Source organism: Aulonocara sp. 'chitande type north' Nkhata Bay, linkage group LG3 (assembly GCF_057382095.1).
Source record: "Aulonocara sp. 'chitande type north' Nkhata Bay isolate Kocher_YH1m ecotype deep benthic linkage group LG3, A_spYH_male_GT1.1, whole genome shotgun sequence".
In the NCBI taxonomy this organism is placed as follows: domain Eukaryota; kingdom Metazoa; phylum Chordata; class Actinopteri; order Cichliformes; family Cichlidae; genus Aulonocara; species Aulonocara sp. 'chitande type north' Nkhata Bay.
In genome coordinates this window covers 50,958,576-51,019,523 of record NC_141346.1, presented here as the reverse complement: position 1 = coordinate 51,019,523, position 60,948 = coordinate 50,958,576, and the positions used below count along the sequence as shown (strand labels likewise).

The window sequence follows — 60,948 nt, the reverse complement described above, 5'->3', positions numbered from 1 at the left end:
ACAAGTAAATGAAGAAACCAGGTAAAATGAAGTAATAATGAAAGAAGTTAAACAAGTAAATGAAGAAACAAGGTAAAATGAAGTAATAATGAAAGAAGTTGAACAAGTAAATGAAGAAACAAGGTAAAATGAAGTAATAATGAAAAAGTTAAACAAGTAAATGAAGAAACAAGGTAAAATGAAGTAATAATGAAAGGAGTTAAACAAGTAAATGAAGAAACAAGGTAAAATGAAGTAATAATGAAAGAAGTTAAACAAGTAAATGAAGAAACAAGGTAAAATGAAGTAATAATGAAAGAAGTTGAACAAGTAAATGAAGAAACAAGGTAAAATGAAGTAATAATGAAAGAAGTTAAACAAGTAAATGAAGAAACCAGGTAAAATGAAGTAATAATGAAAGAAGTTAAACAAGTAAATGAAGAAACAAGGTAAAATGAAGTAATAATGAAAGAAGTTGAACAAGTAAATGAAGAAACCAGGTAAAATGAAGTAATAATGAAAGAAGTTAAACAAGTAAATGAAGAAACAAGGTAAAATGAAGTAATAATGAAAGAAGTTGAACAAGTAAATGAAGAAACAAGGTAAAATGAAGTAATAATGAAAGAAGTTAAACAAGTAAATGAAGAAACAAGGTAAAATGAAGTAATAATGAAAGGAGTTAAACAAGTAAATGAAGAAACAAGGTAAAATGAAGTAATAATGAAAGAAGTTGAACAAGTAAATGAAGAAACAAGGTAAAATGAAGTAATAATGAAAGAAGTTAAACAAGTAAATGAAGAAACAAGGTAAAATGAAGTAATAATGAAAGGAGTTAAACAAGTAAATGAAGAAACAAGGTAAAATGAAGTAATAATGAAAGAAGTTAAACAAGTAAATGAAGAAAAAAGGTAAAATGAAGAAATAATGAAAGAAGTTAAACAAGTAAATGAAGAAACAAGGTAAAATGAAGTAATAATGAAAGAAGTTAAACAAGTAAATGAAGAAACAAGGTAAAATGAAGTAATAATGAAAGAAGTTGAACAAGTAAAAGAAGAAACAAGGTAAAATGAAGTAATAATGAAAGAAGTTAAACAAGTAAATGAAGAAAAAAGGTAAAATGAAGAAATAAGGAAAGAAGTTAGGAGAGAAAACCCCAACAATCCCCTCTGAGCAAGCACTTGGCGACAGTGGGGAGGAAAAACTGCCTTTAAACGGGCAGAAACCTCCGGCAGAACCAGGCTCAGGAGGGGACAGTCAACTGCCGGGACTGGTTGGGGGGGTTAACAGAGGTGGAGCAAGACGAGGCTACATCAGGTGAGGAAGCAGTAGCGTCTCTCCTCTGGAACAAGTGGAACCATTTTTTCTTTTTTTTCATGCACTTTTCCACGAGCGCTTTTTTCTGCAGGATGAGATTTCTCAGCTCGTCGATGGTTTCTGCGTTTTTTTTCTTCAAGTTTCTCACATCTTTGTTCCACCTCTTCCAATGCTGCTTGTTGTTCTTCAAGCTTGTCTTTGAGTTGTTTGGATGTTTCCTCCTGTATCAGCTTGTCCTTGTGCATGTCTGCATTTCTCTGTTGGACCTCTTTGTGCTTGTCTTTTAACTGCTTCTTTCTTTTCTTGATTTCTTGATTTTTGTCTTCATGTATTTTGTCTTCTTGTTGTTTTTGTGACTGCATTTGAGTGTGTTCACTCTTCAAGTTATTGAATTCCACCAAACGCCCCTTAACGAGCTCGGAGTTGTTTCTCGCTATCTGATCGATCCTTTTCTGCATCTGTGAGCACCGTTTCTCCAGTTTGTCCCTTTCTTCTTCCACTTTAGTTGCTTTGTCCTCCAGCTGATTACAAAACTCTTGCAGTTTTAGATTTTTAGACTGAAAGTCCTGGACGATGCGTTTTCCTTCTTTCAGTCTTTCCTGCTGTTGCTCTTTCTGTTGAAGAAGGTCTTTATTTTGGCGCAGTGTTTCATCCAGGCTTTCTTTCAGCATGCGGTATTTTTCCTGCATGCTCTTCAGTTTGTGCTGCATGTCTTGTTGCTTTTTGTCCTGCTCTTCCTTCTGTTGGAGGAATTTATTCTTTTCTTCCACAGCTTCATGGAGCTGTCTTTGGAGGAGCCAATTTTTTCGGTCCATGTATTGGAGATCCCGCTGTATCTTATCAGTCATCGTTTTCTTGTCTTGGAGCTGGTTGGTCATTTCTTTTAGTTCTGCGCGCTTTTGCCTGTTTTCTTTATTGAGGTGCACAATCTGCTCTCGGGCCTGAGCAAACTTGATTCCCCAGCCCTCATTAATAATGTTTATGTCCGGCTGGCGCTGTTGTCTTTCTTCCAGCTCTTTATTTTGGGCTTCCATTCGTCTACACTTGTCCTCCAGTTGAAGTTTTTCTTCTTCAATTTGTTGCATTTTTTTCTGGAGAAGGTAGTTTTCCTTCCTACTCTCCTCTAATGCCCTTTGGAAGGATGAGATGCCATTTGGGGAAATTGGCTGGCCACTCCAGGAAGGAGAGGCGGCGTAATCTTTTTGAATTGGTTGTTTTTTTCTTGGAAACATGTTGGAGTTTCTATACGATGACTTTGAAGAGCTTTCCAAATGTTTCTGTGGTGAACGTTTTGTATGCTGCAAACACAGATGCTGCTGAAACGAACTAAATCTTGCTGTTTCTCACCCCTATTTAAGGAAAAACATCAAAGGACTTATGACGTTCTATGACATCATCACTCCAATGAGATTGTCACAAGACGTTTTGGAATGGGGTGTTTTTTTTTAAACTGTTTTCAAACTTAACTTAAAATTTCAGTGTTTCCTAGTTGTGGACTATTGGTTAGTCCAGCCGATGAAGAAATTAATTGTCACAAACATCCCTAATATTACATAACAGACAACAGAAAACAAGACAGTTTTTTTTCTAATAGAGGTATAATAAAAGTTTTTTTAATTATCCTACTTTTTATAAAAGAGAACATTTATTAAAGAGTATGTATTTAATTAAAAAACTCTGTTCATCTAAAGCAGGGGCCAGCAACCTTTAAGACCCAAAGAGCCATAATTGGCCTATCTGGGGTTGAAAGGCTCGATAAATGCACGGCGTTTCGCCGGGTACACCGGCTTCCGCGAGTGTGATGCTTATTTTGAGCGATGAAAAAATAACAAAATATAATTTTATTTGTATATTGCAAAATCACAATAAGCTTCCAATTTAGAACTACAAGTAAAAAAAAAGAACTGGCATAAATAAAACACACTTCAGCTAAATACTAATTTATTTTCCCAAACCACGCAGAGCCGCACTATAAGGACTAAAGAGCCGCATGAGGCTCCGGAGCCGCAGGTTGCCGACCCCTGATCTAAAGGCTATAACAAAAAGCTTCCTGCTGGAAAATGAAATGTCCCCATTAAGAGTCTGAATCAGGAGCCGATGACATTACTCTGTAAACTCTCAAAGCACTTTAATAAACAAGCAAACAGTTCCACCTCTCGCATTATTGCGTAAAGTTGACAGCGCGTCAGGCAAATAGGCAGGCTCCATCCCCGGCCTCTAGCGACTGTGGAAGTCGCTACATCTTTAGTCAACAAAAAACGGCATTCTGGAGAAGCCAGCCACAAGCAGGATCAAAGAAATCAGATCAAGGAACCTGAAAGACGCCAAGTAAGTGCAGCGCATCTGAATGAGTGAGCCCAGCAGCACCGACACACCTGACGCAATTCTGAGGAGCGCAGGTAAGAATACCTGTGCATGTCTGGTTGTGGAAAAGGAAGCGACATTGCATTAGCGCTGAGATGTTTTAAGAGGAGACACTGAATGGAATGAATGTTGGTTAAATGTGCAATGTTTTTGGCTGCGCTCTTGGATTGATGACTGCGCTGCGTCTTATTAATTATGCTGCTTGGATGATGTTCAAATGGACAATTAAAGTGCCGTTACGTTGAAAGGATTTTATGGTCAAAGTCTATTGTGGCTTCCAGTGGATATATGTTTTAATGGATGATCACTGAAGATTAAAATAAATAAATAAATAAAAAATCGAACAAACAAACGGGAAAATCATGAGTCAAACAGGTGATGATGATTGTTCCTCTAATGATTTGGGGGGAAAGAGAGAAAGAAAAATGACTGGAAAGGCATTGTTGAATAAAATCGAAAAATCACAAAATGAATGCAAAATATATGTTAATAAAATGAAAGGACTAATACAAAAAATGAAAGCGCTCATGCAACACAATGAAAATCTTTCTCAAATTAAGCAGTATTTGGTGGATTTAAAGGCACTGTGCGAAAAGGCTTCAAGTTCACATGTTGAGGTGTTGTCTTTGGTGCCAGAGGAAGTAATAAAACAAGAGGAATGCTTTTCAAGTATCATGAAATACACAAATGTGTTTTTAAATGAAATTCAGAACTGGATAAATCAAAGAGAACAAAATCCTGCTGTTTGTCCAAAGCAAATCAATTTATTGGAAAACAATGTTGCATCAAATACTGAGACAGAAGTGGAGGATGATATCAAGCCAAGTGATAGTGTTTCTGTTGTGATATTTTGATACCATGGTAGCATTTACTGAGTATTGTTTTTGATGATATTATACAAAGGACCCTGTTTCTGCAATGCCCTTTGTTTTAACCTCATCTCCTCTTGCTGTGTCAACTGAAGATTTTATGGTGTGAAAGTAGATACTAAGGTTGGAGGGAAAACGCCAACAAATCACTCTTTTACTTATCACTCCCTTGCAGAAGATGTTTATGTGAAGACCATCTGGGTTGTGTCAGAACTCACGGATGTAGGAGACCTCTGTATAAGATTTATAGGCCTTGTGAGTGCATCTTTATTGCCCTAGCTGAACAAAGGATTCCAACTGTCGAAGGACACCACCCCACCCAGTGGGCAGGGTCTGAACTGAAACTTGTTGTCTGCCTATAAAAACTGCTGCACAAAGAATAAACTTTGAGTTAGTTTGGGATGACAATTTAGAACAGTCTCCGCGTCTTTTTGTTCTTCCAAACTGCTCCCGGTACTCCGGCCGGTGCTGTAATTAACCGTTGATCATACTTGAGAATATTTTAATTGTTATAGGTTAAAGGATGAACTCTGATGATGAAAGCCCACGCCTCAGAGAAACCCGGAATGGAGTTTCTTGCAGTTTCAAATGTTGAAAGCCACAAAACTTCTTCAAGATCTTCAACTTCATCTGTTCGTATGAAAGCTGAGGCAGAGTTGGCAGCTTTAAAGACGCGGGGAAAAGGACACTGTACCTGTCGATGCACGTTTCCCAAAATCTAAACGAGTCATATCGCTCCATGTTTGCTACTTTTGGTTTTTGGTTTTCTCCCGCAGAGTAAGAGCATCGCAGGAGCTCCTGAAGTCAAACGACGCCTCCCAGCACTCATTTATTAAAACGGAGTCGATGCCAAAAGTCTTAAACGTTAGAATCAAAGCAACAGCTGTGAACTCAGTCATGGTGTCATGTGCAGCCTTCATCTTACTGTCACTACTTTTTCATTTTAGGGTATGTGAGGTAAAGCGTCCGTCGATGTAGCTTGACTGTACAAAATTATTTTTCTACGTTATTAACAAAACAGAGCAGAGACTGATGCTGCTCCTGTCTGACCCCCTTGTGTGTGTGTGTGTGTGTGTGTGTGTGTGTGTGTGTGTGTGTGTGTGTGTGTGTGTGTGTGTGTGTGTGGCAGTCGCTGTGTGAGTGTGATATCACATCTGCATCACTCAAGCGTAGACGGGCCCGCGTCAGACAACAATAAACAAAAAGCAGAAAAAGGCCAACAGTAAAAACTCAGACTCCAGCATGAGCTCCTTCCTGCTGCTTAACCAATCACCTTCCTCCATATCATCACTGCTCCCTCCCTCCTCCTCTCTCCATCCTACACCACCTTTGTTATTTAACACCGACCCCCTCAATCTGATAATCAGACAAATTCCCAGACACCTGACTTCACTGTGTCGACACCGTTCCTGACCATTTCTGACCTCAGGTCAGCTCTGCTATTATCCTCACATTAAGGGTTCGTTCACCTGCCTGCAGATGATCTGTGAGCTCGTCGGTTGTAAATTAAACTCTAAGCACACTGAGGGTAACCGGGAGGCGTTCAGGGCCTGCAGTGCAGAGCTGCAACATGAAAAAAAGGGATGGGGGCTCAGATCTCCTGAACAGGGTAGAAACAACACGGTGGGTTTGTGCTGTTTGTGATTCCTGCTCCGTCACTCTGGTGGAGACGACTGCAGCTCAGCAGCGCTCCCTGCTGATCCTCTGATGAAGATGTCAACAGTATGTAAACTGAGCTGATGTGCTGCTGTTTGAGCCCACGTGGTAGCGTACGTCCAGTATGGGAGAACTTAGTCACCGGTGCTGTCTTTGCTTGTGCTCTAGCTTTAGTCTGTTTGATTGTTTGTTTTCTATTTTATTACTGCCTAAAAGGGGAGGTGGGGGAAACACATGCCTGACTTCTCCTGTCAGAGGTTTTGTAAGCTCACTGGAAGGGAAACGTGCACAATGTAAATCATAAAACAACTGACTGGGGCTGTGCTGCAGGTGGATCAGTGCTGTGGACAGTAGCTGTGGAAAAGAGACTGGACAAAGACTCTCAGCCTTAAATACAGGACAGAGGATGATCCGATCATCTTTCAGCTAACAGTGTCGAGCAGAAGGACGGCCGGCTGATGCGTCCGTACGAACCCTTTTGTACTCACTCCTGTGTATAAGGAGGCGGCGAGGGGTTGTGTAGTTAACCTCAGCACCACACAGCTACAGCAGAGGAGAGAACACAAACGAGTCCTTTCATTCGGCTCTGTTCTTTCTCCTTGTCTGTTTTATAAGCCAACACTAGAGGGCGCCATTGTGGCACATTCAGCGCTCACTCTGAGGTCACTGGACAGAGAAGAAAATACCAAACTGGGAGACGGATGGAGACGAAACATCTGGAAGATCAGAACTGTACATTTTTAAGTGTAAGAAAAAAAACAGACAAAATATTTGTAAATATTAAGTTTCTTGTTTATTTTATGTTTTGTTTTTTTGGGGTTTTTTGGAGTGAATGAATGATATGCTTATTTTGTGATGACAAAAGACAACAGGTGCAGTTTGTAATGAGAAGAAAAAAATGGCCGTTAGCTTGAGGTTTCAAATGAGTTCATCCTTACCACCGATCAGTTTTGTCTTTGTTTCTTCAACATTTATTTTATTTTTGTCATAACGTTGATCGTTATCATGTGACCATCCTGTAGCAGGAAGGTCGCTGTAGCAGAAGTCATGTCCACTGAAGCCCCCTCACAGCAGAGGGCCAGTCATGCTGTTTATTAGGATTTGCTAGTTTTCAGTGAGAAAAAACATTTTCATCAAGTTTTAAATCCTTTCGTTGCTCTTTTCTCTGCGATTATCATAAATTCGTCGTCCTCTTTTCAAGCCTTAGCTCGCTTTTATTTTGAAATATGAGTCTTGTGATCAGAGATGAATCTGTGCTGCATGATGTGCGTAACATCAGAGCGATAAAAGCCAGCTTTGCCTTTCAGTGATTCGCAGTAAGGACATAAATGACCTAAACTGAGACCGAAAAAAGTGCAGTCAGTTAAATGTTAGCTCACCTAACATGTAGCAGTGTTTACATGTAGCCATGTTTGACAGACTCCAGGGCTTTGATACCATAAGATGCCTCATATCCTCACAGACTCATGAGATCACACAGGTGGTCTGACCTGCTCGTGTCACACTGTGCTGTCTGTCTGTCTGTCCGTTGTTTTTCTCCTGCAGTGATGTTATGTAGCAGAAAAACAGTTGGATGCTGGAAAAGTGCAGAGCGATGGGTGACGTGTGGAGAACATCACAGTCTGTGTGTGTTCAACAGCTGTTAGAGCCACACTTTGTCCTTTCTGTGGTATAACTGCTGGATTTATTTTATTCCAACACTTAGAAACTGTCAGCAAAGCAAAACTTCATGATTGGATGATCCTGTGTCACGTCCACAGTGTCAAACGTGCACAGAGACAGTGACACCCACAGAGAAACCCTCAGCTTGGTGTCCATTGCAAATCTGCACCTGTTGTCTTCTTTCTACTTTCTTTGTTGAACTCAGAAACTCGAGACTTGAGATGAAGAAAAATGTTAAATAATGGAATAAAAAAAAGATGATTATTAAAAAAAGTAAAGTAAAATTATATAAATAAATGAGGTGATGATATTTCTGTTTACTTTAGAAGTTATTATACACTGTATGCTGTGATTCTGATCTGGGAAACATTAAAGACATTCATAGCCAGACTGCTGACTTTGTGTTTTTATTCAGTCGCCTAACAGAAGTGCAGTAAGAAACGATTTAGCCCATCCTGATTTCTTAGCTGTTTGCATATTTGCCACACTTACGTGTTTCAGATCATGAAGAACATTTTTATGATAGATAAAGATGACCAGAGTCAGTGTAAAATAAAGCTTTTACATGTATTGCTGGGAGGTCGGCAGCTCCCTCCACTGCTTGGCCCTCTGTGAAAAACAACTGGGATCCAGCTTCCCTGTGATGCTGAATTATATAAGCGGAAGAACATAAATAGATAGAAGGATGGATGATTGTATTTTGTGTACAATTGTTGAAGTGTAAAAAGGGTTGGCCCTCCGTGGTGCCCTAAGCAAAGTTTGATTTTTGGAGCCCTTTAATAGTGCCAATAATAGTGATTAATGATCACCTACTATAAATGTATTTCATTTTCTAATGTTGATGTTGTTGTAATCCACAGTGAAAAATGTCATAAAAACAGAGAGAAACAATAGATCAAACCTGAGAGCTGCACAGTTGCAGCAGTGTGGTTTACGTCATTCTGTTGTCAGCCTGTTTTACACATCGGTGGTTTCTTATTGACATGTAAAAAGATCTGAAATCGTAGTAAATTCAGCTGCTATTGTGGGCTGGGGATGATTTACACTTAACATTTTAATAACTGGGTACTGAATGTCAGAGGCCCAATGTTCCCTCTAATTTTTCACGTGTCTGAGCGAACACACAAACTCCCTGAGCGATCCCTTGGACCAATGAGCGACATCAGACGTGTGCACTGTGGTCACGCCGGCATCGAATCCATCCAAGTTACATGGTTTATTAAAATAATCAAATTACAGCGTTTACATTTATGTTAGACTACTTTTAATTAACTGCTTTAGCCCATTTACAATGAAAATGTAAAAAAAAATCTTGTTCATGACCTGTGCAGTATGTTAACACTATTGGAAGTAAAAATAACTTGAACTCCAATTTCGAAAACACAACTTTCTTTTTTCTTTTATACAGCTCTGACTTGTATTATGAGTCTGTGGTCTGGGAGAGAGTCCTGTAACTCTCTGTCTCCAAAATACAGTATATAATGACCAATGCTGGGCAATTAATTATATAGTTACTTCTTCAAAAAAGTAACTCAGTTTGGCAAACAACGTTTTTTGCAGCTATTTTTTTAAATGCAGCCAAGACGTTTTTAAATAAACATTTCAAACTATTTACAGAACAATCAGCTGTTCTGCATCAAATCTGATGCCACACAAATTATTTGTGCCACTCCAAAAAATAATTTCTGTCCACTATGAAATAAAGGAGAACAACAGTCTGATACCTGCAGGCCTGACAGCAGCAGATGTATCACTCCTGTACAGTGCTTTAAGTGGCCCAGAAGAGGTGCCGGTACTCTATTTTTTTTCCGCCTCCCCTGAGGTAACAACAACTATATTGAATGGGTTTTATATACAACAGTCAACAGACAACCTTATACAAAATAATAAATCATTTTATTAGTTTGTGGATTTGCTTGAGCTAGAAAGAGCTACTGAACATAAATAAAATGTGCAAAAAGGTATTGAATTTTTTTTTTTAACAAAATGTACATAAAATAAATTATAAACTAATTTGTATTTTGCTCTCTCTTGAGTCACTGCTGCTATCAGCAGCAGCACTTGTAAAGTGTACCTGCAGAGCTTGGTAGTTCTCCCATACTACTTTCACTGTTCTCTCACTTGAAGCAACCCAAACATAATAACCATAGAACAGTAGAACATAATCTTGAGTCTTGAAAATGGTTCATTTCTTTACCCCTGAAAAATATACAAAAGCAGATTCAGCAAAATACAATCACAGTACACCAAATGAAAAATGAGAAATACTGTACAAATCATTTTACCTAGAAAAGGCTCCAGCACGTTTTGGGCTCCACTTTCCTTTCACTTTGGGCTTCGCAGTTTGTGGATGCTGCACTTCTCCTCCCTAGTGCCAGCCATGTCTGCACATATGTTTGTGTGTTAAACTGATCCAAGGGTGGTCCGTTGCATTTCAGGAAAATCATATTTGAAAGCCTTTTGATGTTGAGAGAGTTTCTTTTATCTGTCAAAGTATCATTCATTGAGCTGAAAGCTCGCTCGCATTCACTTGTTGATACTGCAATGGTGTGGACAGCTGTAAGAAGCGGCTTCAGGGCTGCTGGTGTCTTGGAAGCTTTAAGGTCTTTATACTCCCTAAATCCTAGGACACTTTCCCTCTCCCCAACTCTGAATCTCTGACATAAACGTCTGACCGCTGCATCCCCATATTGAATATCTAGAGATGCAGGCCAGGAGTCAGACTGGAGGACCTTGATGTCTGAGAGGAGGTGACTATCTGTCTTTTCAGATGAGGTTTTACTGACATGCGAGGAAGTTGTTGGAGTCATCCTGCACTTAACATTTTCAGCCAGGCTACGGAAAAATTGGCCATGGTTGATTTTTATAACCCTCTGATTTTCATGCAGGCATACATTTCTGAAGATTTTCTCCTTTTCAGCTTCAATGGCAGTTTGTGTGGGACCAGGTGTGGATACCATTGACTCAAACACCCGGATTTGTCGGTCCAGCTGCCTGTCTGCTTGATCCAAAGTCATGTCCCATCTCTGGAGCATTCTTGAGAGGTCACTGAGTTCTGTGAAAGCGTCATACATGATGCCAAGATTGACCACAAAAGAAACAGTAGTGAGAACATCATTGAGTCCTTTGTATTTTGCTCTCTCTCTTGAGTCCCTGCTGGTATCAGCAGCAGCACTTGTAAAGTGTACCTGCAGAGCTTGGTAGTTCTCCCATACTGCTTTCACTGTTCTCTCACTTGAAGCAACCCAACGCACTGATAAAACACGGCCTATCACAAGGAGACGTTGTCCAACATTGTGAGCACTCTCGGTTAACTCCCTTTGGTTTTTTGGTGATGCATGGTAGAGGGAGTAAAGCTGATCTAAGAATATTTTAAAGTGGTTGATTCCTCCTACCTCCTTCAAAACATCACAAACTGCCAGTTCCAGTCTGTGATTGGAACAATGCCAGACAAACAGGTAAGGGAATTTGGAACAAAGCTGCGCAGCAACTCCTGCTTTCCTCCCAAGCATCACTGAGGCTCCATCACAAGCAAATGCCAACAAATGTTGCTGTAGGTAGTGAGGGTCAAAGCCATTATTATGAAGACATCCTAACAGTGCTTCAGTGATGTCCTTTGCTGTGGTCCCCTGCAGCTCAATCAGTTCAAAAAATATTGTGTCTGGATTTTCACTGGAAATAGCTGACCGCAGGCACACGACAAGCACAGACTTTCCACTTATTGTAGTGGATTCATCAATGAGCACACACAATTTTCTTTCATTCATCACTATGTCATTGACTACCTTCTTTTTCATTTCAGCTGCAATGTGATCCAGTATATTTGCACATGAGTTATTAGAGTGCAAAACTCTGCCCATCTTGACACCATTTAAGACTTGCAACTGGACATCTATTGGCATGTCTGTAAAGGGACGCCCATGCTTGCCAATCTTATAAGCTGTTCTAAACACATTGCAAGTTGAAGCGTAGTCAGCCTTTCTCATATCTTCAATGTGTTTTTGCATTGTATTTTGTGTTGCCTTCTCTTTTATTTCAACTGCTTTCTTGTGATAAATTGAGTCTCTGTGCTCTTTTATTTTCTTTCGTAGTGAGTTTTGTTGTGCAGCCTTGTCCCTTCCAAAAGACGAGATTAAGCACCCACTCCACTCCTGCGACACTCTCTGCCCTTGCTGCATGTCCACGCGAGCACAAACTTGACTACACACACTACAACCCAACTTTTGATTTCTGCTGATCAGCCACTTGTAATTTGTGGAGAAATACCGGACTTGTGCTTGGGACCAACATTCTGGCCACTCATGCTCGCTAACGCGGCTGTTGTCATCAGTAGAAATGGTGTCATTCTCGTCCTCGTCGTCGCCAAAAGTGCCGTCGTCCGCGGCTGCGGCACTAGTGCAGCTTTCATTAGCTTGCGTCTGACCTGCAGCGATATCATTCTGGCTTGGTGGGGTGTCAGCCAGCGAGTCCTCTGATTCTGACCTTGTTCTTTTACTACTCAGAGTCTGAAGCCAGGAGAGCATATTAAGTGTTCATTGTTTTTGTATTTTAACGAGCAGCTGTTTGCGCGTTTTACACACCCTCTCCGGACCACGTTGAGTTGTTGACATGACAACGGCAAAAGCGACGCATGCGCTTTTCACTTGTAAAACACATTGGTGTATGGGTAATGTAGTCTCTGCTCTCGGTGGGACGAATTAGGAAGCGTGCTTGTGAAGGGCGCTCTGAAAAGCGGCAGTGCAGCCAAACGATGTGCAAATGAGAGTACCGGTACGCTAAAAGCACGTTCTGGGCGCATGGAGAGGTGGCGGTACTCTCAAGAGCTATATTTAGAAGTGGCGGTACTGAGTACCGGTGCGTACCGGCCCACTTAAAGCACTGCTCCTGTAACACCTGTAACATTCAGCAGTCGCCTCATTGTTCTGACGCACACAACAAAACTACTGACTACACTACACACTAACTACACAAGATTTGCGCTAAACGTCGCAAATCTCTCACATCTCAAAACACCACCGTCACTCCTAAAACTTCCCCCGTTTCTTAACAACTAGATGCCACGTTGCCATATCATTTTTTGATTGGTCGACATGGTACTTTTTTAGACGAATAGGAAAGGCAGAGGGGGTGGGGTTTGTTTTTGCTCACAGGTGGAGAGCGCTTTCGAGCCTTTTTTCTTATAAAACGCCAATTTAACCGTTTCTTCCCGCAGTAAATATAAACAACCAGTATTCAGGAAGAAAACCAAACATTGCATTTTTTTTATCACAACTCTGGTTTTACGTGGCCTATCAACACGATTTAAAAACTGGTGTAAAGTCCCCAATTTTTCCGTCAATTGTTCCGTCTGTCCTGCTCACATCTCCAATGGTTGTACACGTTGTCATTAACATGGCTTCACTCCACATCAGCCACGCCGCTTTGACAGCTAACACACCGGCGTTGGCACATAAGGACGCTGTCATAGCCTGCCAACAACGTTGATTGGCTGCGCATATACGCATTATTGGCTGGACTATGGGATAAGGTGGCATCGTTCCCATATGGGAGCAGCCAGTCACTTACTGACTAACACTGCAAAACAGAATTGTTAAAGTATTAATTTTAATTTCAATTCAGGTTAGATTTTTTTGTGCGCAACGCAGAATTTCTGTGCGCAGAGACTGTGCCAGCAGTGCGCAATTGCGCACGTGCGCAGCTTAGAGGGAACATTGCATAGGCCCACTAAAAGTTACAAAATAAGCTACTATCAAATACATTTTCTGTAAACTACGGTGGCCCCTAGAGACAAAGCACGTACAAACTCCAAAACACTTACAAAATCCAAAACACGTGCAAAATCCAAAACACATGCAAGCTCCAAAACACATGCAAAATACAAAACACGTGCAAAATACAAAACACGTGCAAAATACAAAACACATGCAAAATACAAAACACGTACAAAATACAAAACACGTGCAAAATCCAAAACACGTGCAAAATCCAAAACATGTGCAAACCCCAAAACACGCGCAAACTCCAAAACACATGCAAAATCCAAAACACAACGGAAGTGCTCCAGGACGCTAGGGGCAGTGTTGAGCTTTTGTTACCTAGTAACTACACAAGCCAGGAAGTACCAATGACCGGATTTGGGGTCTGCAGCCTTAAAGGCCGCATTTTAAGGCCGATTATGTCACAGCGACACGACAAAGACTGTCCCAATTCAAAGGCTGCTCGAAATGCGGCCCTCAAATGCGTCCTTAATTTCCCTGAATTTTAAGGATGGGTCTGTGTAGCCTTCATGGCCCAACATATCCCAGACTTCATAGTGCGGCGGTGGTTTGGATAATTTTGCTGAAAAAAAACGGCGGAAGCGGAGCGGACGAAGAGTAAACTTCCAGAAGTAAGTACTGAATATTATGTCACTTATTTATGCGCAAATGTTTTTATAATGAAGAACATTAAAACATTACTGTTGGCAACATGTCGGGAAAGTTATGTGACATTAGCGACGTTTGTACTAACTTGGTTTTAAAGCCTTCACTTCAAAATATTCGCCGTTCAATAGCTGACTTTAATCTTACAGAGAATGTGATGATTTTATGCGTAATTAAAGTCAGTCATGTCAGTCAGCTGACGGTTCACTCCTTAAGCTGAAAGAAAGATGCTTTAATCACAGGAGTCACACGTGTCCACTGTACCATCTGGTAGAGCTGGGCGATATATCGAGTTTTTAAAAAATATCGATATATTTTTATACGAGATATAAGATGTGACAATATCCTTTATATCGATATAGTCTATGTTACGTTATAATTATACTTGTGGAGCCGCAGGTTTGCCTCTCTTTCGTCCACTTTCGTCTTTACGCAATGTTACTCGGCCTCGCCTCTCCTTCACTGAACACAACTCCTCGTCCCCCATCGCTTCACCTGCAGGAAGCGACAAGATGGACACGGCAAATCTCCGTTAACGAGTTACTGCGCATCGCCCCGTGCGTGGGGCTGGACGGCGTCAACGTGTTAGCTAGCTAACCATGCTAACGAGCTAACCACGCTAACGCCATGCAGCCCAGAGGGGCTGCACGGACTAAAATCCTTTCATTTTCTCAAAAGTTGACAGCGCGCCTTATGTATGAATTCTGGTTGTGCTTGATGGCCGCGAACCGATTTTATGTGGAACACGGCGCTCAGCAATCTGTCAAAAAATGTTTTAGTACGACTTTAGTAAGCTACGGAGCTGCACCGCTTGATGGATTGTCGGAGCATTACGGCTGAGCCTCGCGGAGTGATACGTACTGTGCTTCAACGTAATATTACCCTACTGTGTATAAGGACTATAAATGGCACCTGTTAAGAGACGCGGTTGCGAAGCGGATTTCAAACTCCAGGCTGTCAGTCACGCAGTACAAGTTGGGAACAGAGCAGCTGTGAAATCTGTCTTTGTTATTGTGCTCAGCGTCTTTTAGTTTACATTTTGACTGCACAATTGTGAGCTTTTTGTTATGCACAAAAACAACATTGTTTTCTTTTATTTATGGAGCATTATTATTTAATAAATGCTCATAATTTATTTTTGAGTAAATTTTATGTACATCTGCTCTATGTTAATAAAAGTGCCTGTGTGACATCTGGGACACAGCTTTGACTAAGAACTCTCTTTTTGTTCTTACTTTATGGCTTTAAAAAAATATATCGAGATATATATCTTATATTGCCATCCAGCTAAAAAATATCGAGATATGAATTTTGGGTCATATCGCCCAGCCCTACCATCTGGGAACTCTTCTTGTTTAGCACTCGTAATGACACAAACACTAAATCCTCCTTCTCTGGTGCTGTTTTGTAGCAGTGTGTACACCTGAGACTGTCACCTGTCTGTCTGTCCTGCACTCTCTCTCTGTTTCTTTCTCTCTGATTGTGGAATAAAAGTATGAACATGTATTTATAAGTCACACTTGTGTTTGAATCCAGCAGCTTATCACACATTTGATTTCTATGTGTGACACCTGCAAGTGGCCAGAGTGAGGACAGACTGAGGGACCCACCGCATTACATCATCTGTGAGGCTTTGCACCCCTGATGATCCACCAGGACAATCTCAGCAGTATGTGAGGAAGATGAGGAGGAAGAGCCAGCAGCAGCTAACAGATGGAGAGAATAGACAGACTGTTCCCTGTTTGTGAAGGACTGCTAGAAAAGTTTAAAATAACTAATTGTCTGTCCTGAATCAGTCTTATTAGGTAATGTTCAAATAATTTTATCATTCCAGTGTTTCCAGTGTGGGAGAAAGTACTCAGGGCCTTCAAGTTACGCACTATGAAAGGCAGCAACAAGTTTATTGTTCAGAAACCTAAAGTCTGTATCAGCAGCAGAATGGAACTAAAAATAAATGTTTGTTTCAGTTCTATGAAGCTTTGAGTATTTTGGATCAGTAGCTGCTGTGTTTGTTGCATCATATTGCTGTAACTGTTTATATGCTTTATATATTCTGAGCTAAGTTGATCTATAGTGTTACATCATATTCTATAAGGATGTTATGTGTTTGTATACTTTCTGCCCAGTTTGACCCATTTAGCAGACGTCAGCCTGTTTAAAGCTCTGATATCTATTCTGTATGACTTAAAGCAGTTATGACATGGTCTGATTTTCTCACCCAATAAAGGAATATTTAATACATCAGTCTACTCTTCATTTTATCAGAAACATATATATACTATTATATATTGTACATATATTTATTAGTTTCAGATGTAGCCATTCTTGTATTTTGCTTGTTTACATTATTGTATTTTGCACAACTCTGTTGCTTGTGAAGCTCGCACACAAGAATTTCACTCACATGTGCTGTACCAATGTACCTGCACATGTGATGTGACAATAAAAGTGATTTGATTTGAAACAGCTCACAGCTTGTACATTTTCTTTTTACACATGTATGTAAGCATTTGAGCCAAATTTAGTAATGCCAACTGTCAGAGGATTTTTATTAAATACAAATCATTGAGTGTAATCAAGTAAAAACAAATATGCTTTTTATTCAAATGCAATATAACCAAGTATGCCTTATAACCGAGTGTTCATATATTTTCACATAACCAAGCTTATTGTTAAAAGAGAACACAATGCATTCCTTGCTTAAGTGTTTAAGATGTTTTGACAAGACATGATATATTTCTGTATCCTTACTTTAAGCGTGAAAGATCAGATAAGCATGATATATTTCTGTATTCTTATTTTAGTGTGTGAAAGATCAGATAAGCTGACTCTATGTCTGAACTTTATGTCTGAACTTTATGTCTGAACTCTCCTCTTTTCTGGTAAAAGAGGAAGTACTGTTACCCATTTTTTGCCTTATAAATAAAGCAAGCAGCCTGTACTCGGTGTGTCTGTCTTCTCAGAGGCATTCACCCGTGTACACGTTCTTAAACTCTGAGTCGGTCTGCAGTGTCTTATTTCACTTACTTGTGTTTGAAAAAGTGTCTAACCCCTGACACCAACATACTGAAGGAACAACATTTGTCTCTTATACTGTATATGATACACCTATATATGCACTGTCAATATACATTTTGAACCAGCTGCAGATGTCAGAGTAACAACTGACTGACCCCCACATAAAGTGCGTTACAGTAGTCCACAGGGGAAGAAATAAAAGCATGGATCACGGTTTCAAAGTGCTGCCTAGAACGAAACGATTTCACTCTTGCCAGTCGCCTTAAATGATAAAAATGGACTGGTCCAACTTAAAACCAAGGGCAGTAACAACAGGTTTAAAATAAACCTCCAGGGGTTCCAAATGAAAAGAAGAGGACTCACAGGGGCCACTGGGTCCAAACACCAACAAATCTGTTTTCTTTTCATTCAAATTTAAAAAGTTTAGAGCCAACCAAGCTTTAATGTCATCTAGGCATGTCAAGAGAGGTTTTATTCAGATGCCATCCTTCGGCTTCAGTGGCAAATAAATTTGGCAGTCATTCCTATATACTTGTCTTTGAGTGAAGATTTAAGGTGGTAAGACATGTAAATAACTGCAACTTGAATCTGTACTGAAGCTCAGTATTTGACAAAGAGTTCATGTTCACTGCTGTAATACCTAATAATGACTAATATAATAACCATAATATTGGCCATATTATATTTACATTACCAAAGTGATATGACTTTAGTCTCATGAACAACATTAGCTAATTGTTATTTACTAGCTAATCTTAAATGACTGTTCAGTACAGAAATGAAGCCCAAAAATCATGTTTTACTGTCCTGTGGTCTCAGCCTCAGATACTTATCAAATCACACAAAGCTCTTGTAGAAACAAACAAACAAATGAAAAAAAATATGTTCTCCTTCATTTCTGTCAAAAAAAGTTGTATGACACGTTTCCAGCTGTTAGTATCATAGTTGCTAGGCAACCTGGGAAGCGCAACGGAGACTAGAGCCCATGTGTTTGCAACAAACTTGCCGTTTATTTTACAAATCGAGCTCAACACTGCCCCTAGCGTCCTGGAGCACTTCCGTTGTGATTTGGAGTTTGCATGTGTTTTGAATTTTGTACGTGTTTTGGATTTTGCACGTGTTTTGGATTTTGTACGTGTTTTGGATTTTGCATGTGTTTTGGATTTTGTACGTGTTTTGGATTTTGTACGTGTTTTGTATTTTGCATGTGTTTTGAATTTTGTACGTGTTTTGGATTTTGCACGTGTTTTGGAGTTTGCACGTGTTTTGAATTTTGTACGTGTTTTGGATTTTGCATGTGTTTTGGATTTTGTATGTGTTTTGGAGTTTGCACGTGTTTTGGATTTTGCATGTGTTTTGGAGTTTGCACGTGTTTTGAATTTTGTACGTGTTTTGGATTTTGCACGTGTTTTGGATTTTGTACGTGTTTTGGATTTTGCATGTGTTTTGGATTTTGTACGTGTTTTGGATTTTGTATGTGTTTTGAATTTTGTACGTGTTTTGAATTTTGTACGTGTTTTGAATTTTGTAAGTGGTTTGAATTTTGTACATGTTTTGGAGTTTGCACGTGTTTTGGAGTTTGCACGTGTTTTGGATTTTGCACGTGTTTTGTATTTTGTATGTGTTTTGGAGCTTGTACGTGTCTTGGATTTTGTACGTGTTTTGGATTTTGCATGTGTTTTGGATTTTGTACGTGTTTTGGATTTTGTACGTGTTTTGAATTTTGTAAGTGTTTTGAATTTTGTACATGTTTTGGAGTTTGCACGTGTTTTGGAGTTTGCACGTGTTTTGGATTTTGCACGTGTTTTGTATTTTGTATGTGTTTTGGAGCTTGTACGTGTCTTGGATTTTGTACGTGTTTTGGATTTTGCATGTGTTTTGGAGTTTGCATGTGTTTTGGATTTTGTATGTGTTGAGGAGTTTGTGCGTGCTATTTGGAATTTGTAAGTGTTTTGGAGTTTATACATGCTTTGTCTCTAGGGGCCACTGTAGGTAAACACATCAGAAGGTTATTTATGTGGCAAAAAGTTAGATCTATACAAAATGTTGCAGGGAAACGGAGAAGGAGCTCGTATAGGTTTGAGTTTTATTCACATCTGTTGTGCAGGTACAAATAGCAGAGTGGAAAACTTTATACTTTGTGTTTGCAAACATTAATTTATGAAGATTAATTAACATGAGTGTAGCACAAAGTAAAGGTGAAAGCAGTATTCTGACATGACAGTGCAATCAAAACACATTTTGCCACAACAATCTGTGAATAATTGTAACAACTGTCATTTTAATATTGGACAAACTAGTTGTGCAGCCCTAACCTGAAATATGCTGTTTGTTCTGAATGAAAAACGTTAGTCTTTGGTAAACATTTTAATCGCATTTATAGATGCGATATGTTATTTCAGTTAAGACTAAATGTTACCACACGTTCCCATCATTAGAGTGCATTTAAAGTGTGGAGAAGTCTGTGAAGGTTCTCAGTCATCCAGGTCATCGTAGTCTAAGGAGCTTGCAAAGAAAAGCGTCTGGACTTCTTTGAGTTACTTGAAGACGTTTCACCTCTCATCCGAGAAGCTTCTTCAGTTCTAAGGGTCAAATGGTGGAGAGTCCAAGCTGTATTGAAGAATTTCTAACTTCATGTAGGCTAAACAGCGGCCTAGAATTAGACTCAAAATCCTGCACTTGCCCAAAATAAAGGGGGCATTAATGTACCAGATTCAACAGAACTCCAGAAATAACTGCTAAGATGGGTCCAACACATCTGAGTTCATGCTGGAGGAACTGTGGGACACACTCTGCCAACCACACTCATATATTGTGGCTCTGCCCTAAACTCTGTGTATTCTGGAGGCAGATATTTGATGCTCTCAAAGACATTTTCCAAGGTAAATATTCCACTAAGTCCTACAGTAGCAGTGTTGGGAAGGATTGCAGAACATATTGACTGCAAAGCCAAAACTTACTTGCTAAATATATGACTCACTGCAGCCCTAAAATGCATAACTATCAGATGGTTAAAACCAGATATAATCTATGGATCCATGTCTGTCTGATGGAACAAATTACATACTCAGACTACAGAAACAAGTCTTTGAGAAACGGTGGGGACCCATATTACCTTTCCTATTACAATGAAGAACACCACCTAATTTTGTGAGCTCTCTCTCTCTCTACACACACACACGTGTGTGCTGGACATTCATGGCTGCTTTGTGTAGTTACAGTTGAATAGAGGAAGTGTAGGATGTATCACTGCTGATTCAAAATAACATGTAAGAGTTTGTGGAATGTTCTTTGTCTGTGTCTCTGTATATAAGATGTAAGGGCGGGGTGTGCTTCAGCAACTCACACATGCAGGAATTTTTAAAAGAACCAAGAAAGGCACTGCAAAGGATCTGCATCAGTGAGCTGTTTTGATTTGGGAGGATTTTATACGGGTGTAATTCATGGTTTGTATCACTGCAGTGAAAACTGATGTTACTGATCACGAGAGAGGAACATATGTTAGTGACAAGTTTTTGTGTTGTGTCCCACCTGTATCTACACAGACCCTGTGGTCTATATCATGAGCACCTACACATTAAACAACTGTAACATTATAATGGCTTCAAGCTCACACTGAGGCCTGTGGGGCACTATCAGCCACTGAGACAACAGACAAATTTAAGTGTTTTAACATATGAATATTAAATACTTAAGGGCTACTTGTTTAAATAATGGAGGTGAACGATACACAGTGTTGGGTAAGTTACTTTAAATTAGTAACTTAGTTACATTACTAGTAGAAATGGCACGATACCACTTTTTATGTCCGATACCGATACCGATATCATAAATTTGGATATCTGCCGATACCGATATGAATCCGATATAGTGTTTTTTAATCAACAAAACTGTTTTTTAAAATATCTTGCTGCATTTTGCAAGTCTGCAAGTTCATACTCAAGTTTAAAACAACAACTACACTAAAGCTATTCTGTTATACCTGTATACAAAAAAAATATTTCATAGTTCAGCAATACTGATCAATCTAATAAACTTAGACCTACACCATCCTCCCTATTCTGGTATTTTAAAGAGTACTTAGCGTAAATATTAAGCAACCTAACTAATAGGGTTCCAACTCCCAGCAACAACAAAAATAAATAAATAAAAAATAAGGAACCACCCCTCACGCTCCACCTCATGATGCTTAATCGACGTAATCAACCTTAATTTGATGCAGTGTGAAAAAAAATGCACAGAAATCAATTATTTTTCAAGAAATATTAAATAGATTCAACATCTTTCTTCAACAAAATTGCAGACTGCACAGATGGTACCTTCCCAAAGTAAAAAGTACTATAGCTTACTAGGGTATATATTAGACTTAATAGTCACTATATACAGTAATTGACTTCTATTCATTTTACATCAAATTAAAACTTTGGGTGTCAGATAATTATTTATTAAAAGCTCGACATTTTAAATGAGAATAAGAAAGAAAAGTATGTCTTTGTGCCCCCTTTTCCCTGTTCATGCCCTATCGGCCCCCCTGGCTAAACTTTGCTAGATCCGCCCCTGCACAGTTACCAGCGTCAGCTACATAAAAAAAGATCCTGGTGTAGAAAGAAATATTAAATAAATTCTAACAACAGCTTATCAAGCTTAAACGTTCTGCTGTTGTTCAGCCGCTGGTTTCCTCTTTCTGGTGCAAAGTGGGCCAAAAACAAACAAGAGACACGGACTCGCGACAGAAAAGCCGATCAGCTGATCGTTAAGCAGTTTCATGATTGAAGTAGCAGCTGGAGAGAGAGAGGCAGTCACTTGTTAAGCTTAACGTGGGAATGCTTTACAAACATTCAGAGATGGACTTACACACTTGCTTTACTTCTCTCGGGGATAACTTTGTCGGAGATGAAATGCCAGGTTGCTAGCGAAGCTCTGCATGCTATCCAGACCACCGACAGGTCCGGCATGCCACAGCTGCTCTATCACGTGATGCATACTGCTCCGACTGCTAACGTTCTGAGGTGAGTTACGGCGTGTTGCAAGTTTTGTGAGGTGCTTTCGTGATATTTAATGGATCGGATTACATTTTTTATTTTTCTCCGATATCCGATCCAGTAATTTAGGTCAGTATCGGACCGATACCGATACGTAATATCGGCTCGGTCCATCTCTAATTACTAGTTACTTCTATCAAAAGTAACTCAGTTACTTCAAGTTACTCGTTACTTTCAGAGTAACTAGTTACTAGGGAAAGTAACTTTGGTTTTACTCAGAATTCTCTTGTTAATGTGTTGCTTCCGTAACTGGATACCCAGCCAGACTGCCAGTCTTCTAGCTTGCTTACTTGCCACAAGTGCACTGTGCCACCTACCAATAGAAAGGAAAAAATAATGTGCACATTTCCACAAGAGAAATCCCACGCCTGATTCTATCCTAGCCTGCTTTTTACATCCAACACAAAAACTGCAGTCGTGGTGCTTTCGATTGTACTCAGAACTCGGAAATTCTGCCTTCTGAATAGGAAGATGTAGGTAACACCAGACTGCAGATGAGCTGCATACAGGGCTGGACTGGGACAGAAAAAATTGTCCCGGGCATTTTGACTAGAGACCGGCCCACCATTATAGGAAAAATCATAAAGCCTTTGAATGAAAACAAACGCTGTTGTGACAGTGATGTACACTGTTCTGATGGTATATATGCATCAATCTATCAATTGTCCTACTCTCCTCTAATGCCCTTTGGGAGGATGAGACGCCATTTGGGGAAATCGGCCGGCCACGCCATGGAGAGGCGGCGTAATCTTTTTGAATTGGTTGTTTTTTTCTTGGAAACATGTTGGAGTTTCTATACGATGACTTTGAAGAGCTTTCCAAATGTTTCTGTGGTGAACGTTTTGTATGCTGCAAACACAGATGCTGCTGAAACGAACTAAATCTTGCTGTTTCTCACCCCTACTTAAGGAAAAACATCAAAGGACTTATGACGTTCTATGACATCATCACTCCCTAAGCCAATGAGATTGTCACAAGACGTTTTGGAATGGGGTGGTTTTTTTTTTAAACTGTTTTCAAACTTAACTTAAAATTTCAGTGTTTCCTAGTTGTGGACTATTGGTTAGTCCAGCCGATGAAGAAATTAATTGTCACAAACATCCCTAATATTACATAACAGACAACAGAAAACAAGACAGTTTTTTTCTAATAAAGGTATAATAAAAGTTTTTTTAATTATCCTACTTTTTATAAAAGAGAACATTTATTAAAGAGTATGTATTTAATTAAAAAACTCTGTTCATCTAAAGCAGGGGTCAACAACCTTTAAGACCCAAAGAGCCATAATTGGCCTATCTGGGGTTGAAAGGCTCGATAAATGCACGGTGTTTCGCCGGGTACACCGGCTTCCGCGAGTGTGATGCTTATTTTGAGCGATGAAAAAATAACAAAATATAATTTTATTTGTATATTGCAAAATCACAATAATCTTCCAATTTAGAACTACAAGTAAAAAAAAGAACTGGCATAAATAAAATACACTTCAGCTAAATACTAATTTATTTTCCCAAACCACGCAGAGCCGCACTATAAGGACTAAAGAGCCGCATGAGGCTCCGGAGCCGCAGGTTGCCGACCCCTGATCTAAAGGCTATAACAAAAAGCTTCCTGCTGGAAAATGAAATGTCCCCATGTCCCCACTGGGCGATCGTGGCTCAAGAGTTGGGAGTTCGCCTTGTAATCGGAAGGTTGCCGGTTCGAGCCCCGGCTCGGACAGTCTCGGTCGTTGTGTCCTTCGGCAAGACACTTCAGCCGTTGCCTACTGGTGGTGGTCAGAGGGCCTGGTGGCGCCAGTATCTGGCAGCCTCGCCTCTGTCAGTGCGCCCCAGGGTGGCTGTAGTTACATGACCAGTGTGTGAATGGGTGGATGACTGAACGTGTAAAGCGCTTTGGGGGTCTTAGGGACTAAGTCAAGCGCTATACAAATACAGGCCATTTACCATTTTTCTGGGCGTGGGTGTTTAACTAGTTAAAAAGAACAAAAAAACAAACAAACATCTGTCTCCTATTTTTTTTGTCACACAGGAAAGAAGCTTCAATATCTGATGAGAAGAATTTGTTGGTCTTTGGTGCAGTTTTCTTCTTTTCTGGCTTGTAGTTTATTTACAGTGGAGATGCAGATCTCTAACAAGGTGATTTGTTCACATTTGCACATTTTTAAGAGGAATGTGTTTTTTGAGTTTGTACACTTGTTTACTGGGAAATGAAATGCTGCTAATGCACAAAGCTGTGTTTCAGCCGCACTTCCTGTTATAGACTTGTGATGCACACAGGCTCTGTTCCAGCACTCACCATGTTCTTCCTCATTTTCTCCACCAGGGGGAGTTCCTAAACTATGACATCCTGATAGGAGTGAACCAGGGAGAGGGGCTGAAGTTTGTGGACGACAGTGAGGACAACGACGGCATCTCAGCTGCGGCGTTCGACTACACCATCTCCAACTTTGTTGACAACCTCTACGGATACCCAGAGGGTGAGGACGCCACCTCTGTACACTGCCACTTTTTCAGTTATTCCATTTTACAGCGTCCTCTCACTTAACTGCATTTTGCAGCAGCATCAGGTTTTGTCTTATTAGGAGCCGCGTTTGTTGATTTGTTAGTTTTTTTCTGTTTGCTGTATTTGTCACACAGTGGAAATTTGTGTTTTTATGTTTTATCAATCTGTGTATTGGTACATAGTTTTGATTTTATTTGCATGATTTTATTGTGATATTTATATTGCATGTTTGTTTATTTATATTTATACGGCATGGTTTTATCCTCATATTTATATTATGTGTGTTAATGTCGTACCATGTTCCTTTAATCCACTGTGGACTAAACAGACAATTGTAGGCACCTGTGAGGTGGGGGCGTTCCCCAAGGTGGCCTATCAGCCGCCAGGTTGACCTGTTAAAGGGGACAGCGAGCGCAGAGACAAAGAGAGGAGTGACGGACGAAAGGTGGGCAGGAGAAAAAGGAACGCGTGCAAGCCCGCACGTGTGTGGAAGGAACTGCTGCCTGACTGCGGGGTGCCGCGAGTCGTTCGGCGATCCAGTCCCAATGCAGGAACAGCAACAGTGGGTGGCGATGGCTGCAATGCACAACAGGGCAGGGATGCCCTTCTGCCTGCATCTGACGGTGAGACGAGGGAGGCCGTGTTCAGGTGTGGAGTGGGGCGGGACTGTGCGGCGACGCGCTGTCAAGAGGAGACAGGTCTGTGATAGGGGCCTCCTCCCTGGTCTACTGCTGACGAGTTTTATCATACCGGAAGAGAAGTTCCTCTCCTGTCTCTTTTATATAAGGACCACTCGCCCATGTGTCGCTGGACTGTGGGATTATGGGAGGGTAATTTTAGTATATGAAAAACATGTTTTAGCCTTGTTTTAATAGTGTATAGTTATTTCTGCCGGCAGGGCTTTTAGCGGGTTGCAACACTATTTTTATTGTATACGGGGAATTTTATCTTGTATTTGTAACTCTGGCCCTGTTTTTTTTTTTTTTTTTTTTTTTTTTTTTTTTAATGGAAATAAATGGTGTTTGAAGCCAGCTTAGTTTCTGTGCCCTGAGCGCTGACCCGCTCACTCCCCTTTTCGCTTGTATGTATACAGACGTGGTGGTGAAGATTTAGGTCCACCAGTCATAGCGGCTACATATTCATTAAAATAAACGGATAATCATCAAAATGACAAATGTGGACAATTATCAAAGCTTACATTACAGTTCTGACAGCTTGCGTTCACATGAATTTTCAAAAGAATATAAAAACCTGTGAAAGTGCTTTAAGCGTTTAAAACATGCGAGTAAAGAATGGAATCAGTAACATGTGAGCCCAGTGAAGTGCATCAAACAAGACAAGCGTGCTAAAGAGAGCCACTCATCCACATCACAGCGTGTCTGCGCCTTAACCTTTGAGGCTCTGTGGGCAGTAATGCTATCATCCCCAAGGTAGTCGGCTCCCAATCTCAGCGTCGGTGTTTCTGACAGATCGGCCTGCGAACCCCTCGCAGCCGGACCACAGTCACAGTACAGACATGTTTGGATAATGCAGTCATGCTTCCTCTCTGTGCCTGTCACTCGTTCTGTTATCTGAAAGACTTTTTTTTTTTTTTTCCTCTCTAGATTTTTCACTCGCTTCCTGGCTCTTGGTTCATCTCACCAACATTTGCTTTGGTTTCATATCTTTTGATCAGACCGATCTCTTAAAAAATGTCTTGCACTGCTGTTACTTTACTCTTAGCAGTTTTTCACTTTTCTTTCTTCCCCCTCCTTTTGTCCCCTCTGTGCTTCTTCACCAGGCAAAGACATCCTGAGGGAGACCATTAAGTTCATGTACACAGACTGGGCCGACAGGGACAACGGCGACATGCGGCGGAAGACTCTGTTGGCCCTGTTTACGGACCACCAGTGGGTGGCACCAGCTGTGGCCACTGCCAAACTCCATGCTGAGTGTTGTGATATTTTGATACCATGGTAGCATTTACAGGATATTGTTTTGTAGTGATATTATACAGGAAAACTGTTACTCAATAAGGCCCATTTACTAGTTGTTTTTCTCTTTCTCTCTGACCCAAGAATTGATGTGTAAGAATCACAGGTTGGTACCCCAAGGTCGAAAATACCACAGAGACGAGACCACTTCCTTACTCCCATCCTCCCTTCCTTATCTTTTAGAAAAGAGCTTGTTAAAGGCCAGGTGGTTTGTTTCAGAATTCACTAATGAAAGAGCTCTGTATTCTATGTCTAGGAGTGTATTTTGCTGGGATGATCATAAATTGTAGCTGAACTGATAAACTACACAAAGGATACTTCTTTGCTCACAAGGCAGGAAGACGTTTCCTTATTTGGTCTGTACTGGTTTGAACTGAGAACCTGCTGACACACGAATCTTTTTTTCCTCTATATAAGCTGTTGTATACTTAATAAACCTTTGAGTTGGTTTGGGAAGGCAACCTGAAGCAATCTGTGTTTCCTTGTTCTCCCAAGCTACTCCCGGCGCTGTAACTAACCCAGCTGAACGGCATACCTGAGTGTTACTTTGAATAATTAGGAATCTTATAAGGAAAGGACAAAACTCTGCTTATTGGTGCCCACGCCTTAGGAGGAAACCCGATCCACGGATGAACCCGGGACGGAGATTTCTTTCACTGAGTTTCAGTCCCCAGTAGAGATGGCACGATACCACTTTTTTATGTCCGATACCGATATCATAAATTTGGATATCTGCCGATACCGATATGAATCCGATATAGTGTTTTTTAATCAACAAAACCGTTTTTTTTTAATATCTTGCTGCATTTTGTATAAGTTCATACTCAAGTTTAAAACAACAACTACACTAAAGCTATTCTGTTATACCTGTATGCAAAAAAAAAAAAAAAAAAAAAAAAAAAAAAAAATTTCATAGTTCAGCAATACTGATCAATCTAATAAACTTAAACCTACACCATCCTCCCTATTCTGGTATTTTAAAGAGTACTTAGCGTAAATATTAAGCAACCTAACTAATAGGGTTCCAACTCCCAGCAACAACAAAAATAAATAAATAAAAAATAGGGAACCACCCCTCACGCTCCACCTCATGATGCTTAATCAACGTAATCAACCTTAATTTGATGCAGTGTGAAAAAAAAAAGCACAGAAATCAATTATTTTTCAGGAAATATTAAATAGATTCAACATCTTTCTTCAACAAAATTGCAGACTGCACAGATGGTACCTTCCCAAAGGAAAAAGTACTATAGCTTACTAGGGTATATATATTAGACTTAATAGTCACTATATACAGTAATTGACTTCTATTCATTTTACATCAAATTAAAACTTTGGGTGTAAGATTCGGATAATTATTTATTAAAAGCTAGACATTTTAAATGAGAATAAGAAAGAAAAGTATGTCTTTGTGCCCCCTTTTCCCTGTTAATGCCCTATCGGCCCCCCTGGCTAAACTTTGCTAGATCCGCCCCTGCACAGTTACCAGCCGTCAGCTACGTAGAAAAAGATCCTCGAGTAGAAAGTAATAAATAAATTCTAACAACAGCTGATCAAGCTTAAACGTGCTGCTGTTGTTCAGCCGCTGGTTTCCTCTTTCTGGTGCAAAGTGGGCCAAAAGCAAACTAGAGACACGGACTCGCGACAGAAAAGCTGATCAGCTGATCATTAAGCAGTTTCATGATTGAAGTAGCAGCCAGAAGAGGCAGTCGCTCCATATATCGTTTGGTAAGCTTAACGCAGGAATGCTTTACAAACATTCAGAGATGGACTTACACACTTGCTTTACTTCTCTCGGGGATAACTTTGTCGGAGATGAAATGCCGGGTTGCTAGCGAAGCTCCACATGCTATCCAGACCACCGACAGGTCCTGCATGCCACAGCCGCTCTATCACGTGATGCATACTGCTCCGACGTGCTTCGTGATATTTAATGGATCGGATTACATTTTTTATTTTTCTCCGATATCCGATCCAGTAATTTAGGTCAGTATCGGACCGATACCGATACGTAATATCGGATCGGTCCATCTCTAGTCCCCAGTTTACTTTTACACGTTCTACCACCACTGCCAGATGGAGACGTGGGCCGACGCCGTGCACTGAGACGAGATACCTTACGTGTTCGGCGTACCGATGATCGGTGCCACGGACCTGTTCCCGTGCAACTTCTCCAAGAACGATGTGATGCTGAGCGCTGTGGTCATGACTTACTGCACTAACTTCGCAAAGACTGGGTAGTAATAGCAGTTTCAACATTTTTTCATATTTATTGATCTGCTGACATTACAATTTGCACATCACAATAGAAAAGCACAAAACCTTCACTTGTACAGCTTTTACAGATAAACCATAGTTTTGTCATACAGCTTGTTTAGATCTAGGAATAAAATCTCTGTTCTAATGCAGACATCGCCACAGAAAGAGTAGTTCACTTTATCGTACAATTGAAGTAGTTTTTCATATTTTGTAAAGCAGGTCCAGATTGGATCCTTTGGTATGTCTAGCAGTACCCTTTTTTTTTTTTTTTTTTTAAGCAATGTTAGACAAAATCTTTCTGCTTTTGTATCGGCACTACCAGATATTTGTATTGTAATTATCACAGAAACAGTAAAACTTTCAAAATTATGTAACAAAAAGTTTAAGATTACCCATACTGTGCTTTCGAAAACATGGTCCACTGGATAAAGACAACTTTTCTTTTACCATTTATGTTGAAGGAAGAGTGTTGGCTTTTTCATTCAGTATGCTGAACAGCATCTGCAGTGAATCTTTTATTTTGAAACTTGAAAGGCTTCTCTATGTATCTGTACCTGACTTCCTGCTGCCTTTTCCTTCTCTGTGCAGGTTGATGTAAAAAAATAGACACGGTGGTCTACCAAGGCAGAGTGGAGAACCACAAGAAATACACTGCAGCACATCTGGTGCACAGCAGACTGTGATGCAAACCCAAAAGGGATTTGTGTCTCTAATTGGGTTTAAACCAGAAACCGTTCACTTGTTAAGCAAATGTGTTAACCACTACACTATGGAGCCACTACTAAACCTACTACAGCTATCACTATGATATGTGTCATCCTATTAAAACACTGCACTTAAATTCTGTGAGCTCTTTAGAATTATACTTTTTTTCCCCAAATGTTTGTAAAGACACTGCACAAGTGTTTAATTTTTATAAACACTTGAATTCAAAGATTAAGAGGTGGACCCCAATACTTTTGTCAATGCAGTGGTGCCAGAAAGGATACTATTGGAAACTATTTGGTTTATCTTAGACATTTGATATTGAAAAAGAAAAACATACATATTCAAGGTCATTAACAAGGACAGGTTGTGCTCACTCACAAAATGACCACACTCAGTTGAGGTCCAGTCTGTAACATATAATAATTCATCATATGAAAATCCCAGTTTGAATCTTCAAGATCCTTGTACAATTTGAACCATTAGGTAAAAAGTAAATATGCATTAAATGTCATAAATCACAATGATTATTATTATTGTTGTTGTTATGTATTCAAAGTAATTTAATTAAACTGGAAAAAGTATATAATGTAAAAACAATATCTATCTATTTATCAATCACGTAAAATCAGTTCTTTCAGACAAAGTCCATCTTACTTGATCCAGAAGGACACTTTAAGGCTTTCTGTTGCCTGCTGTTTTATGATATTTTTCCAAGCAGCAGGAATATCAGCAGGTCTGGCATTATACGCACTAGCAAATTCTTTGTTGTACTTCGCCATCACATATTTCCAGTAGTCGGATGCTTCAAGACTCGTATCTGGAGGGACATTCCAGTCTGGGTACATTTCCTTGTAACACTTATAGGGATGATATGGTAAATGGCCTGCATTTGTATAGCGCTTTTCTAGTCCATAGGACCCCAAAGCACTTTACACTACATTCAGTCATTCACCCATTCACACACACATTCACACACTGGCGATAGCAAGCTACATTGTAGCCACAGCTGCTCTGGGGCGCACTGACAGAGGCGAGGCTGCCGGACACTGGCGCCACCGGGCCCTCTGACCACCACCAGTAGGCAAACATGGGGTTAGTATCTTGCCCAAGGATATTTGGCATGCAGCCAGGATGCAGCCTGGGATCGAACCACCGACCTTCTGATTAGTGGCTGACCTGCTCTGCCACCTGAGCTACAGCCACCCATATTTACCATTTGTAATACTGTTGCAAAACTCAGCATCACTGATCACAAGAGAGGAACATATTTCAGTGTCAAGTTTTTGTGTTCTAACAAACCTATATGAACCCAGACCTTGTGGTCGATGCAGTGAAGCAAAGTGCTCATAATGGGCTCCTCCTCCTGCCTCACAGGGCACTCCACAGAATGGACACTGTTTGCCGCAACCAATCACTCTGGTAAAAAGCTCATTATGTGGTTTCATATTGAGCTGTTTTAGCTTTCTTTCAAAGTTTGACTTTTTAAATTCACTCCTAAGAATGTTTCCCATGTCATTCACAGACACTGTGAGCCAATCAGCAAACTGTTCCTTATCAGCATTGTTTAGGATCATGAAAGCATCAAAAGCATCCTGGGAAATGACCAGTTTATCAAGATCTTTGCGAATGCTTTCCACAAATGTCTTCAAGTCATGACTCTTTCCTGTTTTTGCTTTGTTGATGGCATCATTTATGCTTCTGATACATGACTGGAGATGTCTGTCCTCAAACTCAGATATTGTTGACACAGTTGAGAAGTGCTCCAGTATTTGGTTGAGTAGCCATGTCTTTACATAATCCTGATATGAGAAAATATATCTCTGGTAGTTTTTAAAATCCTCCTTCGAAAGCAGATCCAGTAAAATTGAACACTGGAAGGACATTCGTGTGCTGAACTGCTCACATGTCAGCATGTCATCAATGATATTAGGACCCAGCGAGCGATTAACAAAGTCTTCCACAGCAGGCTTCAAGCATTTGTTGGTGAATTCTTCTGCCTTCTTCTGACACTGGTCTCTTTTATTAAAGATGTCTTTGAAATCATCACGAAACTTTTCCTTGTTTTTCATCAGACATCTGTAGGGATCATTTGCTTGGATGAAATCTTCGTGCATTTTCTGAAACTCTCTGGCTGCAAATCCACAGATGTGCTGTTTGAGAGAAACTTCAAACTCGATGTCTGTCTTAACATCGTGATTGTACTGTAGACTCCCATCAATCATGTGTAGGATCTCCTGGATGTAGGTCTCATGGTAATTGTTTCTGGTTTCCATTTTCTCACTTACAAACTGAGTGCAAAAATTGATGATGCTGTCAGCCAATTGTTGTACAGCCATTGTGTGATCTTGAATGTTGAACATCTTGCTGAGTTTGTGTTTAAATTTGTTGTAGAATCCTTCAGCTGTATATTTGAAAGGCTCTTTTCCACAATCTTCCAAACTCTTTAGACTTAATAATTCACATGCATGACTCCCCCTGTGTGACAGATTGATTCGCAGGAAGTGATATACGCTGGTGAAGACACTGAAGGTCTTTTGTTCACAAAAAGAAAGTTTCTCCAGTGTTTCATTCCACATCTTATCAAACTCTTTTTCCAGCTCTTTGTCTGTCATCTGGACTTTTTTCTTTTTGCATTTGTCTATCTACACACAAACTGCATTTTCAATCTCTTGTGTATGGTTCTTTTTAATTTTTTCAATTTCTCTCATCCCCTCTCTGATTTCTGCTGCTGCTGTGAGCTGATTAAAAACAGATCTCTCCATTTCACGCCGAAGGCTCTTTACACTGTTTGAGAATTCCTCTTTGTATCCTTCAACCAGATAAACATGACCCTCTGTTTGCTGAAAATACTGTGTCAGATTTTCGAGAGGTTTTGTCTCCCATGTGGACAGCAGTGTGGAGGCTTCACTTTTCAAACATATGAGAAATTCTCTCATGTCAGATGGTTCAGATTTTACAGCAACTTTACCAAAATTGGAAATTCTTGTTTCTGTGTTTGTAACCCAGGTGTACATCTCTTTTTTTGAATTCCCACTCCCATTTGTTGAATTCTGTGCAGAGTCTCATGTATGCATCAGCTACGAGGCTGTTTCTGAAGCTGAAGATAAAGTTTTCATGCTTTACTGCAGTCCACAGACTTGTCATCCACTCTTTAAAATCCAAGATATCATTAGCAGATGACTCACAGTTTCCCAGCAGTTGGATGATGTTTTTCTTGAGCTCATATACAGCCTCACTGTACCCTGCATTGACTGGTGCCATTGGTGGGTTTCCATTCCAGAGTCCAGGAATGTACCAGTTCCCAGTGTCAGGGTTGTACTCCATCACATCAGTGAAGCTCTTGTTCTCCTCTTTCTTTTCCATTTTGGCTGCTGCCTGGGTCATCTCATTTAACTGTTCCAGGAGCAGTTTCCTGTCTCGTAAGTTCTTCTCATGGGCTGAAACATCAGACACATTCTGGTGAACAAACACACATTTAGGCTTTTTGCCCACCTCCTTCATCCTGAGAAAAGCATGCACAACTATTTGTAGGATGTCCTTCATTTCGGCTGAATTCTCCATTGCAATATTGACAGTGGCGACATCACTCAGCCCTATAACAAGTGTTGCAAGCTCATTGTCGTGCTCAAAGCTGTTGTCCAGTTGTGCACGTTCTGGTGACTTTAAGCCCTCAGTGTCAATGATCAGCATGAAGTCAAAATTTAGGACTTTTTTCATGTCTTCATTGATTTTGATGAGCGACATAAAGGCACCTCGAGTACATCGACCACTGCTGACTGCAAACTGCACTCCAAACATGGTGTTAAGGAGAGTGGACTTTCCTGTGCCCTGAACTCCAAGAACTGTGACTACACGTATCTTTCTGTTTGGAGACACCAAGTCACTGAGCTGAGAGAGAACATCACTCACCCATCTGAGAGGGATGTTGGATGCATCTCCATCTACAAGCTCAAGAGGAAATCCATCAAGCAACAACTGTGCACACAGTTTGGGCAGATGCTGCAGCTGTTGACGTGCTGGATCTGTTTGTGGAAGGGACAGTGAGGCTTCATAGATCTGACCCATTTCACGGAAGAAGTGTTCAGTCCCCAGTGAGCTGTTGGAAATTTGTCTGTCAATTTCTTTGATCTCCTCTTTGTTCTCAGAGTTCTTACATTTTTCTTTATATTTCTCCCGAAATTCCGACAGTTTTATACGAGACAGGTTATCCAGGTTCATTCGCATCCATTTCAGGAAATAAAACCTCTCTGTTCCTGGGCTTGATATTGCATTAATGAAACATGTCAAGTTCACTTTTGTAATCTTCTATATTTTTGGAGCCAACTTTTTTAAGCCGAAATTCTTCCTTCTCTAAGCAGGTCAGTTCTTTCCATATTTCACCTTGTCGTGGAAGCTGATCTTCTTTGTATTTATGGATGTCTTGAATTTCAGCAGTGATGGCTTCTGCATTTGTCTTTGCAGTCTGGCACTCTGGAGAGTCTTCATCAACCAGGATCCCCAGTTCATGGGCAATTTCTGCCATCTGCTCTGTTTGCATCTTTATCTGTGAGTTCTCAACTACATCACTGATTGTTTTCCTCAAACTTTTGACAAAACACTCCATGTTGCGGTGAACAAAGGTGTCATGGTACTGCTGAGAATTGCTCAGAAGTTTATTGAGAATCTCTGACTTGGACGAGGAGCACTCACCCAGTCTGACAAAAGAGATCATTGGAAGTTCAGAGAGAACAATTCTGTCTTCAATAAAGCCCTTGGATTCTGACAGAGACTGAGGTCTGTACTTTTTAACAATGTCTCTCATGGCCCACAGCATGAGTGTTTACTGTTTCGTGTCTTGATTGGAAAGCAGCAGAGGAACAGAGAACTGACACATGGACATTTTTAGTGACATTTCCTGCTGTAGAAAACCATCAGAACACAGAAAGAGAGCAGCAATTGTTACACCCCTGAAAACAGGGGGAAAAGAATCACGAGAGTGATTATGACTTGCGTGTCTCATGCAGTAGTTTATTGCAGTGAAAATGAGCAGAAACGTTTCACATTCTGTACTGCTAAATGTCACATGGTGGAAGAAAAACACTAAATAATAAACCGAAATACTAAAGTGCTTACTACATATACTTGAGCAGGTTTCCTGATAAAATGGCTGACAATCGCGGCATTTTTAGCTCTTTTATCTTAATGGCCATTACTGTCATGACCCTGTGCCTTCTCGGCTGACTCTGTATGGGTACAAGTGTTTTTGTTGTGCTGCATCTCCTTCTCTCCCCTCCCGCGCACTGCGCTCTACCGGGGCGGAGTCATGACGGCTCCAGCCCCTGGCTCGGACACCTGCAAACAATCATCTTACTCACTTCTTAAGGCGGCTGCTGAGAGTGCTTCCTCGCTGGATTATTGTGTAACACTTGTCAGTGTCATCGCCAATCTGAGCCTTTTTCCGAGTTTCTTTCGTGCCGCAACTTACCTGTTTTTCCTCCCTGTGCCAGATTTCTCGCCAGCCTGAGGACCGCCGTTTGGGTGAGCTAAAAGCCGGAGTCCGAGCTACCTGAGCTTCAGTGGATTGTGTATATAGCCGTCCTCTTCCCGTGCCTGTGTTCCCCGGAGACCCTCTTCCTGTGCCCCCTCACCTGTATATATCCGCACCTGGTGTCTGTGTGTAAATAAATTGTGAACTTTAGTGACGGTCTGCCTCCGAGTCTCTCCTGAGCCTGACAATTACACAGTACAAAACACAGCTCAAAACCGCCACGTATATGTGCACAAAACTGTAGTATAATGCTTCTAACGCTTACAAAACAATGAAGGATTACCTCTTAAATATCTTAACAGTGTACACATTGGAAATATATCAACTTTTAAAGACTTTTACCTGAAAACAGGGGGAAAAGAATCACGACAGTGATTATGACTTGCGTCTCTCATGCAGTAGTTTATTGCAGTGAGGAGAATGCGTGAAAGCCCCCTAGTGGAGAATAGAGACACTACTAATCGATCCCAGAAAAGGCTTACTAGCCGATCATTGATGTATAGATTGCAGTTCTCTTAAGTAACATGAAAGCCATTAATATAACATGAAAAATAATAAACTCTTAACTATTTTCTTACCATATTTACATTATTTTCGTTCAGTATTCTGTTCAGTATTAACTGAACAGTTTTATATGCAGTAGTCCTTCAACCTGTCACACTCTCCCCCACTCAAAAAATGTCGTCCCGACATCATACCAACAAGATGCTTTTCAGTCTATATTCTCTTGTAGTCAAATCAAATCAAATCAAATCACTTTTTATTGTCACATCACATGTGCAGGCACACTGGCACAGCACATGCGAGTGAAATTCTTGTGTGCGAGCCCCACAAGCAACAGAGATGTGCAAACACAACAACACAAACGAGCAAAATACAAGAATGGCCAACCTGAAACTAATAAATATATGTACAATATATAATAGTGTATGCATTTCTGGATGTGTATACTAAATATTTTCCTACGTGTGTGTGTGTGTGTGTGTGTGTGTGTGTGTGTGTGTGTGTGTGTGTGTGTGTGTGTGTGTATACACATTTTTACAAATTAAATAGTAAAAAAAAAATAATAATAAAAAAATAAAATAAAATAAATAAAAATAATAATAATAATAATAATAATAAAATATATAAAATATACAGAGTTGAATATGTGCAAAACAAGTGGCATTTATATACAGTGTGGAGTGCATAATGTTGAAGTTCCAGTAGTGAAGCTGAGGTGTCTATGACGTGTTCAGCAGTCTGATGGCCTGATGGAAAAAGCTGTCTCTCAGTCTGCTGGTACGGGACCGGATGCTGCAGAACCTCCTTCCTGATGGAAGCAGTCTGAACAGTTTATGGCTGGGGTGACTGGAGTCCTTGATGATCCTCCCCGCTTTCCTCAGGCACCGCTTCCTGTAGATGTCTTGGAGGGAGGGAAGCTCACCTCCAATTATCCGTTCAGAGCACCGCACTACTCGCTGGAGAGCTTTGCAGTTGTAGGCGGTGCTGTTGCCATACCAGGTGGTGATGCATCCAGTGAGGATGCTCTCAATGGCACAGTGATAGAAGGTCCTGAGGATGCGGGGGCTCATGCCGAATCTTTTCAGTCTCCTGAGAAAGAAGAGGCGCTGCTGTGCCTTCTTCACTGTTTTGTTTGTGTGTACTGACCACGTAAGATCCTCAGCCAGATGTACTCCAAGGAACCGGAAGCTGCTCACTCTCTCCACAGCAGCGCCGTTGATGGTGATGGGGGTGTGTACTTCTCTGCACCTCCGGAAGTCCACTATCAACTCCTTTGTCTTTGCGACGTTGAGGGTGAGATGGTTGTCTTGACACCAGTGGGTCAGGGCGCTGACCTCCTCCCTGTAAGCCGTCTCATCACCGTTGGTGATAAGACCCACCACTGTAGTGTCGTCCGCAAACTTCACAATGATGTTGGAGCTGTTAGTGGCTGTGCAGTCGTAGGTGTAGAGTGAGTACAGGAGAGGGCTCAGTACACACCCCTGTGGAGCACCAGTGTTCAGTGTGATGGGGGATGAGGTGATGCTGCCCAGTCTGACCACCTGGCGTCTGTCAGACAGGAAGCTAAGGATCCAGCTGCAGAGGGAGCTGCTCAGTCCTAGATCCTGCAGTTTCCTGTCCAGCTTCGAGGGAACGATGGTATTGAATGCTGAGCTGTAATCTACAAACAGCATCCTCACATACGTGTCTCTCTTCTCCAGGTGTGACAGGGCAGTGTGTAGTGTCAGGGCTATGGCATCATCAGTGGACCTGTTGTGGCGGTATGCAAACTGTAGAGGGTCCAGTGAGTCGGGTAGTGCAGAGCAGATGAAGTCCCTGACCAGCTTCTCGAAGCATTTGCTTACGATGGGGGTCAGGGCTACAGGTCGCCAGTCGTTCAATGAGGAGATGGTGGAGGATTTGGGTACAGGGACGATGGTGGCCATTTTGAAGCAGGCTGGGACTACAGACAGAGAGAGGGAAAGGTTGAAGATGTGCGTGAACACTCCAGCCAGCTGAGCCGCGCATGACCTGAGGACGCGGCCGGGAATCCCGTCCGGACCAGTAGCTTTGCGTGCGTTCACCTTCCTGAAGCACTTCCGCACATCCTCCTCAGACACAGTGTGCGCACTGACGTCATCCGCGGTGCGCACACTGTCCAGTCTCATGGTGTTCGCTAGTCAGGACATCAACAGTAGGGTGAACCAATGTCCTCAATTCTGTAGGTTTAACACCTGTTTCACCACAGTCCATCACTGGTGACTGAAGACAAAGTCTATAACCAGTCCATATGTGAGTCTTCACAAAGTCTATTGTCTATGGTTATAATCCACAGATGGGGAAAAGTTCATGTCTTTTTCTTGATGACAGTCTGTAAGTACAGTTCTCAAGTCATCAGTGAAAAAGTGTCAACTTACATTTGCTGGAGTCCATACAAACCAATGGGCTGGGTGCAGTATGACTGCACAGCTGGAAACCATGCAACCAGGCCCGGGTACACAGGAAGCAGTTGCGGTGCTGGCTGAACACTGTAGCAAGATGGGGTGCCCAGTTGGTCATACGTCATCCGTCTTGGCGGGTGTCTCTCTCGCTGTGGCCACTGAGGTGTCTCCTCCTCAAGTCCCTCGAGTACAACAGGTGGAGGAGGGGCAGGTATGTCACCTGCAGTGGGCTCTGCCTCCTCACAAGTTGTCTCCACGGCAGCTGGGTCAGGCGCCTCCAGATGGTCTCCAGCAAGAGGCTCTGGTGTTGGTGCAAGAGCAGGGACTGAAGCTGCGGGCTGAGAAGTTGCTGTGAGAAGTTCTTGTTCTGATGGCTGGGACACAGGTTGAGGTGGTGCGTAATGACAGCGGTATTCATCAACACTGCCCTCATCATCAGAGTCTGGCACAACAGCGACAGGTTTATCAGTCTTTTTCTGTTCATGTCTTGTACAATTATCTTTTTCAGGCACTTTTTCAAAAGGTAAGTGGTCACATGACATAAGCAAGTTTCTGTGAAGCTCTCTAGAGCGCCCTCTGCCTCTCTCCGGTCTTACCTCATAGATAGGGAGGTCAGGCCCCATTTGTCTGACTACTGTGTGAACAGTGTCCTCCCAATAGTCTCTCAGTTTCCCTGGGCCTCCTCTAGGTGTCAGGTTTCTGACCAGAACTCTCTCGCCAGGTTGTAACACAGAACTCCTTACTTTTGTGTCGTAGTGTCTTTTGCCCTTTTCAGCAGCTTTCTTTGCATTCTCATTTGCTATAGGCTTGTTCCATGCTCTTTCTCCATTTTTCAACATAGTCTCTGTGGTCACTAAAATCTGTTTCTGAGTACAGTCCAAAGAGCATATCTACTGGTAGCCTGGGTGACCGTCCAAACAGTAGGTAAAATGGGGAGTAGCTAGTGACTTCACAATGTGTGCAATTATATGCATACATTAACTTGTTGATAGATTCCTTCCAGTTTGACTTTTGTGTTTCAGTTAGCATTCTAAGCATTTGCAACAATGTCCTGTTCATACGTTCAACTTGACCGTTCCCCATTGGGTGATAGGGTGTTGTCCTAGAACTGGCCATGCCACAAAGCTTTTTGAGCTGACTGAATAGCTGATTTTCAAATTCACCTCCTTGGTCATGATGAATGCGACAGGGGAAGCCAAACTTTAGGGCATAGTCATTGAATATCAGGTTTGCAGCAGTTTTGCCTGACTTGGAGGTGGTGGCATAGGCTTGGGCAAAACGTGTGAAGTGGTCAGTTATCACTAGAATATATTCATAACCGCCTTTGCATTTTTTAAAGAAGGAGAAAGTCTATACACACCAGCTCAAAGGGCTGCGTAGTTACAATGTTAGTTAAAGGAGCTCTTGTTTCATGGCTGGGCTTTTTCTGCTTTACACAGGAACAAACGTTGGTCACATAATGCTCGATGTCTGCCTGCATGTGTGGCCAAAAGAAGCGTTCACGTATCAAAGACACTGTGTGATCAACACCTTGATGGCCCATATTATTGTGCAGCTCTTCAAGTACAGTCTATTTGAACTGATCTGGTAGGACTAGCTGTTTCCGGGCAGAAGTAAGTCTGTACAAGGTGCCATTGTTATCTAGTCTTAACTTGCCCCACTCTCTGAACAAGCATTTTGTCTTAGGGTCAAATGTTCTTAGCTCTTTGGGCAGTGGTTTTGAATCTGTCTGTTTACACTGTAATACAGGGCTTATAACAGGATCAGACTTTTGCGCTTCATTAAGCTGTTCTTTTGGTATGGGTGTGAATGTTGCTTCTGCTGGCTCGCCTTCTGCTGTGACTGACATTGCTGCAGCTGAGAGTGTCCATGCGGCAGGTGTGTCTTTCTGTACCTCAATGGCCTGGATAGCAGCTGCAATAGTGTCCGGTGGCACTTCCTCAGAGCAGTCTCTCATTAAGGTTTCTACATCAAGTGGCATTCTTGATAAAGCATCTGCATCACTGTTTTCCTTCCCTGGTTTGTACTTAATGGTGAAGTGAAAATCAGCGAGCTCAGCGACCCATCTTGATGTGGTGGCATTCAGTTTGGCTGTTGACAGAATGTACGTTAGCGGGTTGTTATCGCTGTAGACAGTAAATGTTGGGGCATAGTACAAATAGTCTCTGAATTTGTCAGTGATAGCCCACTTCAATGCTAAAAATTCTAGTTTTCCTGCATGGAAGTGGTAGTCTTTTTCAGCCGCTGTTAGAGTACGGGAGCCATAAGCAATAACTCGCAGCTTACCATCTTGTCTCTAGTACAACACTGCGCCTAGCCCTTTGTGTGAGGCGTCTGTGTGTACGATGAACGGCTGTGTGAAATCTGGGAACCCCAGCACTGGTGGGTGAAGCAAACAGTCTAGCTAAGCTACTCTAGTCAAGCGCACGTTGATGCTGGTCAGTCCACACGATTTGTTTTGAGGAGGGCACAACTTGACTGGCTCTCTTTGGTCTTGCCCTTGGCCCTTTTGTGGTGTCTGAGTTCTCTGGGGTTTTGTCAGCTTTTAACAGTTCATACAAACAACCTGCTTTTCTGGAGAAGTCTTTTATGTATTGTCTGTAGTAGGAGAGAAGGCCTAACATTTTTCTGAGCTGACCAACATTTTGTGGTTTTATACCTTTGAGTGCTTTGACTGCTTCAGAGTCTGCAGGATCCACTTTACTGCCTTCTGCAGACACTATTCTGCCCAAATAGCGCACCTCAGACTTAAACATGTCGCACTTACTTGGCTTAAGCTTTATACCAAAGCCTCTCAATCTCTGGAGCACTTTTCTCACGTCCTCCAAGTGATCTTTGAACGTTTTGCTGTAAACTAATGTGTCATCCAGATAGGGGATGCAGATGTTGTCGCGAAGCCCATCCAGACACTCTTCCATATAGCGCTGAAATGCTGCAGGGGCATTCATAAGTCCAAAGGGGATGCGAATCCACTCATATAATCCCCAGGGGGTCACAAAAGCAGTGAGTGGACGACTTTCTTCTGACATGAACCCCTGGTGGTACGCTTTCCCCTGATCTAAAAGCGAAAACCAGGAGTTTTCACCCAAACTGTCCATAATGTCCTGGACGCGTGGGATGGGCTGGCGATCAGGATGGGTTTTCCGATTCAGGTCTCTGTAGTTTATGCACAGTCTTAAAGTACCATCTTTTTTTCTAACACAAACAACTGGTGAGGAGTATGACGAGTCTGATTTTCTGACCCAGCCTTGTGCTATTAAATCATGCAGGTAACTTTTCATCTCTTGGTAGAGCGGCCGTGGCACAGACAGGTACGTATGTGCGTTTAACTGGTTCGTAGTCTTTGAGTGATATGGTCATTTTCAGTTTTTCAATACAGCCTATATCATTGTCTGTTTTAGAGAAAGACTGGCATTCCTCTCTGAGCATCTGTTTCGCTAATACTCTCTGCTCTTCACCCAGGTGGCTAAGATCTACAGGTGGGTCCCACTCTTCACTAGCGCTACACTGGGCTTGTGTATTTGTCTGGTTAACAGTAGCTACAGATGTGGCTTTTTCAAACACCTGGGCAGTTAAACAGCTGTAATAGTCTGAACCGAACCAACTAATGTACGGCCTGGTATGACAATTTCATGGTCAGTTGGGTTAGAGACACCTAGTGTTATGACGGGTAAAGTACCCTTCTTAACTTTAACCAAAGTATCAAAAAACTCAAGATTGTCTGGCCACTGGGGGTTTAAGTCTGGCTCAAATATCATGACCATGTCTTGTTTGAATGGCCCTGCTGCTATACGACCCTCAACATGCATGTGGCTTTTTTTTGGTACAGTAATACAGTCTTTCTTTGTCATCACTTTGTACTTGTCAACTGCATCTGCACTAACAGCCTGTATAAAAGCTTTCACCTTGTGTCTTTTGAGGCTGGGAAATGCTTTTCTCACTGTGCTGTACAGTGTAGCTTGGTCAGTCTTATTCACAATGTATTCAATTACATTGTAGCCTATAATAGGGCATGTGAGCTGAAAACCTTTCATTACCAACATGGGGATCGTCAATTTCTCAGTTTGTTCAGTTCCGGAAACAAGTTGGAAGGTTGTCTCAACCCACCCAAGATATGGCATGTTGGTCCCATTTGCTGCGGTCAGGGTGAGTTCAGATGTATCCATAATATCTGCTACATCTCTCAGCTCTGTGTGTGGCAGATAGTACTTTTTCCACTTCTCATCGATGATTGATACCTGTGAGCCTGAGTCCCATAGAGCTTGAAGCCTGTGGCCGTCCAGGAGACACTCAACCAGACATTGCCTGCCCACCAGAGATGTGACTTTGTGAGGGGAATTTACATGAGCTGGCGACAGTGGTACCTGGACAGTCTCATTTTCTTTCTTAGTCTTTAAGCCAGTGCATTGTCTCTTATGTTTTCTCCAGTGTTGTTTCTGGCATGTTCTTGAACAATAAAGTGCATTTTTACATGCTGAACACTGTCTCATGCCTGACTTTTCTTGTTTACAGTTGGAGCAATGTTGGGACTTGTGGATGATGGGCATGGTTAACACTCGTCCCTCGGTGGTAACCATTGCTGGTTTAAATGTTTCTCTTTATATGGTCTCATACCTCTGCTTCTACAACCAGCCTGAAAGTGTTCTCTACTCCCACAGAGGTAGCAGTGGGTGCAGCGCTTGTTGACTTCATTCTGCTGGCAGATGTGGCACCTCCTCTCACAGCAGGCTGGACTACCTGTGTAGTGCTGTACAGGATACTGAGGGGGTGGTGGTCTTTGACGGGGGCCCTGGAAGCTATAATACTGCTGGTCCCTATCATACTGCATAACTGGTGGTGGGGCATATGACTGAGGACCAGGCACCGGCTGCTGTAGAGTCTCTTTAATCTGAGCTATCTCTGCACTGAGACCTTTCAGGGAGGCTACACCTATCTTAAGCTCCGCTAACTCAGTTAAAAGCTCGGGTGGTATCTTAGCTTTAACTTCTTTTACAGGCTTCTTAGCCGGTGACACATCATCTGACTGCACTGCACTCACACTTGTAGCAGTCTGTGATGCTAAACATCTCTTCTTGTTTTTCCTTTCTGCCTCATTGGCACAAGCCATATTTAACCTCTCTAACAGGAGTTCATCAGGTATCTTAGAGTCCAACAGGAGTGGCTGCATATCTATCCTGACACTGTCACTCTGGAAGCCTGTGAGTATGGTGTGCAAACACATACGCTGGACAAAAGCTGGGTTGTATTTGAGTCCTGACTCTGATTCTTGGGAAGCAAATAAGACTTTCTGCTTTAGATCTAAAACTCTCATCAGGAAGCTTTGAGCAGTCTCTTTTGGGGTTCAACCAAGCCTATATTCAGACCCATCTCAGTGGACTGGATCAGACAAATGTGGAAACACTAATGAGTCTTTGGCCACACAGTTTGTCTGAATTAATTAATTTAATTCTCCCAACACATTAAAAATGAAGGCAATAATACATCACTAACATAATTTCAAGATCTGTTGATTAACATTCTATGGACAGAAAGACAATTTTAAATCCACATCACTGAGGTCATTTTAACTTAACACTGACCGAAGTTTAACTCTGCAGATCATGACAGATATAGAATGAATGTTCCATTAAAACGTTTAAAAAATACATATAGATACATATAAGATTACATATGTCAGAGCAGGAAAAGATAATTTTAAATACAGAATAACAAAGTCAAATATTTAGCATATACTCAGATTTGCTTCAAAAACCTCAAACATGTAAATATTTTACATCAGATCCCCCAGATACAGCACTGTTAGCTTTTTCATTTTGACTGTCCTATTAAAAGAATGGAGACTGAGTCATCTATAACACACATAGTGACTATCTGAAACAAAGCAAAGGGATGTTCATATGCATGTGCGAATGTACATGAGCTAATGATTAGCGTTAAAATTTTTTTTAGTTTTAATATAATTACTTGAATTAATTACTTAAAAGTGCAAAAAACCTGTGAGCAGATTATTTTTCAAACAGAGGTAAAAGTAACCAAAAACTTCTTTTAAAAACTTGCTTTAAATCATATTGTTTAATATGTATGTGGGTGTTAAAATATTTTAAGGTTTGTCTTATGAAATACTAGTTTTTCTTTCTATCTCACAAAAACAAAAATTACAATATCTGGGATGTGTTCTTCTGTACACAAGAACAAAAATGAGAAGGTATGTAAGTTGTTACTTGATGTTAAATGATTTCTTGAGGCTTTTTTCTGCCTGCTCTTTTGTGATGTCATTCCAACTTTCAGGAATATCAGCAGGGTTTGCATTATATTCTTTGGCAAGGTCCGTGTTGTACTTTGCCATTACATATTTCCAGTAGTCTGATGCCTCAAGGCTCGAATCTGGAGGGATTTTCCAGTCTGGGTAAATTTCCTTGTAATTCTTGTAAGGGTGCCATCTACCATTTGTATCAATGCAGCTAAAACACTGCTCACTGATCACAGAGGAAGAGCATATGTCAGTGACAAGTTTGTTTGTTACATGCCAAGTGTATTTACCCAGACCCTCTGGCCTATGCAGTAGAGCAAAGTGCTCAGTATGGCCTCCTCCTCCTGCGTCACAGGAAGCTTTGCAGAATGGACACTGTTTGCCACAACCAACCAGTTTGTTGAAAAGCTCATTCTCAGGCTGCACATGGAGCTGCTGTAGTTTCACTTCAAAGTTCAGTGTCTGAAACTCTTTTCTCAGAACTTGTTTCATCTCATTCACAGACACTGTGAGCCAGTCAGCAAACTGTTTCTTGTCAGCATTGTTCAAAAACATGAAAGCACCAAGAGCATCTTTGGAAATTACCAGTTTATCACCAAGTTCTTTACAAATATCTTCAACAAATGTCTTCAAGTCATGACTCTTTCCTGTTTTTGCCTTGTTGATGGCATCATTTATGCTTCTGATACATGACTGGAGATGTCGGTCCTCAAATTCAAATGCTGTTGACACATTTGAGTAGCGCTCCACTATTTGGTGGTAAATCCATGTTTTTACATAATCCTCATATGAAAAAATATAACTCAGATAGTTTTTTAAATCATTCTTTGAGAGTAAATCCAATAAAACTGAATACTGGAAGGACATTCGTGTGCTGAACTGCTCACATGTCTGCATTTCATCAATGATTTTAGGACCCAGGGACTGATTGATAAAGTCTTGAACAGCAGGCTTCAAGCACTGGTTGGTGAATTCTTCTGCTTTCTTTTGACATTGGTCTTCTTTATTAACCACATGTTTGAAATCATCACAAAACCTGTCCTTGTTCTTAATCAAACATTTGTAGGGATCATTTTCTTCATACACTTTCTTAAACTCTATGGCTGCAATTCCACAGATGTGCTGTTTTAGAAAAACTTCAAACATAATGTCTCCCTTGACGTCTTGGTTTTTCTCAAGGTTCTCATCAGTGATGTGTAGGATCTCCTTGATGTATGTGTCACAGTACATTTTTTTCCTTCTCACTTTTTCACTCACAAACTGAGTGCAAACATCTATGATGCTGTCAGCCAGTTTTTGTGCAGCCATTATGTAATCTTGAATGTCAAAAAACATACCTACTTCCTCAACTCTATTTGAGTATCTTTCAGCTGTATATCTGAAAGGTACCAAACCACAATCTTCCAGCCTTTTTTCTAAGAGTTCAAGTGTAACGTCCCCTTTATGTTTCAGGCTTTCTCTCAGATAAGATGATGCATTGGTAAAGATTTGCTCAGCTTGCTTTTCAGAACAAGGAAGTTTCTTCAGTGTTTCACACCACATCTTGAGAAACTTATTTTCAAGTTCTGTCTCTCCCATCGGAACATTATTTTTCCAACACTCATTAATCAGTAGCCAAACTGCATTTTCAATCTCTTTTATGTGATTCTCTTTGATTCGATCAATTTCTATCATTTCCTGTGTGATTTCTGCTGCTGCTGTGAGTTGATTAAAAACACTCCTTTCCATTTCACGCCGAAGGCTCTTTACATTGCTTGAAAATTCCTCTTTATATCCTTCGACAAGATGAACATGACCGTCTGTTTTCTTAAAATATTGTCTCAGATTTTCTAGAAGTCTTGTCTCCCATGTGGACAGCACTGTGGAGGCTTCAATTTTCAAACGTTTGAGAAATTCTCTGATGTCAGAAAACTGAGATTTTGCTACAATTGTACCAAAATTGGAAATTCTTGTTTCTGCGTTTGTTACCCAGGTGTACATCTCTTTTTTGAATTCCCACTCCCATTTGTTGAATTCTGTGCAGAGTCTCATGTATAAATCAGCTACGAGATTGTTTCTGAAGCTGAAGATGAAGCTTTCGTGCTTTACTGCATTCCATAGGTTTGACATCCACTCTTTAAAATCCAAGATATCCTTGGCCGATGACTGACAGTTTCCCAGCAGTTGGATGATGTGTTTCTTGAGCTCATATACAGCCTCACTGTAGCCTGCACTGACTGGTGCCATTGGCGGGTTTCCATTCCAGAGTCCAGGAATGTACCAGTTCCCAGTGTCTGGACTGTACTCCATCACATCAGTGAAGCTCTTGTTCTCCTCTTTCTTTTCCATTTTGGCTGCTGCCTGGGTCATCTCATTTAACTGTTCCAGGAGCAGTTTCCTGTCTCGTAAGTTCTTCTCATGGGCTGAAACATCCGACACATTCTGGTGAACAAACACACATTTAGGCTTTTTGCCCACCTCCTTCATCCTGAGAAAAGCATGCACAACTATTTGTAGGATGTCCTTCATTTCAGTCGAATTCTCCATTGCAACATTGACAATGGTGACATCACTCAGCCCCACAACAAGTGTAGCAAGCTCATTGTCGTGCTCATAGCTGTTGTCCAGTTGTGCAAGTTCTGGTGACTTTAAGCCCTCAGTGTCAATGATCAGCATGAAGTCACAGTTTAGGACTTTTTTCATATCTTCATCGATTTTGATGAGCGACATAAAAGCACCTCGAGTACATCGACCACTGCTGACCGCAAACTGCACTCCAAACATGGTGTTAAGGAGAGTGGACTTTCCTGTGCCCTGAACTCCAAGAACTGTGACTACACGTATCTTTCTGTTTGGAGACACCAAGTCACTGAGCTGAGAGAGAACATCACTCACCCATCTGAGAGGGATGTTGGATGCATCTCCATCTACAAGCTCAAGGGGAAATCCATCAAGCAACAACTGTGCACACAGTTTGGGCAGATGCTGCAGCTGTTGATGTGCTGGATCTGTTTGTGGAAGGGACAGTGAGGCTTCATAGATCTGACCCATTTCACGGAAGAAGTGTTCAGTCCCCAGTGAGCTGTTGGAAATTTGTCTGTCAATTTCCTTGATCTCTTCTTTGTTCTCAGAGTTCTTAAATTTTTCTTTATATTTTTCCCGAAGTTCAGACAATTTTACATGAGACAGGTTATCGAGGTTCATTTGCATCCATTTCAGGAAATAAAACCTCTCTGTTCCTGGGCTTGATATTGCATTGATGAAACATGTCATAGCTGTCGACATGTTATAAGAGTTCTGCTTTTTCCGCAGTTCTTTTTTCTGTAACAGAAGTTCACTTCTGTAATCTTCAATATTTCTAGACCCGATATGTTGAAGTCGAAATTCTTCCTTCTCTAAGCAGGTCAGTTTTTTCCATATTTCACCTTGCAGTGGAAGCTGATCTTCTTTGTATTTATGGATGTCATGAATTTCAGCAGTGATGGCTTCTGCATTTGTCTTTGCAGTCTGACACTCTGGAGAGTCTTCATCAACCAGGATTCCCAGTTTATAGGCAATGTCTGCCATCTGCTCTATTGTCATCTTAATCTTTGAGTTCTTCACCACATCTCTGACTTTTTTTCTCAAAGTTTGTACAAAATCTGCATCATTTTTCTGTTTCTTCTTAGTTATGATGTTGTTGTTACTCAAGCCCAATTTGTTTGCTACTGTTCTTAAAACCTCGTTATTACTTTCACCATTACCAACCAAGAAGATCTGTGTCTTTTGGTTTATGTTAGTGAGTAGACTGCACTCAGACTCATCCAAATCGCCGAAGAACACAAAAACTGCTGCAGATGTCTGACACAGAAAGGAGTATTGTGTTTCAAAAGATTCAATGTCCCCACGAAGGTTAGCTACAGCCACTGGCTGACTGAAAATATCAATGTTTGTGTTTCCACCAGGAAGATACCAAGTAATCTCAGTCAGTCCGTTGGATATTGCTCTTGGACTGTCACCACACTCCATGTTGCGGTGAACAAAGGTGTCATGGTACTGCTGAGAATTGCTCAGAAGCTTATTGAGAATCTCTGACTTGGACGAGGAGCACTCACCCAGTCTGACAAAAGAGATCATTGGAAGTTCAGAGAGAACGATTCTGTCTTCAATGAAGCCCTTGGACTCTGACAGAGACTGAGGTCTGTACTTTTTAACAATGTCTCTCATGGCCCACAGCATGAGTGTGCACTGATTGGTGTCACAATTGGGAAGCAGCAGAGGAACAGAGAACTGACACATGGACATTTTTAGTGCCATTTCCTGCTGTACAAAACCATCAGAACACAGAAAGAGAGCAGTGATTATGTCGAGTGGGTTTGGCATGTCTGTGATCAATGATTGATCATTATGGTTTATCCTATTTCTAGCTGTGACATTAACCATCATCAGTTCCTTTAGAAAATACCATGGGAGGTCTGATTTATACTTGGCAGGTTCATCATTAATCATCTGCTCATCAATCTCAAGTAATTTGCTACGTGATTGTTTCTCCCTGTAGTACCGCTTCAAGTTCAAGTCCTCCAGTATGCTCACCAGGTGCCTCCCTGTTGATATAAAAAATTTTGTTATTTCTGTAACCATCTTAATGACTACCGGTATGTTTCTTACACATACAAATCTAATAACATCGTTCGCATAAAACGACCACTTCCTGTGGTAGTCTTATAGCTTTCATATATATACATAGGTATACTGCAAGGTATATCGTATCATTGTTCAAGTGTTTACTACACATTGGGAGGGTTTTTTAAATCGTTTGTTTTCCTAGAAATTAAAATCATCAAATTAGTCTTTTATACTTAGTTTAAACAATGTTTAGTTACTTGTTTATGCAAAGTATTCATCACTGTGATTTGTTTTGTATTATAAAAGCTTTAAAAAACAAAACAAATAAAAGCTATAAAAGCATTTCTTTAAGTTTAGTTTCTTAGTTTTAGTGATGTGTTGATAGGTTCATTTTAGGGGTATCGTCTTCTTTAAATATTGCTAATCTAGAGTGTCTTTCTTTTCTAGTCATACTATTTCGCTGATCTACAAATACTAAAGTTAGATTCCACTATGCTGTTCAGATAGTAAACTCGTCTGGAAAGAGATCCTGTTCAAAATTGGCTAACTCTATTTTTAAGATTCTTCAAAAACGCTATCCACTGTACAGATTAAACTAAACAACTAGCCGAGGAAAATGGGTAGATGGATGGATAGGTAATAGTAATTTTCTCAGTATCTGTACCATGAATGTAAATTTCTAAAATTTAGATTTGACAAATTATACGAAACAGCATTAAATTTAGCTAAATTCACACTGATAACTGTTATATTTGGGATAACCTTACAGTGGAACTTTAAAATATTACTTCCAACCTACAAGTTTGTTTTTCACCTATTTTGAATGTGCAGTATTATCACACAACTTTTCAAATAAACAAAAAGTATAATGAAATTACTTTATAAAGACATTTCCATGTTTACACTGAGACTTAGCAAGTCCATGCACCCGTTCCCTGTGTAACACATTTTTGTTTGTTTTTTGTATTTTAAATAGCTATGACTTAAATTTACTTACTTGTGTGTGTATGTCTGCTGCAGCTGGTCACAATGTAGGTCTTAGCTTCACCAGCAGGAGTCTCCAAATGCTGAGACACTAACTCACTGTCGATATTAAACAGTGTTTTTTTCACATGACAACAAGGAGCTGTGGGAAAAATAATAGTAATAGTGATTGATAATGTTTTTACTTAAACGACTTATAGAGATTTCATCATGCAGCTTTTTGCTGAAACATGAAATTGCATAAAAATGTATTTTACCTCCTGCATCAGTCTGTTGGCGGGGATCTTTGCAGATACTGCATGGAGTTGGAGGGGTCTCTACTTCCTCGCAGTAAAGCTCAACAAACAAGTCTTCGGCACTGATTTTCTTTTGATAAATGATTAATTCTATATTAAAAAACAAATACATAATAATCTCCTAATTTTTTATTCAAGTACAAAGTAGCTGCTTACCTTCATTGTGGGTGCAGTCCCTAACACCCCACTGTTGCTTTAGGTTATTCCAGCAGTGTCTCTCTGATTACTATAATGAAAGTAAAGTGATTATTCTTCAAAGATTATTTCCTAAATGGAAGTTTAGCTGTCAAAATGAAACTCAAATGTCAAACTAGACAACCAACTCCCCGACTCTCCGTGGAGTTGGTTTTCTAGTTTGCAGGGGTGAAAAAATGAGTAGTGGTCTAATTTGGATATATAAAACATATATAAATATATATATTTCAAAAACAAGGCAAGAAGAGAAAATATGAAAACTGGATCTGAAAACACTGATCATGATTTTCCGGAATAGATGGAAGCACATAATTAAGAAGGGAGAGATTCAAGGATTCAGGAAAAACAAAAGGCTGCTTTCATGACGAGCCATATTAACCCTATAATGCACTTTGTATCATATGTGATACATGAGCTTCTTAGACCTCTAGCTCATTAACATGATCAATACTTGCTATAATTTCAAATTGTTATGGACATAACTCTTTTTTTTTTGTCTAAAATTAACATTGTTGTTAAGAAAAAGTTGCCAAAGACGTCCAATGTATCAAATGCGATATATATATATATATATATATATATAAACATCTCAGTTCCATAAAATCTGAATTTTCTGGCTATGTTTTGATGGGTTGGGTCTTACAGGGTTAATACCTAAAGTGTAGCTGTTAATTGAGACATTGGTACATACTGCAGTGGAGTGTACGACTGTACTAATCTGATTAAAAGCTGTTTCAATATCTATTAATAAACAAAATTAAATATATACATAGTATGTGTATGCATATGGTGGGGCTTGTGGACCAGAAATGCCGGAGCCAATTTTTTGTCCCAGTCCAGCCCTGGTGAAAACCCAGCCCATTTCAATCATATGTATTATATTCCTGGATCATAATAAACAAGATAGATTGAGTTGAACTTTAATTAATTAACAGTATGTAAATTAAAGTAATTTAATTATTAATAATTAATAAGTATTTGTTTTACAATAATTTACACAAATTACTGCACTGCAGCACTAATTTACATACTGTAAAAATAATTATTATGACTTTGGAAAGAGAATACTAAAGCTCATAAGACGTAAGTTTAACTAATGGGTAATTATAGGAACATGGCACCTGTAGTACATTGAGAGACATGTATAAAGTTGGAATGGGCTGAAAGCATTAACAAACAATCCACTTCTTAGCATTTTTGCATTTATAGCATTTATACTTGTGCAACAGTACTTGCTGGCACATCACCAAGAGGTGCATTTCAGATTATGTGTAGGTAACGGAAGCATAAATTCCCTAGGTTGTCTGCTAGTGGTCAGTGTGCCAAAGGTGGCTTCACAATGGACTGGAAAATCAGTTTTGATGGTTCACTAGCTAGTTTTTTTGTTTTGTGTTTTTGTCTTCCTAATCGTATGCATAATGAAAGCATCACTGATGAAAAAAGACTATAAAACAACCTACCTTTATAGTAGATATCTGATCACGGCAAAATGCTGTTCTCTGATCCAGTGTTTGTTTGTTCTTTTTCTTTCTTCTTTCCTCTTTTCTACAATATTCACAGTAAAACTGCTGTTCTGTTTCTATCCCTGTAACAGTCTACTGCTACTGTCCCTATAGCAGTGTACTGATGGTGATTCTGAGCTCTCCTTTTATATTGTTAGGCGAATACTTTCACTTTCACTTAGGTGAGGCAGCAATTTTTTTTCACTTTCACAGTCACAATCAACCAGTCAAGCTTCAGTTAATGATTGAGGCATTTTAAGAAAAAGAAATGGTATGAAAAAAAGCTTATATTGGAATAAGATCAGCAAATCTTTTCCTCATATTTGACTGATGGTTTTGTATATGCAATTTTATTTTCATTGAAATTGTAGTTAGTTTTAAAAGTGCTTCAAAATGATTGCCCAAATAGACCACATTTGACAAAAGTACTCAGTCACCCATCGAAATCATTGCAGAGAGATAAGATTAGTTTTGTATTAAATTAAACGCTGTAATTAAAAGTTAAAACCAGATGTACATAACTGATCGCAGGAATAACCTCAGGAGAACAAAGCATCACTAAATGTTTAAGTCAGCTGGTTTTCACCAACTTCACAGTCGGAGGTTCTGATATGTTGGTCTCTCACATGAAATAATTAGTTCAGACACTGACAAAAATAAAAACATAACATGCTTAGTAGGGTAGGACTCACAGATGTGAAAGAGCTGAAAAAGTTTGTCTGCATTCCAGCAAACAATTAGCTGGGGCTTGTGAGTTTGTGGCAGAGACTAACTTTGTCATCCAGGAAATGTGGATAATAAGGAAACAGTTAAAACAACACTGAAAAAAAATTGTTTTCCCTTTTCTTATTTTTCAGTTTATACATCCTTGATTCCTTTGACTTCATTTCCTTGAGGGAGACAAACTCACTTGACCAGTTTGTCTACCTCTAATAAAAAGACAATCAGTATTAGTAAGCACACCAACTGTTATTGCGAACTAAAGGACACCATTTTTGGAAGTGCAGTGATTAGCACTACCACCTCAATTCAAAACCATGAACTGGCTGGGGGGATTCTGTCACAGCTGTGAGGAAGGTATGGATGAATGGATGAAGGAGAGGTGAAGAGTAGTTATCCATTCATAGTTTCTGTCTCACTCAAAGGGTAGCCTAACTAATTACAATTCAGCCTTTCATATCCTCCTGAGACCCAGGGGAAAAAAAGTATTTTAATTTTGATCTTTTTCCAGATAAATCAAGTGTTGGGATGGTAACACATTACAAAAACAAAATTGTTTTTAATTAATTTTATTTAAATTTTACAACATGTGCACTTCAGTGCACAAGGGGAGTTCATTGATCAAGAATGTGAAACTAACAAAATTCAAGAGCTATTTAAGAAAATTAAATGCTCCACTGAAATTTTTGTAAGCAGGATATTAAAACTTATTTATATAACAATATCATAAAAATGTAGATCATGGGTCAACTTAGAAGTCACTGACACTTCACTAGCTGTAAGCCACTGGTTCAGGAACAAGTGATTGCACTGGGCTTTCTATTTCACAAAAGTCAATTAATTTATGATACCTGAGGAACTAATGTGATTTTTTTATTTGGAGACACAAAGGAACATTTGGCACTTCCCACATCTCACATATGTTTTACTGTTGCACCCAACCATTCTACAACTGAAATGCCTTGGACTGTTAACCATTTCAGGCAAGTGGAGTGAACCATATTTTGTTACTCTCATCTGGTTGGGGCTTCCTTTTCTTGATTTTTGGAGAGAACTCTTCATTACTGGTATTATTCAGGTCTTGTTCACATGTTTTTTTCCCAGGTTTCTCAGCCAAGAGGAGCTTGAACTCCAGAAACTGTGAGTTCTTTTCACAGATTGAGATCATTGACAACTTTCAGCAACGACGTGATCTTGTAGAAACAATCAGGTGTCATGGATTCAGCTATAATTGCGACTCTTGTTTTTTTACTTTACTGGAAAACATTCCTGCATTTTACCCATATTTTATTTTTAACTCAAAATCAAAAATTCCAGATTCTCCTACATGTTGGTTTTGGACCAGATAGAACGACAGTTTTCAGGTGGCCCTGTGTCTTTCTCTATTACATCTGCCACTGCATCTTGATAATCTTTGTGTGGCTCCTCCTGGGTTCTCACCCTCTCCTATCTGGCTCACATGACTCTCATCTTCTGAAGAATCTATGTTTGAATCTCCCTCAATGATTCTGTTAAGAATTCTCTCCGCCTTTGTCAAAGAGTTGTCTACTAGGAAAAAGTGAAATAAATATAAGTACAAAGTCCTCTGTGAAATTAAATAAGCTTAATTCTTAAAAACACCTCAAATTACTTACTAGATGTTTATTTTTGAAAATTTATCAAAATCCGATTTCAAAAAACATTTTAAATGTAAATATCATGCTTACCTTTCTTTCTTCCATAAAATGTGCTTGTGGGCATGCCAGCCATTTTGAAAAGGTGGGAAAAAGACAATTGGCAAGGCCACACCTCCACACATGTGATATCATTTTAAAGGTACTGTTGTCCTCTCTAAGAAACATCAGGACTTAGAAGAGTGGCAAGTAGAGTATGAGAGGTACAAGAAAAAACTAAATGTGTACTGCAGTGCACAAAAATGAATAATTAGCTCCATGCGCTTGAAGGATGTTTCAAGCGCATGGAGCTAATTATTCCAGTTGTGGATGAAAAATATGCCCCGGCACTTTTTCTCTGTCTCTGTGCCAAGGCAGTGGTGCACGGTGGGCTATAGAGCAGATGTGCTAGCTAGCTCTACCATCCACCAAAATCAGAGGCAGTTCCTTCACCCTGCTCAGAACCAAGATTTCCTCACGAGTTTTGGTTGGCCTCAAAGTGTTTCTGTTCAATTCATCAGGACAGCCCGAGAACGTGTTGATCAGGAAAGTGTGTCATGGGTAAACTCAGATAATCAGGTTGTGATCCAGCCTGTGTAATGTCACTGAGTGGCCACTTCCCAAACTGTTTATATGTGCCACTTCTTAATTATTGTTCATCTTGACCAATACATGGCAGTTTTACATTTTAAGAAATCTAAATGTGTATATAACAACAACAACAACATGAAAATTAAGCTTTAAGCAGATTGTATTTTATTTTAGGTGTTAAATGCAAACTCTGGTAAAGGTGACCGATAATAGCAGACATTTGCTTACAGTGGGGCAAAAAAGTATTTAGTCAGCCACCGATTGTGCAAGTTCCCCCACTTAAAATGATGACAGAGGTCAGTAATTTGCACCAGAGGTACACTTCAACTGTGAGAGACAGAATGTGAAAAAAAAAAATCCATGAATCCACATGGTAGGATTTGTAAAGAATTTATTCGTAAATCAGGGTGGCAAATAAGTATTTGGTCAATAACAAAAATACAACTCAATACTTTGTAACATAACCTTTGTTGGCAATAACAGAGGTCAAACGTTTACTATAGGTCTTTACCAGGTTTGCACACACAGTAGCTGGTATTTTGGCCCATTCCTCCATGCAGATCTTCTCGAGAGCAGTGATGTTTTGGGGCTGTCGCTGAGCAACACGGACTTTCAACTCCCGCCACAGATTTTCTATGGGGTTGAGGTCTGGAGACTGGCTAGGCCACTCCAGGACTTTCAAATGCTTCTTACGGAGCCACTCCTTTGTTGCCCGGGCGGTGTGTTTTGGATCATTGTCATGTTGGAAGACCCAGCCTCGTTTCATCTTCAAGGTTCTCACTGATGGAAGGAGGTTTTGGCTCAAAATCTCACGATACATGGCCCCATTCATTCTGTCCTTAACACGGATCAGTCGTCCTGTCCCCTTGGCAGAAAAACAGCCCCATAGCATGATGTTTCCATCCCCATGCTTCACAGTAGGTATGGTGTTCTTGGGATGCAACTCAGTATTCTTCTTCCTCCAAACACGACGAGTTGAGTTTCTACCAAAAAGTTCTACTTTGGTTTCATCTGACCACATGACATTCTCCCAATCCTCTGCTGTATCATCCATGTGCTCTCTGGCAAACTTCAGACGGGCCTGGACATGCACTGGCTTCAGCAGCGGAACACGTCTGGCACTGCGGGATTTGATTCCCTGCCGTTGTAGTGTGTTACTGATGGTGACCTTTGTTACTTTGGTCCCAGCTCTCTGCAGGTCATTCACCAGGTCCCCCCGTGTGGTTCTGGGATCTTTGCTCACCGTTCTCATGATCAGTTTGACCCCACGGGATGAGATCTTGCGTGGAGCCCCAGATCGTAGGAGATTATCAGTGGTCTTGTATGTCTTCCATTTTCTGATGATTGCTCCCACAGTTGATTTTTTCACACCAAGCTGCTTGCCTATTGTAGATTCACTCTTCCCAGTCTGGTGCAGGTCTACAATACTTTTCCTGGTGTCCTTCGAAAGCTCTTTGGTCTTGGCCATGGCGGAGTTTGGAGTCTGACTGTTTGAGGCTGTGGACAGGTGTCTTTTATACAGATGATGAGTTCAAACAGGTGCCATTCATACAGGTAACGAGTGGGGGACAGAAAAGGTTCTTACAGAAGACGTTACAGGTCTGTGAGAGCCAGAGATTTTCCTTGTTTGAGGTGACCAAATACTTATGTGGGGCGATTGTGGCTCAAGAGTTAGGAGTTCGCCTTGTAATCGGAAGGTTGCCGGTTCGAACCCCGGCTTGGACAGTCTCGGTCGTTGTGTCCTTGGGCAAGACACTTCACCCGTTGCCTACTGGTGGTGGTCAGAGGGCCCGGTGGCGCCAGTGTCCGGCAGCCTCGCCTCTGTCAGTGCGCCCCAGGGTGGCTGTGGCTACAATGTAGCTTGCCATCACCAGTGTGTGAATGTGTGTGTGAATGGGTGGATGACTGGATATGTAAAGCGCTTTGGGGTCCTTAGGGACTAGTAAAAGCGCTATATAAATACAGGCCATTTACCATTTTACCATTTATTTTCCACCCTAATTTACGAATAAATTCTTTACAAATCCTACCATGTGGATTCATGGATTTTTTTTTCACATTCTGTCTCTCACAGTTGAAGTGTACCTCTGGTGCAAATTACTGACCTCTGTCATCATTTTAAGTGGGGGAACTTGCACAATCGGTGGCTGACTAAATACTTTTTTGCCCCACTGTATATTTTCTTATGAGACATAGCGGTTAATGTGTGCTATTAATTAGTCTAAATTTCCTTATCATGTTTTATTCATTGTTTGTATCACTGCAGATAAATAGGTATCACTGATCATGAAAGAAGACTTTAAAGAAAACCTTAGCTGTCAACTGATTACCCTATATATATATACATATATATATATATATATATATATATATATATATATATATATATATATATATATATATATATATATATATATATATATATATGTATGTATATATGTATGTATGTATATATGTATGTATGTATATATGTGTATATATATGTATGTATGTATGTATATATGTGTATATATATGTATGTATGTATGTATATATGTGTATATATATGTATGTATGTATGTATGTATATATGTATGTATATATGTATGTATATATATATATGTGTGTGGGAACATAGCACGAGTTTTGGTTGGCCTTAAAGTGTTTCTGACAAACTCACAAACAAACCCCCACAAAATGAAAGAAGACCGCTTCTAGAGATGGGTTTTTTCTCTCTCTCTACATGACTTGAGGACAAGAGGTTCCCAATGTGAAGTAGGGAGGAGTTGTCTGGCCTTCTCTTGCTAGACAAGCCCAGTGCAGAAGATGAAAGTGAGACACAGTACTGAAGACCAATAGGTTTAAATCACTGCTTTCGTCCAACTTTTTCACCAATAAAAGGTCTGTTCAATAGGGACTGTCATTCTTTTCCTTTTGTCTGCTGCCAGGCACCAGTTATCATGTCTACAGCGGCCATGGCACATTCCTTTATACTGATATATCTGCAAGATTCTAAGTAATTATTCAATCCTTAAGAAACTAAAGATTCTACTAATCTCAAATAAAAGTCAAACCCAACACTACTATTATGAGGGTCCCCCCAGAAATGTCCTTCTTGCCCTGGCTATGCCTTAAGGTCTTGTCCATGAAAATCAAAAGCAGGATCAGAGACAAGAGGCAACCCTGGTGGATTTCAGCACTCATTGAAATGGGCTTGACTTTGTGCCAAGCATGGATGTACTCTGTCTTTTCCACTATGATCGAACAGGCTCCTGCCCTATATGGCTGTAAATTTAATAAGTGGGTAAAGTATGATGGGTGTGACAAATGGGTGTGTGATACTCAAGATTCCAAGATTCTTTATTTGTCACATGCATAGTCATACAAGTACAACACACAGTGAAATCTGTCCTGAACTGCTCCTTGACTGTGCAAAACATTATGAACAATAACTAAATTTAAATTAAAAAGTAAAAACAGAAACTTTAAATTAAAAAAACAAAAATGTACATTGTGCAGTGTTTGTGCCATATTAGCACAGCAATGTATTAACAGAGCAATGAAAGTAGATTAAACAAAATGACCAAAGTAATGTAAACAGAGACACCAGAGTAATATTGTGTAAAGTAAAGAGTGATCAGAGTAAACGGTAACGTATTCGAAACCATCAATGTGGGTGTTTGGGAAATGCAGTCACCAGCAGGATGAACCTCGGTGAGATGTCCTATAGTAGGTTGAGGTCAACTTTACCCCCAACTTCTCAACGTCTGTACGTGTGTTTCTAGTCTTCAAATAGTTGTTTTTTAAGGATAAATAGAAAGGCTGGCCTACAGGGAAGCCCCAGCCAACAGGTAGCTGGGGCTTTTGAGTTTGAGCCAAAGATGGACTAACTTTGCCATCCAGGAAATGCAGATAGAAAGGTAACAATTTATAAAATGCAGATTAAGATTCTTGCTCCTCTTCTTATTTTTCAGTTTGCACATCCTCCATCCCTTTCCTTCTTTCCTAGAGGTAGAAAAACTCACTTTACCAGTTTGTCTGCCTGTAGTTCACAACAATGACTCATCTGTTTACTAACATTGCTTGTCTTTTTTTTAATTAAAGGATATCATTTTTGGCAGCATAGTGGTGTGGCACCATCATATCATAGGTTCGGAATTTTAATCCAGTAGCTGGCCAGGTTGATTTGGTTTTGCATGGATCCCCTCCTGATATGCCAGCTTTTCCCCACAGTCCAAGGACATGCAATTTAGATTAACTGGTGATTCTAAATATGTCACGGGTAATGCCAGGTACTCACTTCGAGTACCTGGCATTACCAGGTACTCGAAGTGAGCAGAGGTAGAGGATATTTGTTTTTGATAGTGATCTTGTTCAGTCCCCGATAGTCAATGCAGGGGCGTAGGGACGCATCTTTCTTTTTAACAAAAAAGAAGCCTGCACCCAAGGGAGAGGTGGAGGGACGGATGATGCCTGCTGGCAGGGAGTCTGTGATGTAGCGCTCCATAGACTCGCGCTCAGGTTTCGAGATACTGTAGAGTCGGCTAGTGGGCAAGGGGGCGCCTGAGAGCAAATCAATCCCGCAGTCGTACGGACGATGGGGGGGCAGCGATTGGGCCCCGTCTTTGCTAAAGACTCGACCTAGATCATGATATTCGGCTGGCACGGTTGACAAGTCGAGGCGAGAGGGCGGCCCCGCAAGATCGTCTGACATGCAACCCGGCACAGCAGAGCGTAAACACTGCTCATGGCAACGGGTGCTCCACCCTACGATACATCCCTTGGCCCAATCAATCTGTGGATTGTGTCGCTGGAGCCAGGGGAATCCCAAAACTAAGGGTGTGTCAGGTGCCTTGAAGAGAAACAGGAACATCTGTTCAGTGTGGTTGCCGGAGAGAGTGAGTGTGATTTCTTGAGTGCGGTGAGTGACAGCGGCTAAAGGCCTGCCATTAAGCGCTGACACCTGGAGTGTTTCCGGGAGAGGAACAACAGGCAAACCCATCTTGTGGGCCAAGGCCTCATCCAAAAAACTTTGTTCAGCTCCTGAGTCTATTAGGGCATCACAAGAATGGGTGCGGGAAAGAAACCATAATTTAGCAGGGCAGCTGAGGTGGAGGAATGTATTCACCGGCGCACCCGTCAGTATCCCCACCTTTACTGATGGGCTGAGTCTTTTAGCCGTGAGGGACAGGAGTCCGCGAAATGCCCCTTCTTCCCGCACACAAAACACTCACCCACCAGTTGTCTTCTGCTCCGGGTGAATTTAGTCCGTCCGAGCTGCATGGGTTGCTCCTCGTCAGCAGGTGAGTCCGTTCCCTCCTCTCTCCACTCGAGAGAGGGGAGTCCAGTCGAAACTCCTACGACCCCTACTGACCGTCGCCCATCTCCAGTCCGCCTGCCAAACTCCCGCATATGGTCGTCTAGACTGATACACATGTTAACCAGGGCACTTAACGATTTAGGAAGCTCTTTAGTGGCCAACTCACGTTTGACATTCTCATTTAAGCTGTTTAGGAATGCTCCTCGGAGCGCCTTTTCCTCCCAACCTGTCTCCTCGGCCAGGATCCAAAAGTCCACGGAGAAGTCTGCCACGCTTCGCCGGCCCTGCTTTAAAGTAAACATGCGATGAGCAGCACTGTCAGGGTTAGAGCCTTTGTCAAACACACACCGAAATTTGCTCAAAAAAATCACTATATGAGATGGAGGATTGGGCGCTCAGGACTGCTTGAGCCCAGAGTAGCGCTCGTCCAGTCATGAGCTCCACCATGAGGGTGATCTCGGCGATATCAGAGGCATAGGCTCGAGTCTGCTGCCTAAAAATCAGAGAGCATTGAGCCAAAAACCCCCGGCTCTTGTCCAACTCTCCACTGAATTTTTCAGGTATAGGGAACGTGTGTTCTCGCTGAGGCGGAGGCGGAGATGGGGGAAGGGGACAGGCCGCCGCTATATTTAGAAGCTCCACTGGTGGTTGTGGTGGTG

The 60,948-nt window shown here is 40.8% G+C and overlaps 2 protein-coding genes and 2 pseudogenes across 2 annotated transcripts; all 4 read right to left on the bottom strand.

Moving 5' to 3' along the window:
• Positions 1-574: 574 nt before the first annotated feature.
• LOC147336067 (uncharacterized) lies at positions 575-2,843 on the bottom strand (annotated as a pseudogene).
• A 7,286-nt stretch (positions 2,844-10,129) lies between these two features.
• On the bottom strand, positions 10,130-12,367 carry LOC147336066 (E3 SUMO-protein ligase KIAA1586-like). Its single transcript, XM_086286135.1, has one exon. The coding sequence runs from the start codon at positions 12,365-12,367 to the stop codon at positions 10,130-10,132; it is 2,238 nt and encodes a 745-aa protein (XP_086142261.1).
• A 20,217-nt stretch (positions 12,368-32,584) lies between these two features.
• On the bottom strand, positions 32,585-43,323 carry LOC147336065 (interferon-induced very large GTPase 1-like; annotated as a pseudogene).
• Positions 43,324-44,433: 1,110 nt separating this feature from the next.
• LOC147336064 (interferon-induced very large GTPase 1-like) lies at positions 44,434-48,933 on the bottom strand. The gene has a single exon (XM_086284967.1). The coding sequence runs from the start codon at positions 48,931-48,933 to the stop codon at positions 44,434-44,436; it is 4,500 nt and encodes a 1,499-aa protein (XP_086141093.1).
• Positions 48,934-60,948: the final 12,015 nt, after the last annotated feature.

Coding starts and splice junctions, on each gene's coding strand:
- LOC147336064 (XM_086284967.1), bottom strand. CDS start 48,933: ATGATTAATGATGAACCTGCCAAGTATAAATCAGACCTCCCATGGTAT.
- LOC147336066 (XM_086286135.1), bottom strand. CDS start 12,367: ATGCTCTCCTGGCTTCAGACTCTGAGTAGTAAAAGAACAAGGTCAGAA.